Source organism: Bombina bombina, chromosome 4 (genome assembly GCF_027579735.1).
Source record: "Bombina bombina isolate aBomBom1 chromosome 4, aBomBom1.pri, whole genome shotgun sequence".
Taxonomy (NCBI): Eukaryota; Metazoa; Chordata; class Amphibia; order Anura; family Bombinatoridae; genus Bombina; species Bombina bombina.
This window is the reverse complement of record NC_069502.1, coordinates 339177433-339249521: the sequence shown is the minus strand read 5'-3', so window position 1 is coordinate 339249521 and position 72089 is coordinate 339177433.

Below are 72089 nucleotides of genomic sequence, written 5' to 3'. Positions count from 1 at the left end.
AGTTTGGCACTAGCTGGGGACATCTTTGTAAGCGGGGCCGTAGTTAGAAAAACATAACGCGGTAGAAAAACATAACGCGGTAGAAAAACATAACACGGTAGAAAAACATAACAGCACACCAGGCTTCTAAGCTTACATCCCTGCTTTTTAACAAAAGATACTAAAAAAAATGATAATAGAACTAAATTAGAAAGTTGTTTAAAATTGTATGCTTTATCTGAATTATGAAAGAAACAATTTGGGTTTTATATCCCTTTAAGTTTTTTTGGTCATAGCTTCAAATACAATATCATAAGCATTGCAATTCTGACTTAGACCTATGAGAGCTGTAATGAAAAGGGGAATTCTAGTGTTAAACTATTTTTTTTCATAAATGCCCATCAAGGTGTTGGCTATAACTGACAATGAGCATTATCTGTATATATATATATACACACACCTATAAACACATATATACACACACATATTTATACTTGTAATCTAGCCCTTAATGTGTTCCCAGCGATCCATTTTACATGCTGGATTGTAATATTATTATTATTTTTTAATACAAATAGCTCCTTTACCTTTATTTTGTTATTTGAAAAGCTATATTGCCTATTGAAACAACCACCTATCCTGTTGTGTTTTTCTGATAGTGGACACATGAACAAAGACTTTTCACAAGTTGTAGAGTTTTCTGGAGGTCTGTTGCTGTTACACTTGGTTTCTTTCTCACCTTTTTCAGGATTGCCCATTGCGCTTCTGGCCTGATCTTTACAGGATACCAACTCTTAGGGATAGTAGTAAAATTCCTGAATTTTCTTCCTTTATAGACAATTTATCTTACAATGGATTTATAAACACCCATGTGTTAAGCAATGCTTTTGTGACCTTTCCAGCATTGTGCATCTTTATAATGCATCTTCTAGGATCCTGTGAAAGTTTGAATTGAGGCCTAGTTCACACTAAGCAATCTTTCTTGAGAAGTACAGATTTGTTAGTAATGATGCTTTAGGAGCTTGTATTTAAAGGCCAGGGCACCTGGGCAACTCACACTTCCAATCTCATCTCTTTAAAGGGATAGTAAACCCCAAAATTTCCTTCTATGATTCAGAGCATACAATTTTAAACAACTTTCTAATTTAATTCTATTATAAAATTTTCTTCATTCTCTTGTTATCCATTGCTAAAGGGATAACATTGTACTACTGACAGGGAGCTGAAAATATCTATTTAGCCAATCACAAGAGACAAATGTGTGCAGGCACCAATTAGCAGCAGCTCCCACTAGTGTATGATATGTGCATATTCATTTTTTAACAATAGAGAACGAAGCACATTTGAAAATACAAGTAAATTTAAAAGTGTATTAAAATGACATGCTCTATCTAAATCATGCAAGTTTAATTTTGAATTTTCTATCCCTTTACCTGAAACACCTAACTCCAAATAGATTTTTTTTTTTTTTTTTACACATCGGTTGACTTACTTTTTTCAGCCTGCACGGTGAATGATTACTTAACATCTTCAATAAAACAAGTTTTTGTGTGTTATTAGTTTAGCCAAGTTGTGTTTGTCTATAATTGATACTTAGATGAAGAAAAGACCACATTTATATAAACAAGTGGAGTTTATATAAAGTCTTTCAATTTTTAAGCTACATTAAAAACTTCCATTTCTTTTTAAGGCTTGAAATAAATTTGGAATTATTACATAGATGGTATCTCACTCCCCGAAGACTTCTCTGTTTGTTTCATACTAAGTCAAATAGATGTTGGTGTTGAGGTAATTTGTGCAGTTGAATGGTCCATATGTGGTGGTGGCGGTGCTCTGCGATTCAAACTTTCTGGAGGACGATTATCAAAGAAATTAAGGAGATCATAGAAATACAGTGTGCACTGAATCCATTAATGTGGCTCTTAAACAAACCCCACAAGATAAAATCTAAGCCATGGGCTCCATGTACTAAGAGGCAGACGGACAGCTTCTCAACTCGCAAAGCTGTCCGCTGGCCTTCGCTACACATGGGCAGCGGATCTGTTGATCCACTGGTCTGTAATGTATCATTACACACACATCGGAGTGTGTAATACCCACCCTTTCATTCGCGCGACTGAAGGGGCTGTCAATCACCTGTGATTTTCCCTTGCCACCTCAGAGGTGGCGTAGGGTGTAAGAAGTAGTGGTCTAATGACTGCTGCTTCTTACATTGCGAGAAGCAGGCTCACATATGTGAACCTGCCCTGCAAGGGCTCCGGAGCAGCTTTCACTGCTTCATACATGGAGCCCTAGGTCTGAAACTATTTATATTATTACTAATAGTGTCAAATTCCTGATTGTTAATAACAGGAGGAGTAGAGAGATCCCTAATAAATTATTATGGGTTAAACAATATTTTTGGAATTACAAGAGTATTATTATTTGAAAAATGGTAACATGATGATTTATTTGGAATTTTCATGTATTTGGGAAACTTATTTAAAAACCATAAAATACCACTTGAGGTACTGAGGGATAATGAAGATGTTTTCTTTAATTTTATGAGTTAGGCTATAGTAAATCCAGAACATATAATTATAAGAGTCTCCTATAGGATATGTGTAATGTTTGATATTACCCAATAACTTTTTCATTTATTTATTTTCATTCTCCCTCTTTTATTATTCTTTTTCATTTTTTTTTATTTTGTTGCTGGAAACTGATCTAGATGGTACAATTGCTTAATGAAGCTGTGTCTCCTCATTTTGTAACTTTAATTATATTTAAGAAGTAAAGCTAGATTAAAAAACAAAACTATACATATGAAGAAGCAAGAAATAGTGGACCAAAAGTTCTTAGACAAATCAGGAGGATGCTGGGAGCTAAAACCAGGGTCGTTACCTTTGCAACCAGCAGCTAGCAATAGAGACCAATCGTAACCAACTCCAAATTCAAATACATAAAGCGCTGTAGACAGACATCAAGCGGTATTATAATTAAAGTAAACTATCAAGCTTTATGCAGTTCAACGATAGCTGGCAGTGTGTAGTAAGAGCTTAAGTGTGCTTAAACTTAGTTCACCTCATTGAAACAATAGCAGTACTTGCGAAAAGCCGTGTCAAACTTGAGCATTGCACACACAAATAAGCACATCATAAACTGCCTTCAGCTATCAATATAGAGCCACAATTAAAGAAAGATGTTGTCATATACCGTACTTGGTTTCACCGCCACTGCTCCGGATCCTAGGCGTCCCTCTGATGGGTAGCGCTGTTCGCGGTTCCTCCTTCCTGTTGAAAAAACAAGGATCGTCTTGCAATACTTGCGTTCCGATGTTAGTGCCGTTGATCACGGCTCCTCTCCTTGGATCTCTCACGATAACTACAGTGCTTACTCTAGGAGATTGGGGCCGTCTCAGCCGGTCTTTCGGTAGTTTGTATAGAGGTCTCGTAGCTAGCTGCACAAACCCTGTTGTTCCTCCCTCCAAGCTGGGGGTAAGGTATAAGCCAGCAGTCCAATGTAAACCAGGGAATAAAAGGCAGAATGGAGTCCCAGTACTCCACGATGAGAAATCAAAAAAAGATAAAGTATATTCCTTGGTGTTTAGCTTAAGAATGACACCAGAGCTGAGTAAAAAATGAAAAACTTTATTGTGATTCCATAAGATAGACGAGTGCTCCTTATAAAAGTTAAAAAATAGGAATAAAAGTTTGACCGGTTTCGGTCTCTGGGACCGTAGTCATAAACTTAAAAACTACCTGCTGTGCAGGACATTTAAATGGAATGGTATCCTCCTATTGGAGGATCCAAACCTCCCATTTTCTTTAACTATTTGTTACCATGAGCAAACAAAAAGACACATTTATGTGAATATTAGAAGTTTAAAGCAGAACATTACATATTTCTTGTGCAAACCTGATACAAAACATGGTCTACTCTTTTGTAGAATTCATCTTACATATGTATTATTATTACCATGTAAACAAAAAATACACATATATAAAAAATATACCTAAATGGTAAACCCAGCACTAGATTACAACATGGCTATTTATATCTATATGGTACACATGAAACTGTTAGTTAATAGACTATGCCAATTAGCATGTTTATCTATTTGTTTCCCAATATTGATTTAATATTCACCTAAAATCTAGGACCAGACATAGATCAAGAGTATAATAAACTTCTTAATCTTGATCTATTTTAGGGACGCAACCAAGAGGTAAATAATTCTATTGTACAAGTCTAGTACTACTTACAAAGATTATAGTGCTATATCAGGGTATATAATGCTTTAGACACTAGGACCAGTAATTTCACCTATTCCAATAGTTTATAATGTCGAACTCAGAGTTGAATCCAACAGGCAGCAGGCTACCCAATTTGTGTATCCAGTAAATTTCCTGTCGTGCCAAAATCTGGAACCTATATCCCCCCCTAGGGGGTTTTTGGATCAATTCAATAGCCTGCCACCTGAAGGAGCCAACTTCGCCATTATGTTCCTCCAAAAAATGTCTTGATAGGGCAGAAACTGCTCTTTCCTTACTGATGTGAGCCAGATGTTCTTTTACCCTTGTGCCCACCTCTCTCGTGGTTCTGCCAACATACTGTCTATTACAAGAGACACATTCAACCAGATAGACCACGTATTTGCTCTTACTCTTAATGCAGCCTCTTGTTTCAAATGTTTCTCCAGTAGTTGCAGAAACAAAATTTCTAGAGACATGGATATACTCACAGGACCTACAGGAACGTTTACCGCACCTGTAGGTACCTTTAAAGTGTAACCATGAGCTCTCTCTCTGTTTGGTCCTTAGAAGGCTTGGAGAAAGAATATTGCCCAATGTCATATTGCGTTTATAGACAAATTGGCAACCTTCACTTATGGTACTTCTCAATTGTCTATCCCCTCTAAGGATTGACAAGTTCTTCCGTATAACATTGCAGACTTGGTAGTACTGGTTAGAGTACGCCGTCACGAACAGAGGCTTCTGATGGGCACCCTGTTTATCAGTGAGACTTTCTCTTTTTCTTGGTACCAGTAGATTACTCCTATCAACTGTTTGTACTTCTCTAAAAGCTCTATTAACAACCTTCTTAGGGTAGTGTCTAGCTCTTAGTCTCTTATTTAGTTTCTCACTCTCTCTCCTGAAATTCTCATCAAGGGTACAATTACGTTTCACACGCAAAAATTGTCTCTTTGCTATTCCTTTAAAAACATGCCTAGGATGATTACTTTGGGCATGTAAAATGGAATTACCAGATATTGGTTTACGGAAGAGAGAGGAGACAACCCTTCTGTTCAAACAATCTGAGGTCATTGTGACATCCAAGTAATTAATACTAGTTCTGTGCCATTCGTAGGTGAACCTCAGCTCGACAGAATTGAGGTTCAGATACTCCACAAAATCTTTTGCTAGTATTGGACCTCCAGACCAAATTATAAGGATGTCATCAATGAATCTCATGTACCTAATGACATTTTTGGAATAAACGTTTCCATCTCCAAAGACGTGGAACCGCTCCCACCAACCCATAAAAATATTGGCGTAGGATGGAACAAATTTTGCCCCCATCGCGGTTCCACGCCTTTGGAGATAGAAATTATTAGCAAACTTAAAAAAGTTATGCTTTAAGAGAAATTCAATGACCCTTATTATATACTCTTGATGTTCATCAGTAAGACCTGTATATCTCTTAAGGTAGAATCTGACAGCATATAGCCCATACTCATGAGGTATGAAGGTATATAGGGAGACCACATCTATGGTCAACCAACTATATCCCTCCTCCCACACCACTTCCTCCATTATGGATAGAGTGTGTGTGGTATCTCTCAAATAGCTGGGTAGTTTTTTTACCAGAGGCTGTAAGAATTGGTCAACCCACCTCGATAGTGGTTCTGTCAAGGAGCCGATACCGGCCACTATAGGTGGAAAATCCAGTAATGCCCATCTTCCACCATCTCCCGAAGGTCCACAAGAGTCTCGAGGATGTTAGGGGTCGCCCTATAGTGGCAGGTATCGGCTCCTTGACAGAACCACTATCGAGGTGGGTTGACCAATTCTTACAGCCTCTGGTAAAAAAACTACCCAGCTATTTGAGAGATACCACACACACTCTATCCATAATGGAGGAAGTGGTGTGGGAGGAGGGATATAGTTGGTTGACCATAGATGTGGTCTCCCTATATTCCTCCATACCTCATGAGTATGGGCTGGAGGCTGTCAGATTCTACCTTATGAGATATACAGGTCTTACTGATGAACATCAAGAGTATATAATAAGGGTCATTGAATTTCTCTTAAAGCATAACTTTTTTAAGTTTGCTAATGATTTCTATCTCCAAAGGCGTGGAACCACGATGGGGGCAAAATTTGTTCCATCCTACGCCAATATTTTTATGGGGTGGTGGGAGCGGTTCCACGTCTTTGGAGATGGAAACGTTTATTCCCAAAATGTCATTAGGTACATGAGATTCATTGATGACATCCTTATAATTTGGTCTGGAGGTCCAATACTAGCAAAAGATTTTGTGGAGTATCTGAACCTCAATTCTGTCGAGCTGAGGTTCACCTACGAATGGCACAGAACTAGTATTAATTACTTGGATGTCACATTGACCTCAGATTGTTTGAACAGAAGGGTTGTCTCCTCTCTCTTCCGTAAACCAATATCTGGTAATTCCATTTTACATGCCCAAAGTAATCATCCTGGGCATGTTTTTAAAGGAATAGCAAAGGGACAATTTTTGCGTGTGAAACGTAATTGTACCCTTGATGAGGATTTCAGGAGAGAGAGTGAGAAACTAAACAAGAGACTAAGAGCTAGACACTACCCTAAGAAGGTTGTTAATAGAGCTTTCAGAGAAGTACAAACAGTTGATAGGAGTAATCTACTGGTACCAAGAAAAAGAGAAAGTCTCACTGATAAACAGGGTGCCCATCAGAAGCCTCTGTTCGTGACGGCATACTCTAACCAGTACTACCAAGTCTGCAATGTTATACGGAAGAACTTGTCAATCCTTAGAGGGGATAGACAATTGAGAAGTACCATAAGTGAAGGTTGCCAATTTGTCTATAAACGCAATATGACATTGGGCAATATTCTTTCTCCAAGCCTTCTAAGGACCAAACAGAGAGAGAGCTCATGGTTACACTTTAAAGGTACCTACAGGTGTGGTAAACATTCCTGTAGGTCCTGTGAGTATATCAATGTCTCTAGAAATTTTGTTTCTGCAACTACTGGAGTAACATTTGAAACAAGAGGCTGGATTAGGTGTAAGAGCAAATACGTGGTCTATCTGGTTGAATGTGTCTCTTGTAATAGACAGTATGTTGGCAGAACCATGAGAGAGGTGGGCACAAGGGTAAAAGAACATCTGGCTCACATCAGTAAGGAAAGAGCAGTTTCTGCCCTATCAAGACATTTTTTGGAGGAACATAATGGCGAAGTTGGCTCCTTCAGGTGGCAGGCTATTGAATTGATCCAAAAAACCCCTAGGGGGGGAGATAAGTTCCAGATTTTTGGCACAACAGGAAATTTACTGGATACACAAATTGGGTAGCCTGCTGCCTGTTGGATTCAACTCTGAGTTCGACATTATAAACTATTGGAATAGTTGAAATTACTGGTCCTAGTGTCTAAAGCATTATATGGTCTGATATAGCACTATAATCTTTGTAAGTAGTACTAGACTTGTACAATAGAATTATTTACCTATTGGTTGCGTCCCTAAAATAGATCAAGATTAAGAAGTTTATTATACTCTTGATCTATGTCTGGTCCTAGATTTTAGGTGAATATTAAATCAATATTGGGAAACAAATAGATAAACATGCTAATTGGCATAGTCTATTAACTAACAGTTTCATGTGTACCATATAGATATAAATAGCCATGTTGTAATCTAGTGCTGGGTTTACCATTTAGGTATATTTCTTATATATGTGTATTTTTTGTATACATGGTAATAATAATACATATGTAAGATGAATTCTACAAAAGAGTAGACCATGTTTTGTATCAGGTTTGCACAAGAAATATGTAATGTTCTGCTTTAAACTTCTAATATTCACATAAATGTGTCTTTTTGTTTGCACATGGTAACAAATAGTTAAAGAAAATGGGAGGTTTGAATCCTCCAATAGGAGGATACCATTCCATTTAAATGTCCTGCACAGCAGGTAGTTTTTAAAGGGACACTGTACCCTAAAAATTTCTTTTGTGATTCAGATAGAGCATGCAATTTTAAGCAACTTTCTAATTTACTCCTATTATCAATTTTTCTTCATTTTCTTGCTATCTTTATATGAAAAAGAAGGCATCTAAGCTTTTTTTCTTGGTTCAGTACTCTGGACAGCAGTTTTTGATTGGTGGATTAATTTATCCACCAATCAGCAAGGACAACCTAGGTTGTTCACCAAAAATGGGCCGGCATCTAAACTTACATTCTTGCATTTCAAATAAAGATACCAAGAGAATAAAGAACATTTGATAATAGGACTAAATTAGAAAGTTACTTAAAATTGCATGCTCTATCTGAATCACGAAAGAAATTTTTTGGGTACAGTGTCCCTTTAAGTTTATGACTACGGTCCCAGAGACCGAAACCGGTCAAACTTTTATTCCTATTTTTTAACTTTTATAAGGAGCACTCGTCTATCTTATGGAATCACTATAAAGTTTTTCATTTTTTACTCAGCTCTGGTGTCATTCTTAAGCTAAACACCAAGGAATATACTTTTTCTTTTTTTGATTATACATATGAAGAAATGCTTTAAAATAATTGACAAAATAATTTGCAGGACTTTGCTATTTTAGAGCAATCCAGGAATATAGCATTTAAAAAAATCTGGTGGAATTAATGTTCCTGGTCAGGGCTTTCCTATTCAAACAAATCCCCAAGACCCCCTATTAGGTCATATTTTCTGTTTGTCTGAAGTATTGTACAGGTGTTATAATTAGCTGCTCAGCTAAATGATTCTATGATTCTAGAGATTTGTCTTTTTAGTACATTTTTTTAGTACACTAGATTTTTGTTTGCACAAATCTTTTGTAGATGATCCATTTATATAACCCATCTGGGGATGTTTTTGTAACAATATTTAGTTATTTTTTGATAACATTGTGCTGATTTTCAGATTCCTAACCAAGCCCCAAAGTATCAGATGTAGACCCAAGTCTACAGATTTCTGCTGCTATTGTTTGTGTAATCTATCTGTTCATATGCAGGGAAGGGGGTAGGTTGAGAGTGTCTGCTTCTCTGCTTTCTGAGACCCTTTCACTGCGTGTCCCAGCCTAACCTTATCAACAGTGCTAAAATGGGAGTTTCTAAGCAAGTTTTTTAAAGGTTTTGTACTGGATTTCTAGATCAGTATCTGTGCATACTCTTCTTATATTATATTATTATATTAGTGTCTGTTACATGCAGTTGTATGAAAATTGACACTATCCCTTTAAGGTCTGGAAAGGTGGAACTGGGCTTGGGCTGAGAAATGGGAATATTATTAAATAGCAGGCAAAATAACAAATGTTTATTGCATTCATTTTTTATATTTTTATTTTATTTGTTACTGTGCTTAATTAAAATGGAAATAATTAATGTTGTATTTAATCACCATTTAAGTTAAAGGGACAGTCTACACCAGAATTTCTATTGTTTAAAAAGATAGACAATCCCTTTATTACTCAATCCCCTAGTTTTGCACAACCAACACTTTTATATTATTATACTTTTTACCACTGTGATTACCTTGTAGCTAAGCCTCTGCAGAATGCCCCTTATCTCAGTGCTTTTGACAGGCATGCAGTTAACTGATCAATGCAATCCAATCAATGCAGACTCCTAAATAACTCCACGAGAGTGAGCACAATGTTATCTATATGACACACATGAACTAGTACTGTCTAACTGTAAAAAAACTTTCAAAATGCTCTGAGCTAAGAGGCGGTTTTCAACGATTTAGAAATCAGTTTGAGCCTACTTAGGTTTAGCTTTTCAAAAAATACCACAAAGGGAACAAAGCAAATTTGATGATAAAAGTAAATTGGAAACTTGTTTAAAATAGCATGCCCTATCTGAATCATGAACTTTTAATTTTGACTAGACTGTCCCTTTAAAACTGCATGTTTCTTTAGGGCCCTTCTTCAATACTGAAATGAAAGCAGCACATGCTGGATGAAATATAGCCAATACCATACTCCAATCCTGGAAATCACTATATATTAGTTATAAAGGAGTTTTTATGGCCTCTGATATTGTTAGTCTAGCAGGAAATGGTTAGTAAAGAGCTTATAGACATGTCCGGATATGAGATTTTTTTTAATCAGCAAAAAAGTCTCTACTCAATTTGTAAACTTCAAAAATAAAAAACAAATTTATAGCATATAATAATTTAGTTTTAAAGTTTCAGCTTTATTTAAGCTTAAGAAATACCAATTGTACATGGAATGTTTAGAATCCCCTATATTAATTACTACATGCTATCACTATCCTATCCACAGTTATATTTCCCATATCACCATATTATAGATGTTTCTATCTTTTACATAGAGCATTGTTTTTATTTTAACAGTGGCAAGTAAAAGTTACTGTTCAAAGTTTGGTGGTGTCTTGTAAGTAGCAAAGTTGGCACATTGTAGTTGCATAATGTACACTCCTATTGCAGCACTGACAAACACACATTCTAGGCTATTTGCTAAAAATGTTATCTAATGGGATATTATCTATCCATCAAAGGGCAAGGATATGTTATTCCTCTAGGGCTGTAAGGACCTCCTTAGTGCTTAGACTGTTACTTCTGAGAAGGGTAAACAGGGGAGAGTGTTAGATTGAAAAGAAAAAGGGAAAGGGGAGAACGAGGTAGAGTTAAGATAGAGTGGAGAAACAAAAAGAGAGTGAAGAGATAGGAGAGAAAGGGAAAGAAAAGGGTAAAGCGAAGATATGTGCTGAGAGAGAAGGGAGAGTTTTAAAAAAGAGAGACTGAATAGAGAAGGGAGTGGAGAAAGAAAGTTAATAGAGAAGGGATAGATGACAATTATTAAAAAAAAAAAAAAATCTCTGGTCTGCTATGACCTTCCATGACTCTCAGCCTTCTATCAGTTCAACAACTTCCTTTTTCTATCCAACTGTTGTCTTCCACAGAACCTAGTTGATGTTGCTAACTGCTATACTTATTTTTGTTAATGTATTACTGTATGTAGCATTATTTAATCTGTTATGGTATAAAATAATATGAACAATTACTGCACAATAAAGTGTTTCACAATGGCTAAACATATGCAAAGAGGGGTGGAGTAATGGATGTGGTGTGGATGGGATGAGAACTAACAATGTGGTCTGACTAGTAGTTTAGGACTTTTCAACTCATGAGTGAGGGGATAATCCCCCCCCCTTTTTTTTCTCCCACACTCCGGAGCTAAAGGTATTTTTGATTTGTGTTAATGTGTTAACTTTTTGAAGTAAAGGGATATTCAGATGTGGTTTAGTGCTGTCTCCTCTGTAACCCTTTTGAGATGACCAAACTGACATATCAGAGCTTCTGTTTATTTACAAATGTTGAAGTTTCACTCTGTTTAGTTGCTGTACTTCAGCTATTGAATGTTTTTATAGCTTTGATTCTGGTAATTATGTTTATTGTTTTTCATTGTTTAAAAATCAATAAAACTCCAACATAAAATCCAAGAAATTCTGAACTTTAACTCACAGAATTATTTTGTAGCTACTAATAAAATCACATGTGATATCATCTGCATTATCAATGACGTATTTGCTTAAATAACAGATCATTCATATAAAAAAGACAATATTAAAATGAAGAGTGCCATTGCATTTACACATTCAATGTGAAAAAAAATAAAGAATCAGCAATAAATGACATCCAGGAAAACTTGTTAAAAATTATCTTATTTTAATAGATGATACAAAATAAATGAAAGTTTAAAAGACTAAGCAACATAATTATAGGGACAGTGCACATTAAAATTGATTTCCTCATAATGTGTTTCCAATGACTTGTTATACTAGCTGCAGAGTTTAAAATGCATTTGAAATCACTCTGGTTTACCTTTGTATATGAAATAGCTGTTTTAGTTCATTAATGCCACAGCCCATTCAAATGGGCTGAGCTTGCAGAGAGTGTAGACCTTCTTAACTTATCTCTATGGTTAAATACAAAGAAATCCTGCAAAATCTTAGATAAAGAGCTCCCAATGTGAAATGAACCTTTATAAACCTGTTTGAGGATCCTCATAGTACTGACAAGACTTCATAGGCAATCCTGCAAGACCAGAAAGATTTAGATCATTGGGTCCTTAGAGAAAACAAAGGAGAATGAACATTTTAGTGACTCTCTATCCACTCACAATTGAGAGTGATTTCTTCTAAACCTTCTTGTTTACATAGCTTTTCTATAATCAGTACTTATGTAGTGAAATTGTCAGTATAGGTGGGGATACAACAATCAAAAGCAGCAATTTGTAAAAAAAAATAATACACTCCAGCAATAAAATGGATCATTGGGAACATGTTAAAGGGGAGAAAAAAATCATATAACACTGTCCCTTTAACTAAACAATCAGCATCAATTATATCTGTATTATTTATGATATCTGTAGTGCAGATTATATTTCATCATAATAGTAGAATAATAGTAGAATAATTTTTTATTGAAATATTTTGATGCAAATACAATAAATAATTAAATAAATATAGAAGCAACAACAAATCATTCATAACATATCTTTAAAGGGACAGTCTAGTCAAAATTAAACTTTCATGATTCAGATAGGGCATACATTTTTAAACAACTTTCTAATTTACTGTTATTATGAGATTTGGTTTGTTCTGTTGGTACTCTTTGATAAAAGCTACATCTAGGTAGGCTCATAAACTGTTATCTAAGCTGTTGAATCGCCTCTTATCTCAGTGCATTTAATTTTTTTTCACAATTAGACACTGCTAGTTCATGTGTGTCATACAGATAACATTGTGCTCACTCCTGTGGAGTTATTTATGAGTCAGCTCTAATTTGTCTAAACTGCAAGTCTGTCAAAAGAACTAAGATAAGGGGACAGTCTGCAGAGGCTTAGATACAAGTAATCACAGAGGCACAAAGTGTATTAATATAACCGTGTTAGTTATGCAAAGCTGGGGAATGGGTAATAAAGGGATTATCTATCTTTTTAAATAATGAAAATTCTGGAATAGACTGTCCCTTTAAATACATAAAATCGTAATCATTATGGCCAGTGAGTTTATTCATATATAACACAGGAAAAGCTATATTTCTTCTGCTAACATCTTTTCATATAACATCTTTCTATAGATCTCTCTGATATTAAAGATGATTCTCGTGCAAGTTATTTTCTGTTGGGGGCTGGGATAGGGGCACACAATAACCGTTAACAATAACTAATGAGGGTTGGAGGCAAATGAAGGAGAGTGACGCACAAGAGGGATAGAGATAAACATGTTACAACTATTTTATGCCAAATATTGAGACAAAATTGTGCTGATATAATAATGTGAAAATACATTATTTTCTCTTATAACTGTCACATTTAGTTTTGTGAAAAAACAACATAAATATAATAGTGAAAAATATATATCTCTTTATATTCCCCTGCTGTCTGTTTCTTTTTCATATCTTCTTCCTCTGTTTCCTATACATATTAAACATTTCCATTTTTCTAAATCCCTTATCTAAGATAAAATAATAATAGTAATAATAATAATTATTATTATCATTATTTTTAATAGTTATAATAATAATAATAATCTACTTTATTGCCTTTGAAAAACGTTAAAGAATTGACCACAAAACATCCTTTATAGACATCTGACATCATGTTCCTTATACGTACTGTATAATGCAATATATTTCAATATATTATCTTATTCCACATGTACAATTTTTTTGTAATATTCATCTATATTTTATCTTTTGTTGTAAATCAGTTCCTCAATTTTTAAATCATTATTTACTTTTTTCCTATCCGTTTAGTTTAGTGTCAGTTTTTTTCTTCAGATTGTACTATTAGAAGTTTTGTGGTTTAAACCATTACGTTTAAAATATTCCTCTACTTTTATTGTCTAATTTGATAGGTTTGTTCAGTAAAATCCCATATGGATCTAATCAGATTAGTTCATTCAAAACTATATTCATTTTTTCCCTTAGTTTTTCTAGTATTTCTTTACGTTAATACAATATCCACCAAATGTAACCCAGTGTACCCTATTTGTCCACAACCTGTCCAACAAGTATTGCTTGTAATTACATATATCCTTTGTATACGTATCAACGTCATGTACCATCTGACCAAAATATGTAACTGTTTACTTTAATAAAAAATAAAAAAATATCAGTAAACTATATACCCATTTAGTATTTAATCACGGCATTAGGTTTTTCTTACACTTGTATTGAGTAACCATGCAAACTACTATTAAAAACAGGCTTGCAAATAATAACTTTATTGTTTTAACAAGTAGAATGAATAATTCTCTATGTTTATCACATATTTAAACTTGTATTGGAATGGTAAAGTTTTAATCTTGTTTTTCCCTTTGTAATACAGTGTATACATTTATCCTTTTCATTTACTTTTTTAAAAAGTAACTATTGGTAAAGAGACATGAAATTGATAGGTTAACTTTAATGCATCTTTTCAATTGTACAATTTATCTATTTATTTTGTTTAGGAAAAAGTAAAAGTGTCTTCAATTTTTTTTTCTTTTCTTTCAACATTACTATTAACATTAAACTGCATTTTGTAGAAAGTCTAAACAAAAAGCATCCATTTAACTTGCTATTTTTTTCACATCGGATTTTGCATAGTTAAAAAAAAAGTATAGATGATGACAGGGTCCATTAAAAAGGAATAATATAGACAAATAGCTGCTGTATTTTGTGTAATATAATAAGAATTCATATGACTTAGTCAATAATTCCATTCACAGACATTTGTTAAGCTTTGACACAGAACATTAATTTAACATATGTTCCCCAGAAAAAAAATCAATAGCTACATATTGTATTCAGTTGTTCATTTGTGTTATTATATTCTGATCAATAAATTCATATTTTGATGCATATGAAACTATACAATTTTTATGAAAAAAATAAAGGAATAAGTTGTATAACTGGCAAATGTCATTGGTCGCTGTTTATGATGATGTCATTCAAACCTGTAATAGAAATGAACATAACATATTTGCTGTAATTTATGAAAGAGAAATACGGTGAAAGAGCTGGAGTGGTTAGATGGAATACCTCACTCTTGTGCTGGAAACACATTAAAAGCTTCCTTAAAATTAGATGAAACCCACTATCAATTAAACAGCATTTTGTAGAATCAATGACTAGTCAGTAGCCAGTGATATCAAGTTACTTTTTGTCTAACGCAACTCTGAAACAAGAAACCTATTGATCATTTAATTGCAGAATGAGCCACATGGCAACTGACTCTTTTGCCACACACACAGACATTATATAAAACTCAGGCAACATATTCCACCCAACACAAACTATAGCTTGCAGCCAAACTTCAGCAGGAAGCCTGTGTATAAGTGTTGTGCAAACCAGAAAAAAAAGTCATTTCAGTTTTAGTACAACTATGAATACAATAGGACGGTGCTAAAAATATTGTATGATCCAAACCATATAAAGTAAAAAATGCACCATATAAATAGTGCACCATACATGTTTCAGGATTATTCCCCGTCCTGATGTATCAATAGTGAGTGTCCAATAAATGGCCAAAACCAATCTCCTCTTATCCAATACAAACTATCTAACAGTAAACCAATCATTTTTATGCAGTTTCTAATTGGCAGATTTGTCATCAAATCACTGTCAAATATTTTCTAATTGACTGTTTGTTATTTCGATCAAGTGTTGTGTGTATACATAACAATTATTTTAGCCTAATACTATAAATAGACATATTTTTAATCTTACCTTTAAAGGAACAGTCTACTCCAAAATTGTTATTGTTTAAAAAGACAGATAATGCCTTTACTATCCATTTCCCAGCTTTGCACAACCAACATTATTTTATTAATATACTTTATAAACTTAAAACCTCTAAATGTCTGCCTGTTTCTAAGCCTATGCAGGCAACCTTTATCTCAGTTCATTTTTATAGCTTTTCATAGCAAGATACTGCTAGTTCATGTGTGCCATATAGATAACATTGTGCTCACACCGCACGAGATTACATATGCGGCGACTCTCGCAAAAGTCGGCAACGCAGTTTTACGCGGTTTTGGTATCACATACTGCGTAACATACAAGTTACATGCCTATATTTTACCCGTCGCCCGCATTTTTTACTCCTATAAACTAACATAGAACTGGCGTGCAATTCGGTATCTAATATACAGCGCAAGGACTTACGCACGCAGAATTGAGAATATCTTCCCCATTTTCATCTCGCCACACATGTCAGGTGCAGCAACCCTTGCACTGACTAAAAAAGCAACGTAACTCCATGAAAGCCTTAACAAACACATACATTGAGGCAGCATTTTAAATAGTTAAAGGGACAGTCTACACCAGAATTTTTTGTTTAATCTTTTTATTTATGTCAAATTTTACAATGCAATAAAAATTGCAATACAACAATACAACAATAACGGGACTTCAGCAGAGCACAAAACTACAACAGACATAGCCTAATATACGGTGACTTCCGTGACACTTTTATAAAACTTACAAGTAAAAGGAAGCACATGACATCTTCCCCATTCCAAAAGTGATGATCCCACATGTGTGCAGACTTCAGTATGGTGAAACATTTCCCACCCACCCGGCCTGTGAAGACCTATAAAACAAGCTATGGACTCCATGCTAAAAGCCAAAAGGTCTACTTCCTTAATACTCTGTATAGGTGACTATCCCAGCAATATCATCCTCTATTCATATTGTCGTTCTCGTCATCCCAGGTCAAGGTGAGTTTCACTAGGGGTGCGTATGTGCCCTCAATTGTCAAGGAGTGTCATCTCTCACCATTGTACTAGCGGTAAGCCCTAAGTCCCTCTCTAACTGGTTCCATGCTAAACTCCCCAATTATATAAGCCTCGGGTGCCCGTCTAAGGGGGCTCACCTCTGTCTGGGGCAGTGATAGGATTCCCAAAAGAACATCATTTCAGCATAGAAATCCAGTTTGCCTGTAGTATAATAAAAGTGCCTCTCCAGTGACAGGTTTATTTCCATTTGTGATCTCCACATCTGTAAAGTGGGTGTGGTTTCAGATTTCCATAGTCTAGGGAGTATTTGTTTGGCACTACAGATAGCTAACTGAAGGAGGGATGAGTAGTGTTTAAATGGGAGTTTAGGCAAGACATGAAATAGGTATATTAAAGGGTCTAGAGGAAGATCGTGGTTCAATAACCTGCTCAGCTCCTGATTTACCTCTATCCAAAACTTCTGAACCTTAGGGCATTCCCACCAGATATGGTAAGGCATGCCCTCTCCTGAGCACTTCCTCCAGCATCTGTCCGATGCTTCCGGGAAAATATGTTTTAACCTATGGGGGGTGAGGTACCAACGAAGTAGAAATTTATAGTTAGTTTCTAATAATGTGGCCGAGTGTGCGGATTTGCTGGTATGCAGAAATATAGCGTACCATTCGTCTTCCGAGAGTGTATAAGGGATTTCTTTATGCCAGGATAGTATAGTCGAGGTTTGTTTGAATTCAGAGGGTGTGATTAGTAATTGGTATAAGGTGGAGATAGTATGCGGTGGGGGCGAGTCATGGGTACATAATCTTTCTAATGGAGAACGTTCCCTAGTGGTTAGGTGTCTTAGTTTATGGGTATGTACAAAGTGCTTAAGTTGCAAATATCCAAACCAGTTAGTGAATTGTGTGATTCCCAAATCTGATAGCTGCTGTCTAGGCATCAGTTTGCCTGAATCAAGTATTGTATATAGTGGGAGAAATCTATCCAAACAGCACTGTACTTTAGGTGTAACCAACATCCCACTTATGAAGTCAGGATTGGCGAGGGCTGTTGTCAAAGGGGTGGGGACTGTTGAAAGATGTAGATACGTAGTTAGAACCTTGGACCACACATCAAACGTCTCCTTAATTATAGGATAAATTTTTATTATGGCCGGCTGATTTCCTTTAGGTTGCAAGCAATATACACCAAGTTGGGCCTGGTTAGTCAAATCGTGTTCTAACATCATCCATGTTTTGTCGTGTTCCAAGGGGAGTGTGCACCAGTCCACTATTCTACGTAGAAAGACTGCTGTACGATATCTACTCAGATCTGGGACTCCCAAACCTCCATACTTTTTGGATAGAAAAAGAGTGGACCTGGCTATTCTGGGAGGTCTTTTCCTCCAGATGTACGAATTCATCACTGATTGCAATTTTCTAAGGTAAGTGTCAGATAATGGTATGGGGAGTGCTTGAAATACATATAAGATCTTAGGGAGGATGGTCATTTTATCTACCCCTATCCTTCCCAGCCAGAAAATATTTTTATTTAGTCTTTGGTGATAGTTGTCAAGAGTGGCTCATAATTCAATTCATGTAACTGTTGTATGCTGTTTGCTAGGTTAATGCCCAAATATTTTAGTGAGGACTTCTGTATCGAGTATGGAACCTGTGTGCTAAGTGTGTGAATCTCAGCTTCGTTTAGATTGATGGGAAGTAATTCGGATTTAGTTTTGTTAACTAAGTAATTAGAATGCAAGCCAAATTCTTCCAGGTTGCTCTGCGCCGCAGAGAGAGATGAAGTCGGGTGAGTCAGAGTCAATAGTAAATCGTCAGCATAAAGTGCTAATTTATGGTGCGTGTTGTTTACAGGAAGTCCAGTTATGGCAGGGTTATCGCGTAGTTTAGCGGCTTCCATTGAGAGTACGAATAACAGGGGTGATAGAGGGCATCCTTGTCTGGTGCCATTTAATATGCAAAAGGGGCTGGATAATGCACTATTAACCTTAATTTTAGCAGTGGGTCTTGTGTAAAGAGTTAGTTTTTTCTGTATAAAACCATCGGGGAAGCCAAATTTCTGTAGGGTAAGTTTAAAAAAGGTCCAGTCAAGTCTGTCGAAAGCTTTTTCAGCATCAGTCGATAGTAAAACTAGGGGTATGTCATGTGTGGTCGCGTACTGTAGTAGGTGAAGAACTTTTACTGTGTTGTCTTTGGCTTCTCTCTGCGGCACAAAGCCCACCTGGTCCGGATGGATCAATCCGGGTAAAATTTTGTTAATTCTCGTGGCCAAGATTTTTGCATAGATTTTTATATCTACGTTCAATAGAGAAATTGGGCGATAATTTGATGGGACCGTTGGATCTTTGCCCGGTTTCGGTATGACTGTAATGATGGCTTCAAGCATAGATGGGGGCAGACTATGGGACTCATCAATACAGTTAAAAACTGAGAGCAAATGGGGTAAGAGGAGGTGTTTAAATTTTTTATAATAACCGCTAGTAAGGCCATCCGGACCAGGGCTTTTCCCTTGCTTAAGTGAGTGTATGGCATTTCCTATCTCTTCAGCCGTTATCGCAGAGTTAAAGGAGTCTAACTCCTCTCTGGGTATCTTAGGTAATTTTATAGTGTCTAGATATCATTGACAATGCAATTGATGTGTTGTCTTGTTTCTATGTGGCGCCAAACTATATAGAGCAGCATAGTACCTTCTAAATATCTCTGCCATTTTCTGAGTTTCCACCGTGGGTTTATTAGGGGGGCCTTGTAGCATGGCGTGTAGCATGTGGACTGCCTTGTTTTGAGTGCTCTAGCCAAGAGTCTGCCAGGCTTATTACTCTCTATGAAAAATACGCAATTTCAGCGCCTGTTTCTACACCAGAATTTTTATTGTTTTAAAATATATATAATCCCTTTATTACCCATTTCCTAGTTTTTGCATAACCAACACAGTTATAATAATATACTTTTAACCTCTGTAATTATCTTGTATCTAAGCTTCTGCAAACTGCACCTTTTTTCAGTTCTTTTGACAGACTTCCAGTCTAGCCAATCAGTGCCTGCTCCCAGATAACTTCTTGTGCACGAGCACAGTGTTATCTATATGAAATACGTGAACTAACACCCTCTAGTGGTGAAAAACTGTTAAAATGCAATCTGAAAGAGGTGGGCTTCAAGGTCTAAGAAATTAGCATATGAACATCCTAGGTTAAGCTTTCAACTAAGAATACCAAGAGAACAAAGCAAAATTGGTGATAAAAGTAAATTGGAAAATTGTTTAAAATTACATGCTCTATCTGAATCATGAAAGTTTATTTTGGCCTAGACTGTCCCTTTAAAGGGACAGTATACTATAAAATTGTTTTTCTCTTTCCAATTACTTCTTTTACTAGCTGCAGAGTACAAAATGTATGAGATTTGCTTTTTTTAATTTTTTTTTTGTGTATTTGAAATAGCTGATTTTGGGTTTTGAAGTCACAACATGGGTTGAGCTTGTATGTATAACAGATCTCATTACTTTATCACATTGTGTACATATACATGCTTCTTTATTTTATATCTGTGCATAAACCAATCACTAATACTTGAAGAGAACAATGGACAATTATCATTTTATTACCTTATCTCTTCTAGAACTTACTGGGAGTGTAATTTATTCTACTGGCTGTGCTAACACAGCTTGGCCTTGAGGCCAAAATATTTAAAGGGACAGTCAAGTCCAAAAAAAACTTTCATGTTTCAAATAGTGCATGTAATTTTAAACAACTTTCCAATTTACTTTTAACACCAATTTTGCTTTGTTCTCTTGGTATTCTAGCTGAAAGCTAAACCTAGAAAGGCTCAAATGATAATTTCTAAGCCCTTCAAGGCTGCCTCTTATCACATGCTTTTTTATTTGCTTTTCACAACAGAGGAGAACTAGTTCATGTAAACCATATAGATAACATTGTGTTCACGCCCATGGATTGTGGCAGACACTGCACTAATTGGCTAAAATTAAAGTCAATAGATAATTAATAAAATGTCATGTGATCAGGGGGCTGTCAAAAGATGCTTAAATACAAGTTACTCACAGAGGTAAAAAGCATATTAATATAACAGTCGGCTAGATTACGAGTTTTGTGTTATGACTCATAACGCTGCTGTTTCACTACCGCTGCTATTACGAGTCCTGTAGGTATAGGTGTACCGCTCACTTTTTTGGCCAACGTAACTACCGCACCTTTCAAAAAGTCTTTTTTCAATGGGACTTTCATAGCGCCGGTATTACAAGTTTTGCCAGGGAGGCCAAAAAGTGAGCGGTACAGCCCATACCAACAAGATTCGTACCGCCATCTAAAATTAGTAGTTATGGGTTTTGCGCTAGAAAGTTGTAGCATAAAACTCATAACTAATGTGTTAAAAAGTACACTAACACCCATAAACTACCTAACAAACACTATAATAAAAATATTAACCCCTAATCTGCCACTCTGGACATCGCCGCCACTATAATTAACACATTAACCCCTAAACCGCTGCACTCCCGCATCGCAAACACTAGTTAAATATTATTAACCCCTAATCTGCCGCCCCCAACGTCACCGCCACCACTATACTAAAGTTATTGGCTGATTGGAACATTCTATTGGCTGATTGATAATTTCTTTTTTATTTTAGTGTAATGTTAGGTGTTAGTGTAACTCAGGTTAGGTTTTATTTTACATGTAAATTTGTATTTGTTTTAACTAGATAGTTAGTAAATAGTTAATAACTATTTACTAACTAGTCTACCTAGTTAAAATAAATACAAACTTAGCTGTGAAATAAAAATAAAACCACAGATAGCTACAATGTAACTATTAGTTATATTGTAGCTAGATTAGGGTTTATTTTGCAGGTAAGTATTTAGTTTTAAATAGGAATTATTTAGTTAATGATAGTAATTTTTATTTAGATTTATTTTAATTATATTAAAGTTAGGGGTGTTAGGGTTAGGGTTAGGCTTTAATATATTTATTTAGTGTTAGTGATGTGGGAGGCCAGGGGTTTAGGGGTTAATAACTTTAGTATAGTCATGGCGGCGACATTGAGGGCAGCAGATAAGGGGTTAATAACTGTAATGTAGGTGGCGGCGATGTTAGGGGCGGCATATTAGGGGTTAATAAGTGTAGGTAGGTGTCGGCGATGTTGGAGGCAGCAGATTAGGGGTTAATAAGTATAATATAGGTGTCGGCGATGTCGGGGGTGGCAGATTAGGGGGGTTTTATGTTAGGGTGTTAGGTTTAAACATAAATTTTCTTTTCCCATAGAAATTTTCTTTTCCCATAGGAATCAATGGGGCTGCATTACGGAGCTTTACGCTCCTTTATTGCAGGTGTTAGGCTTTTTTTTCAGCCGCCTCTCCCCATTGATTTCTATGGGGAAATCGTGCACGAGCACGTAAAACCAGCTCAAAGCAGCGCTGGTATTTGTGTGTGGTATGGAGCTCAACGCAACCATATTGCCCGCTAACCCAGGTTTTTGAAAAACCTGTAATAGCAGCACTATTAAAGGTGAGCAGTGGAAATAACTTGCAAGTTATTACCGAGCCAGCCATAACGCAAAATTTGTAATCTGGCCGAGTGTTAGTTATGCAAAACTGGGAATTGGGTAATAAAGGGATTATCTATATTTTAAAACAACACAAATTCTGGTGTTGATGACTGTCCCTTTAAGGATGGGTGAGGATACCACAGGCTAAATAAAATATTTCAAATTCAATCATAAGAGTAAATGAAATACTTGTAAACAATTTAATACACTCCAGCTGCCAGCAGGTAAAGTGAATCATTACGAACAAATTAAAGGGAAGAACATTTTTGAGTAAACTGTCCCTTTAAAACCTTGCTGCTCACTTAATTATTAAAATCAATATTCATCCTCTGCAATTGTGTCAAACCAATCACAAACAGCACAACCTCTCACCTGCAGCCTTAAAACACCTGACAATGCACACCCTATCAGTAATATCAGTATTATATATACCCATGTTTTAATTTATATTGGATGTGAGATACATTGATTTACATCTTATGAGTGAATATTACTATATGTACCCTTTATACACAACTATTTGGATGTGAGTTATAGTACAATAATATGTCATAAACATGATATTATTACCTGATTTTTATTGCCATTTCAACACAGGTCATATTATAGGTTTTAACAATATTAGTGTACTAAAACACACCTCACATGGATGTGTATAACAATTACATGTTAATAACAGAGGACAAGGTTTATGGTGAACTATAATAATTTTTTATTTTTTTTGGCTTCTTGGATGAGGGAGCTGAGATGCCTGTAGTGGATTACCTTGTTCTCCTTGTTCTAGCAGATTCTGGTGTTTCTGCTGGTGTGTAAAGTGCTCAACCAACACACCTAAAAGCTGATTTTGTTCTCTCCATCTATTGTCCATCTGCATCTGCATATCAGACAGAATTCCCATCATCTGTGACTGGTTTTGAACACTTGCACTTAACGATGCTGCAATGTCCCTCTGCAGCTCTATGCTACATTTGTGTAACCCCTCTTGGCCCTTGAAGAACCTCGCTTGGCCTCTTTGTATGCTCTCAGTGCTTGTGACAGCCTCCTCTGGAGTCTAATGTATTCCTCACCCAGGGGAGAATACAATGCATCCACAGGTTCTTGAGCAACAGGCTGGCAGTTGCTTGAGGGCCACGATGTTGGAGAAGAGGAGATGCTTGTTGATGTGCTTCTGTTGCTTGAGGGGCAGCTGTAGTTTCTGTTGCTTGAGGGGTAGCTGTAGTTTCTGTTGCTTGAGGGGCAGCTGTAGTTTCTGCTACTTGAGGGGCAGCTGTAGTTTCTGCTGCTTGAGGGGCAGCTGTAGTTTCTGCTGTATTTTCATCTGCAGATGTTGGAGCTCATCCCAGGCAAGAGGATGGTAGAGCTTGTCCCATGGAAGATGACGGTGGATAAGATGGTGTGGCTCGTGCCAGTGAATAAGATGGTGGAGCTCTCATAGATTATTGAGATTCCCACTGATGACCAGTGTGTGACCACTCATCCTCTACAATAAGCACATCCTGTGACATAGTCTGTGGATAATATCCATGACTGACATGAGACTGTGATGGTAGTGGTGGTGGTTGTGGTGGTGGCATGGCTGTTTGTATCCTTGTGACAGGAGGTTCTGTGGAGGAGTTAAAGGATGAGAGGGACTAGTACAGTCAAATATAGGTCCATGTGGGCATACAATGTACATTGATACATACTAGGGCCTATACTAATTCACATGTCAAACTCTATAACATGCAGGTGCACATTGTGAGTTGGTCTATGAGGGATTTGAATATGAGCAGTACCTGCTTTATTTAGCTAAATGTATTGGGATAGTTATATATCTTTTTTTTGGTTTACAAAAAGCTTTATTATATCAAGTTGAAGTATACATTACACAATATCAAAACAATATTATCGGGGGGGCGGAGCTAGCCAACAGCCGGAGCAGACGTGTGGATTAGTAGCTCTCTGCACTAAATGACCAAAAAAGCATATTAAGCTCAAGATTTTACCTAAATTTAAGTTAAAAAAGAAGTCTCATGTCTGTGGACCTGCTGCGATCTGATTTGGAACGAATAGCATGTGAAAAGTACTGAAAATAGTGATAATAGTGAGCAGTGGATGCGACACTCTGACGGGCGCCATTTTGCCGAGCTACAAGATCAATACAGGGAGCTTCAATCTAGAGATTTTAAGACACGCTCCAGAGCTCTATAAACGGACTATTGCTCAATTGACTGCTCTGGTTCCCAGCGGCACTGACTTGGTTATGCTGCCGACAATGGAGAGATGGGAACGCAGTTTACAGGAACGACTCTCTACTTGTTTTAGAGCCTTCAGAAGCGATCTGGAAACAATCTTTGCCTCTCTGAACCAAAACCCCATACTACCGGTTACCTCTGGCTGCGAGCCGATAGAGAAAATGGCTCTCGCTCCGGACACTAAAAATGGCTCATCAGTTGTGCCCTTACCTACAATGGGAGTACCGACTTCCATGACGGCTCTGGAGTGGCGGTGCGTATCCTTCCAGACGGCTTTCCCTCTGCAGCAGCCGGCAGGCCTCGGGGATTGCGAGTGCTGGGTGGTGGCAGACCGGGACTTGTGCTTGGCGAGGACCTCCGGCATAATGAAATGTATGCTCTTAGGGGATAGTGCATGGTCACCGGAGCATGTGGAAGAGGGGCTCCACAGAACTGGATATACTCTATGGCAGCGATATAAAAATATAATGCCCTGCAAACTAAGCTGTGGAGTGGGCTAATAGACTTAAGCTTGGCAAGCACCTACTCAAGTCAGATCAGAGACCTCCGTAAAATGGCCAACACGCTATAACAAGTTAAATATTTATTTGTTTTACCCTCTTGTGTTTCATTACTTGTTTTTCTGCTATGCAGCCAAGTTACAAGCTGCAACCGTTAATTTTAATGATAATGTGTTTGTTCACTTTGCATAAGAACTGGGCTCTGTGTTATTTGAATCTAGGGACCTGCTTTTGCAGTATGTTTCATATGAGAGAGTTCACAGACTCTCCTGTTGCCGTTACTTCTATATGTTTTTTACTGCTGTGAAAGCCTCTGCCCCACATGGAAGTGACTACATCATTTCTGGACTATGGTGACTCACTACATGGTATACTATGCCGGACATATTGGCCTCTTAGTTAATTCACAACTGGGACTTACATAGTATATGTGCCACTATCTGATATGAAACAATGCCCTGACATGCTTTATTTTTTAATATTATTACTTTCCTCTATGGGTATTTAGGGTTTTTGATACTAGCTCTTAAAATTAATGACTATGTGTAGATGTGATATGCTTGATGCTCTATTTAAAGGGATACTACCTGCCCATAGCACTGTTCTGTATATTTGCATGTCCAAAAATATAGCTAGATCTCCAGAAGATAATGACACCACATCTGAGCTTCTCATTATGTGCTATGTAATATGGCCTAAGATGGAAGAAAGGGTTGCCTCTCTAAAATATTTTTCATTTAACTCTTCAACATAAGTCCCTATAGACAAGGTCACATAGTGAGCTAAAGCCACTAAGCTTCACTTACAAAATCTTACAATTTAGATTTCCGCCCAGGTGACTCCATACTTTTCAACTCCATCAATATACAGTCTTCGGGCTACTTACCATTCAGAGGATACATGTAAGGTTTCTCTCTCTATATACTGTAGTTAATTTCCTTGTCTAATGCCTTTGTGGTTGCCGTGTTTGAAATGTGCTATATGTGACGTGGAACAATAGAGACCATTGTGAGTTGTGTATACCATATACGCCTAACATTATATTTGCCTGGCCGTGCGACATAGGGCCCGTGTCCGCACGTCTGGGTTGGCTTGGATAGTGATGCAGCTAGCTTGCATAGCGAAGGTCCCGATGTCTTAAGCTATAGACCTCCCAAAGGTTCTGTGTTATATACAAATTACCATTAACAAAGATATTCCTGTTTGATATTAGATACAGAAGCTAGTCAGTTTTTGTTGTATGTGTTTTCGTCATTTTATTGTTCTCATGTTCATTTTATACTCATCAAGGATAACATTACGTTCTACCCCCACAGTCACATTTACCTAATTGTATATTATAAATCGGTTGGCTCCGTTTCCCCCCCTAGGGCCCCCTCCCTAGTAGTTTACTGAGTAAGCTAAGGAACACAGATTCCATCGCAAATCCCCCTATTGATTATTATATTTAGGATATATGATAGCGGCCTTTAGGGGCTTAGACCCCATATGAAAATCCCTAAACTTTGGTTAAAACTCATTATACATAGCAGTTGTTGAGATAATCCCCCCTACCCTTTATGCGGCATGATTATAAATATTTACATGATCTATCTGGTATAGTCATGTTTTATTAGTTTCAACAGCACCCAAAAGGTCCATAGGGGACCTTATATTCTTGTAAACCTCCTTACATTCGCTATAATAGCTGTGTTAATGGTCCGTAAGAAACCTTATTTTTGGTTAGGAGGCAAAAAACTGAGGATTACCACTAGATAGCATTCCTATATTTCTTTTGGTTGTATCAAGGAGTTGTTGCTTAGATAGTTGGTAACAATGTTGTACTAATCATATTTTCTCTTGTCCACATATTTGTGCCTTCATGCTCTAATGTCTTTTCTATGCTAAGGAATATATTATATGTAAATGTTATACTGTTTGATTTGCTATAGTGGATTGTCTGTATGTATATTATAATCCTCAATAAAAATATTTAAAAAAACAAAACAAAAAAAAAAAACAAAAAAAAAAAACAATATTATCATTTACGGGGAATCATGCAATAACCTGATCACAGAGCAGAGTACCTAAGGAAATGAAATTACTTCTCGTAGTTCAAAGATGATAAAAAACACTCAACATTAAACATTACTTAACGCTTCAGTTTGAAAAAGCACTCTGTAGTATATATACAACTTGACATGTCTTAGTATAACTTACAAACGGTCAAAACAAATAACAAATCTAAAAACATCTATGTAGCTGTGAATGACAAAAAAGTATTTTGTAATAACTAATCTGTAAATCTATGTGCAGATTATGTAAGAAAAGGGTATGAATATTGATAAATGTAAATTCATAAATTCATAAAGAGGTCTGTGATGTTATGTATATCTCCTCGTAGTTATTGTTGTAAGTGGAGGAAAAGGGAAGGGTGGTGGGTCTTAATGATGAATATTTGGAAAAGCAGTGTGTTTTGAGGAGTACAGGTATTCCTCCCAAAGCAGACGGATGGAGAATAAATCCTCTGTTTTATGTAGTTTAGTGTAATGGTATTGCTCTAACTCTATGGCAGTGGACACTCTATCACGCCAAAATTGTAAAGTTGGTAGAGTAGATTGTTTCCAGTAGTATGGGATATATCTTTTGGCCATGTTAATCATTATAGTGAGGAGTTTAAGTCTTAGTGAGCAGGTTATCTGTGGGATAAAGTTAAAAAGAAAGGTCCATGGGGTGTGTGGGAGAGAAGTTCCTATCACCAACTTTATTTCTTCTCTAATATCTGCCCAATATGTTTGTGCGACAGGGCATGACCACCATAAGTGGGTAAAGGTACCTCGTTTTGTGTGCATCCTCTCCAGCAATTGGTGTTAGAGCTTGGGAATAACCTGCCTAGTCTGTCTGGGGTATAATGCCATCTACTAAGGAGTTTCATGTTCATTTCCGCTATGTTCATAGAGGAAGCAGAGGATCCCATTTGTTTATATATTATTTTCCATGTTTTAGGTGGTTGTTGGTCGTTAAGCTCCTTCTCCCAGCTAGTGGTATAGGATTCTAAAAAGGGAAGTTCTGGGTATCCCCGTTCACGTTTTGTTGTAAACCTACATCTACCCCCCAGCTGGCCTCCCGTGTGAGTTCATGTTCTAAACCTATCCTTTCCTTGTGATGAGCATGTCTACACCAGTCTACAATTCTGGTCATAAAGGTAGCATAACGATACAGTAATATGTTCAGGACTCCAAGTCCTCCTTCTAGTTTAGTGTGGTATAAGGTTTGTGTAGTGATCCGATGGCGTTTATGATCCCAGATGTATGAATTAATAAGTTTCTGTAGAGAATAAATGGTGGAATCAGGAATGGAGATGGGTAATGCTTGAAGAACATAAAGGATTTTAGGAAGTATTACCATTTTAATGGCATTCACCCTTCCCAACCAGGAGATTGGTTTATTGGACCATGAGTGTAAGGTAGCAATAATATGGTTTTTCAAAGGGCCAAAATTTAGGGGGGCCAGCTCTTGTAGGCGTGGTGAGATCATAATCCCTAGATATTTGAGTGCTATGGGTTGGTGTTTACGTAAGTCTTTGAGAGGAGTTTCTAAGTTACTCTGATTTTGTGTTATTAATACGAAAGTTAGACAACGTCCCATACCTTTGAAAAAGGAGTAATAGGGAGGGGATAGAGGTAGAGAGATTCGTGAGTGTAAGAATAACATTGTCCGCATATAAGGATATCTTATACTCCTGCTGTCCTATGGTAATACCAGTGATCGAAGGTGTGGTTTTAATGTAAGTTGCCAAGACTTCCATTGTCAAGATAATCAGTGTTGGGCACCCTTGTCTGGTGCCGTTATTTATGTGGAAGGAGGGAGACAAGGAATCATTTAATTTTATTTTAGCCGTGGGAATATTGTACAATGCGAAAATCTTATGGATAAATTGGTCATCAAACCAAAATTTTCTCAAAGTCTGAGTCAGAAAAGACCAACTAAGGCGGTCAAATGCCTTTTCGACATCCAGTGATAGGATTATTGAAGGGATATGGTTAGTTGTAGCATATTCTATAATATTTAGTATTTTGGGGGTATTATCTCGGGCTTCCCTGCGAGGAGTAAAACCTACTTGATTGGTATGTATAATATCTGGGATAATATTGTTCAATCAAATGGCAAGGATTTTAGCATATAGTTTAATGTCTAAATTTAGCAATGAAATTGGACGGAAGTTAGAGGGTGTTGTAGCTGGTTTTCCAGGTTTTGGTGCCTCCAGCATAGAAGAAGGAAATTGTGATCCATCCGCTATGGAATTAAATAATCTCGTTAAATGAGGCACTAGGGTGTCTTTAAACGTCTGATAGTATCTTGCAGAGAATCCATCGGGGCCTGGGCTTTTCCCTGGTTTTAACTCCTGTATTGCAAGTATAACTTCCTGTGGGGTAATGTATGAATTGAGCTCTTTTAATTGCGTGCTAGTGATAGATGGAAGTTGACAATCTTGAAGGAATTGTGAGGCATCTTGCGAAAGTTGAGCTAAGGGGATCTCAGAGTGTATATTGTATAGGTTTGAATAGTAGGTGTGGAATAACTGGAGAATATCTGGGGTGGTTTTCTAAGGGGGTCTACCTGGGGTTTGTATTTCATATATGTGTGATTTAAGTTTTCTTTTCCTAAGGGTCCTGGCCAGATATTTACCTGCTCTGTTTCCTTCATAATGAAACAAGTTGTTTGTTTTCCTTTTTAAAGTTTGGTATTCTATCTGAAGGAAGTCATCTAATGCCTTCCGTATGACTGTTATCTCAGAGAGGATATAAGAGTTTGTTGGAGATAATTTATGTTGGAGGTTTAAGTGTGAGAGTTCAGAGGTGAGGTTGTGATATTTCTGTCGCTATATTTTGTTAACCTGAGATTTCAATTTGATAAATTCACCCCTAAGGAAGCATTTATGTGCTTCCCAAACAGAGAACTGATTGGGTGTTGAGGGATCATTAATAAGAAAGTATTCCTTCAGAGTTTCATTTAACTTTATAACATTGTCAACATTACTCAGAAGAGTGTCATCTAGCATCCAGTGATATTGATTTGTTGTACGTTCCGGCCAATTAATATGTAATTGAACCGCAGAGTGGTCAGACCATGGAGTAGGCGTGATAGCACATTTGGTAATTTGAGATAAGCCCAGTTGGTTAGTAAAAATATAGTCTATACGACTATAAGACTGATTGGGGTAGGTGTAAAACATGTAGTCTCTTGCACCAGGGTGCAGATAACGCCACATATCATATAAATTATGTTTCCAGAAATATGTAAGGAATTTAGTACTAGGTTTTGTGAGGGGATTGGTGCTGTCTATTTGTGGTTGGAGTGGAAAATTAAAATCCCCTCCTAGGTAAACTGGACCTTTGGAGTCTTCTAGCAATCTGTTGAACAGTTTGATAAAAAATGGTTTTGGGGTAGTGTTAGGCTCGTATACAGTAACAAGGGTTATGTGTTTACCATAAAGGAGGCCTATCAATCCTAAAAACCTACCCTCTGCATCAGCTATCTTATTCAAAAGTGTAAACGGTAGTGTCTTCTTCAGTAAAATACTGACACCACATTTTTTGGTAGGACCTGAATTGTGGAAGTGTTGGGTATATGTGAGACCAAAATACTTTGGCCAACAATTTTTTTTAAAATGAGTTTCCTGTAGATAAATAATATCTGCTCCCCTTTTTTCTAGATCTGAGAGCGCCTTAGAGCGCTTGCAGGGGGAATTCAATCCCTTTGCGTTTTGTGATAAGATAATCAGAGGGCGAGGCTCCTTATAATATCGGGAAGCCATAGTTTAAATGTATGCGTGTATAGGTTGAAGTAAGTGGAGTATACATTATGTTAGTAATATAATAGCTATACGAAGAGACCTCTTTTGCACATAAAATAAACAGTTTTTCACAGCATGCATACCTTACAAAAAAACACAGTATAGTAAACATTGTAAACATAGTTTGAAATCAATAATATGAAAAAAAAATAAACACATCTCTAAGTCTAATGATAGACATAAATTAGAGTAAGAGTTCTTAAGGGGGTAAATAAGAAAGAACGGATCTCCTAATGATTTAATGTGGTATCTCCAACCCTCTACCTAATTAGGTTTTTTTTTGTTGGGTGGAGAATCGTCTCTCTTAAATCCTGGGGAAAATGTCAAAATATAGGTAGGTGACCTGGAGTATTGCAGGATTAAGTATGGCTATGGAAGGGGGAAAAAAAGGGAGGGGACTGTTCTGCAACAGTACCATTACTATGGTAGGAAATAAATGTAGTCAGCATTACCTGACCGAATGTCATACCCTCCGGGTTGTATGCACTCAATGGGTAGGTTCACAGTGGCAATTTAAACTGCAGAAGTATCTTGTCAGTCCAAAGAGTATCGGAATCAACCCTCTTCAGGGCTGGGGTGGTGGGGAGACTTCTGTGAAGTTGTGTCTCTATTCTCTCTGGTTTGTCTGTGGTAAGGGGTTTTGCGTGGCATTTTGGTTTGCCACTTCAAGAGATTTGTCTTCATTCTTTTAGGTAATACTTGAGGAGAAGAAGGGACAGGAGGTTCCATCGAAGGTTGGTCTATACCCAAATCCTTGCAAAAGGATGGGATATCTACAGGCTTGTGGCAGGTGTAACGTCTGTCATTCTGTATCACCATTAAATGGACGGGGAAGCCCCACCTATAAGGGATCTTCTTGTTTCGGAGTAAAGATGTGAGTGGGAGGAATTCCTTTCTTATCTGCAGGGTCCTTGTAGAAAGATCCTGGTAAAATTGTACCACTTTGCCTCGAAATTTAATGGGTTGGTATCTTCTTGATTGATTAAGCAACATCTCCTTTTCAAGAAAGTACTTAAATCTAATAATAATATCTCTGGGTGGGGCATTGTCAGGGGGTTTAGGCCTGAGGGCTCGATGGGCTCTTACCCATTGGTTTAACCCAGGTTTAATTGTGAATACACCTATGTAGAATTCTCCTATCTCTCAGCTGGGTTATGCATGAAACAGAGATGATATATGTTGCTCTTAAACTTGAAGTAAAAAAAAAGGGGAACAGTCATCCAAAGATCATTGCATATGCTGGGTTTATTGCTAGTAGAAAAGCTGTTTAATATTAGTTATTTTGTCTCCTATATGTGAAGCCTGATCCGCCTTCCCAAAGTCTTATTTTCAGTGACAGCTCCCTTAGTTACGGTGTCGAGGGTGTGTACAATTTTCTTTATGTGCACTATGTGCAACGAAAGTGTAAAAGAAATGCAGTTATTTCTAGGCCTGAAACCCTCCCTCTCCTGTCTCCCGCACTGAATGATGTATAGCTTCAAAGCAATATCTCAGCGGATAAGAACAGGAGAAGTGGACCGAGCGCTACACCCAGGGCCTTAAGCTTACTAACTATATAGCCTCCTAGTAGGCTAACAATACAAAAGTTAAAATGGGGAGAGAGTAAGCGCTAAAAAGCTTAAAAGGCTAGTAAAAGGTACATTTTAATACATATAAAAATTTACAAATGGCAATCAGACGCATGGATCCATGTCTGACTTAACAAAAAAAAAATATATATATATATAATAAACAAATCTAAAAATATCTAAAAATATCCAATGGAGTATAGCATGTGACGCTGACTTAGTGAGCCAGTGATGAGGAGTTAGGACATGTACATTCAATAATATAAACAACCTAAGTGAGTGATTGAGTGCACACAATAGCTTTCAACAAAGAAAAATAGCATTCACAAAAAATAGTGTTCACAAAAATTGGCGTACAATGTTCAAATGTTCAACCGGTTATATGTAAGTGAATCCAGTAGTGTTTCCTCCAAAGTGACGTGTAGAAATATAACGTGAAGTCAATAATAGTAGAATGTAAACGTTGAGTGGGTCAAATTATTGTGGTTCAGCTGCTAAATTAAAAAATTGTAAATCCGTGAGGTGTATAAAAATAAAAATAAAAATAACTTGTGAAAAAATCCACGTGGAAAACTTGAATTCAAATGATAAACAAAGGTCAAAAATCAAAAGACAAAAATCAAAAGACAAAAATATCAAAAGACAAAAATAGAAAATCAGTGATAATATTAAAAAGCACCAAAGATCTAGTGAAAACAAATCCTTAATTCAGATGTTAAAAATCCTTGGTAAGATCCATAACAAACAAATACATCGATAAAATACCTAAAAGGGAACAAAAGAGAAACAAATAGTGCAACACTGTATATGATATATAATATAGGTAATTAAAACCAAGCTCACCAGTATGCCAACGCGTTTCGGCCTAGACTAGGCCTTTCTCATATCTCAGCGGATATGAGAAGCCCCAGTCAGTAGGCAGTCAGCCGGACAGTATCTCCTATTACCTTTATGTGATGTCCTGGGAAAGTCCCAGTGAGTTCCACCTAGGATGTCTGTGAGCGGCTCACATATCTCGTCAGCTCTGCAGTAGGCCGTAAATATGGCGTCTGATTTGGCGCCGTTTCAAGATGCGTGTAGCGGTCATTCCCCCAATTCTGTCCGTATCACAGAGGCAAGGTAAGAGGTGTGATATGTGTTGCGGAGGTGGATATGGGGTTAATACATTGGCAGCAAGATATGGGATTATCAGTAGCGCAACCAAAGCTTCCAGTGGCTCGAGGTGCGGCCTGTCCTCAGATTGATGTTAGCTCAGTGCTCTGATCATAAGAGGACTGGAAGGATGATACAAATGCTCCGTATTAGGTATCTGTAGGCCAGCTGCGCTGTGTGTAGCGAAGATATCTGTGAGCAAGCAAATGCCGCCCTGTGTTCCCTCTCGTTACTCTGGAGGCTGTATGTCAGTGTAGGTGGACGAGAGAAGGTCGATATTTACACTGCAGGGTCTTCACTCATTAGAGCTGCTCCAGGTCACTTATGATTTATATTTGGCTCAGTGCAATAGCCCAAGATTAGTGATCACAGAGATCCATTTTACAGAGCACCGGAGTTATACAGCCATCTTAGCTGCAGCCAGGCTCTGCCCCCCTGGGTAGCTATATTTAATTAAAACTCTACATGTGGCTTGGGGCCTGTGTTACTCTGAGACATGTTAGTATTGCACTATTCCACCTCACATCATGAATTGCACTGAGTTATGTAGCAGTAATGTCAAGTATAATTGTAGATGTTTTTGTTAGTACTCCAAATACCATGCTCCTCATCATGCCCATGAATGTATGATATTAAAGGATGTTGTATTGCAATTACATATAATACAGGTGTGTGGGATGTTACTCACCAGCATGATGTACTGTGGTTGCAACCCCTGAGTCACTAGCCCCTGGAAGTCCACAGACTGCTGTGACATTCAGGGACCTGCATAACATCTCCTGCCAGGTGTTGTACTCCATTTCCAGGGCTGCCCCACCACCTGTTCCCTTCTGGTGGATAGCTGCCCCATCTTCTCTTTGACCCGCCTCTTACAGTCATTTCCCCTGTTTTTCAGGCCCTCTACAGTGCTGGGTCACGCTGTTGACGGCATCCTCTACCGCCATCCATGCAGTCTTTCTATTTTTGGCACTGCCTTTGCCCTTCTCCTGCCCAAAGAGGTCACTGTAGTTGTCCATGATGACCTGGACTAGAACAACATTTTCATCAAATGAGAAGTTGGGACATCTCAGCCTCTCATCCTCCATGGCAACTTGGCTTCCTCCCTGTGATGTCCCTGGCAGTGTGGGTTCCTCCCTATCCTCTCCCTCCTCCCCCCTTCTGTCCCCATGTGCACCTTCTGTCCCTCTCCTGGATGTGCCTGGTATCTGGGGCTCTCTGGCATCTCTCCTCCCATCATCCCTTCTGGCTCACTCTCTCCCCACTCCACTTACTCCCTGTTGGGGGGCCCACTGCTCCTCATGTCCTCTCCTATCCTCCTCTCCCTGCCACTCCTCTCCCCTCCTCCCCTCCTCAATACCTCTCCCTGCCATTCTCACACTAATCACACTACACACACTCCCACTCACTTCCAGTTCAGTCACACACAATCACAACAAAACACTCAGCCTATCACACTGTAAAAATAAAATAAAATATGTGAGGTGTTAGAAAAAAAAGTGTGGTGTATTTGTGTATGTATGTATGCAATGTGTGCAACATGTCAGAATATGTGTAAGTGTACAAGTTTACTCAATCCACAAATGCGACCTAACTATTTATTCTGTTTGTGCCTCTCTCTCTACTCTCACTAATCCTCCACTCCTGGGCCGTGTGTTGTAGCTCAACAAACAATCCAAACACACGCAAGAAAATGGTGACTGTGCATGGGTTTATGTATGGAATTTGAATAGTGTAATTATGTGTCGCATTTTTATTTTAATTCCGGTTTTGTTTTTACACGTGCTATCCTCATTTGCATAAAACTACTCTTTATTGACACTTTGCACGGACATAATACTGGCGTAAGTTACTTACGACAACAGAAATGTGTATTGTGCACATTTCTGAAGATCGCCAGTTTGTCCTACTTACGCCAGTCTAGCATCTGACGGCGCCGTATATATAATACCCCGATGTGGGAGGTGAAATTACAGACGGCGCGTGTTTCAGTGCTTGCGATGAAGCCTGCATCGTATATGTAATCTCCCCCTCCCATGGAGTTATTCATGAGTCAGCTCTAATTGGCTAAAATGCAAGTCTGTAAATAGAACTGAAATAAGGGGACAGCCTGAAGAGGCTTAGATATAAGGTAATCACAGAGATAAAAGTCGTTATGCAAAACTGGGGAATAGGTAATAAAGGTATTATCTATATTTTTAAACAGTAACATTTTTGGAGTAGACTGTCTCTTTAATACAAATATTTGATGACTGTATAATTATATAGAACTGCTTATGACCCATATCACCAATATCATCAAATGCAATACCCATGATATTTTCCTACAAAATAGTGTTGTAACATTGTATGTTCCCTGCAATCTGCACAAATCAGGAGCTACATATCATGGCCAATCCAAAGCCATCATTTGTGATTGGCACTAATATGAAAAGCATAAGTGCCAAGGAAAAGCATTGAATAAAAAATCTTATACATAAGGAAAACTAATCAATTGAAAACAACTGCAATACATTTTAAAGTAGATTACAAGTGAATGGTCAAAAATGTTAAACAAAGCATCTTAGTGCAGCCAAAACTTTTTAGCGCTTAGACTACTTCTAAAGAATAGAGCAGAGCGCTATTAGCAGTGCACTCATCTTTCAAGCTGTGAATTTAGTGTTGTGAAAACTCAAAATACTACTTTAAAATGTAGTGCTTTTTAAAACCTGAATGATTATCTCTTGTTAGTTTGCATTGCAAAACACACAAACTATGCTATGGAAATAAAGGATTTAAGTTATATTTAGACTTAATACTTAGGAAACAAAGGCTTATTCATAAGAATAAGGTTTTGTGCCAGAATTAAAGGGATATGAGGCTGGACTGAGAAGGAGGTCAAAGGTGTATGTGTTTGTATATATTTATGTGTGTACACAAAAGTAATCCAAGTGGATTATTTATACTACATCTGCTTAGCGTTCGGTAGCTATACAAGATGGATTTAAGTGAGTGCCCTCATAAAAGTCTATTACATGAGGAAATGAATGCATCACTCAGACACACAGCTGTTAGCTTGCACTTGGCTTTTGCTTGAGCACAAAATGGAAGCAGTATGGATAGTGCTTGAGCATTGTTAATGCACCATTAACGCACCATTGAGATAACATTTTTGTGTTCAACTTGTTATCTAAATTGAATATGATTTTCCTTGCAATGATGACATTACATTTTTTTTTCTTAAAAATTACAGTGGTGTCCTAGTTTTTTAAATGTTACAATGCTTTACATTTGTAAACTTATTCAAAAAGCATTTACACTGTACACGTTTGATTACCTGAAGATCCTATAATTCTTAAAAAATAAGTAGCTTTTAGCTTTGTTTACAACAGTCAAATGCCATATAAACCCCAACTTTTTCTTTTTTTTACAGGACACGTTATCTTCTCCAAATTGTCCTTTGGTGACAATGAAGAAAATGTTCCTACATATATCTTTAAAAAGTAAGTAACTCTTTTTATAATACATTCTAGCTTCATTTTATTGTAACATAAACGGATATCACAAATATATATAATTGTATACAAGGTCTCTCTTTGATGGATCGTCATGTTTACAATGAAGAGACCAATGGTATTGCTTGTAGAAAAACATATCTTTTGCAACCTTTTATCAGCACTAATCCTATCTTATATTATGAAGCACAACATCACTGTTCAATTACATTACTTCATTTGTAGTAAGTGTTTATTCTGTAAGGAACAACTTTAACAAACAAAAGTGACCTTAGGCAAATAGAAAATAATGTATGGAAGGTATGAAAATAGTGCTAATGTAACCCATTAACCTATGCCTGAGCACATTAACTGCTACTGACTTTATTCTAGAGGAATCATTTTATTATATTACACCACCTCTAAAAAAGTGTCAATCTTAACCCACTTGCAGGAATAATTAATGTTCACACTTTCACAAGTAAGTTAAAATCTTAAATTTTTTAAAATGTACAGTAAATATTTAGCAAAATATTAATAGTCCATTGTCCACAGTTCATACCGATCACATGATTAATATGTATTGAATATATACGAAATATATATTATATAGGAACGCAACAAAAATCTAACTTAAAAGGGACAGTGTAAAAACAGCAATTGGAAATATATCAATTGTAGGAATTTTGTTTACAAATAAAATAATCTAATAAAAAATAACTTTTCCTTAGATCTAGAATTTATATGTTAACATTTAAAGGAACATGTTACCCAAGTACTTTAAAGTGATGTAGCACATCAGTAAAAGCATACACAAAAAGATAGAAGAGCTCAACCAGGTAATGAACAATAGCTTAATAGCTTGTTCTATGGCTAGTTACCACCCCAAAGGAAGCCTCTTGTGCCATACACAAAGAAGAACTTTTCTGTAGTATGTCTTCCTGCTCTTGCCTCCCTGACTGCTTTTAAATGCCCCTTTAATGTCTGCTAGATTCCTTTGGTAATCATTTCCTCTGTCCCCATTTGTCTACCTGTAATTATTTTATCAGATACTGTCTAACTTTCATCCATCCTGCCCCCCTCTAATTTGCAAGTGTGTAACTCCTGGCTAGCTAGACTGCTTGTAACAGTTGCCTAGAATCAGTTCTTTACTCTCACTGCTACATACAGCAGGCCTAAGGCTCATTTGAGCCATGACTCTCTGATTCTAAGTGGCTCTGTTAAAAGTGGCAGAGTTACTCACTGGAGGTGGAAACTGCAGTCCCACTAACAGGTAATCTTAATAACTATACATCTACACAATGCTCTCTATGTCTTTTCTGCTCACTCTGCCTGCCCTTCTCCTAAAACTCACTTCATGTCCCTATAACAACAATCCCCACACTATCCATATCTCACCCTCCCTTCTCTCATCCCCTATGCTGTCCTCTCATGAACTACTGCAAGCTACTACTGCATGCTGCTGGTGATGTCTCTCCTAACCCTGGTCCTGCAGCAATCACCACACTTTTACACTCTCGCTCTGACTCCCACTGCAAAAACTCTATGTAACGCAATACCAACAATCTCATCTCCTTTAACCCACAGCACCTATTCTCTCCCTTCTCTTGTGCCCTCTGGAATGCTCGCTCAGTCGGTAACAAACTTACAACTGTTTACGACCTGTTTGTTTCCAATGCTTTCAACCTTTTAGCAATTACTGAAACCTGGCTATCTTCCTCTGACACTGCTTCCATTGCTGCTCTCACACACGGGGGTTTCCACTTTAGCCTCACTCCTAGGCCAGATGAGAGACATGGTGGTGGTGCTGGCATCTTACTCTCCCCCTCCTGCTCCTATCAGTACCTGTCTCCATTTCTATCTCTCTCCGTTTCTTTCTTTGAAGTCCACTGCATTTGCCTGTTCTCCCCCCTCTCTCTCAGAGTGGCAGTTATCTATCGCCCCCCCTGGACCAACCTCCCAATTTCTTGATAACTTTGCTGCCTGGCTTCCTTACTTTCTCTCTACAAATACACCTACTCTAATTCTCGGAGAACTCAACATCCCTATTGACAACCCATCTGCCCCTGCTGCCTCCAAACTTCTCTCCCTCACTAACTCCTTCGGCCTTTCACAATCCACCCTATTCCCTACACACCGTGATGGACACTCTATTGATCTGGTATTCTCCTCTCTCTGCTCTCTCTCTGATGTTGCATGTCATCCATTTCCCATCTCAGACCACCTTCTGCTCACCTTTAATCTTAATATACAGACTACACCTACTTCTCCCCCTTGCCCTCACACCTGTAGAAATCTGCACACTGTAGACCCTCCTCCACTCTCCAACCCTATTCAAATACGCCTCCCCCACACTTCCACAATATCTTGCCCTGACCTTGCTATAACCCACTATAACAATACCCTCTCCTCTGAACTTGACACTCTTGCTCCGCTTCAACTTCGCAAAGCCCCACGTTGTCAGCTCCAGCCCTGAACGTGTCTGGAGGAAATCCCGCTCTGAACCTGATTTCATGCACTTTAAGTTCATTCTTCACTCTTATACCTCTGCCCTTCACCTAGCTAAGCAAATCTACTTCTCTTCTCTTATATCCACTCAATCCTCAAACCCTAAAAGACTCTTCTCCATTTTCAAATCTCTCCTCTACCCACCTGCACTACCCCCCTCATCGGCATTCAGTGCTCAAGACCTGGCTGACTACTTTTTCAATAAAACACTTACCATCCGAAGAAACATCCCAACACAAGCCTGCAATCTCCCAACTTCGCTCCCAGTCACCCCCTCTGCCACTCTCTGCACCCTCCTCCAAACCACTAAGAGTGAGGTGGCTTCCCTATTGTCTTCATCACACCTCACTACCTGCCCACTTGGCCCTTTTCCTTCACATCTAATACCTTCTCTGTCTCCCACCCTCACTCCGGCTCTTACTCATATATTCGACCTATCCCTTTCTACTGGGTCATTCCCTGCCTCCTTCAAACATGCAAAGGTCACCCCCATTCTCAAAAAACCCTCCCTTGACCCTAACTCCCCTGCAAACTACCGCCCCATACCATTGCTCCTGCTAGCTTTTGATCGCCTAACCCACTTCTTGTCCTCCAACTCATTGCTCGACTCCCTGCAATTTGGCTTCCTTCCCCAACACTCAGATGAGACTGCCCTCACCATGGTTACTAACAATCTCCTTTCTGCTAAAAACAAAGGCTACTACTCTATACTCATCTTACTTGACCTCTCTGCTGCCTTTGACACTGTTGACCATTCCCTTCGCCTACAGTCTCTCAGCTCTCTTGGACTCTGTGACACTGCCCTCTCCTGTATTCACTCTTATCTCTCTAACAGATCCTTCTCCGTATCTTTTGCTGGTGACTTCTCCTCTCCATTGCCTCTGTCTGTTGAAGTACCTCAAGGCTCTGTCCTGGGTCCTCTACTCTTCTCTATTTACACTTCTTCACTGGGTAAACTCATCAACAGCTATGGCTTCAACTATCACCTCTATGCTAATGATACCCAGATCTACATTTCCCCCCTGCACTCTCTCCTTCTGTCAATTCTCACATCAGCGACTGCTTATCTGGCATTTCCTCTTGGATGGCCTCTCACCACCTAAAAATAAACATGTCCAAGACCGAACTACTTCTAATCCCCCCTCTATTCCAGTTTCTAATTTTTCTATCACTGTTGGTGGCACCACTATCTCCCCATCACCCCAAGTCTGCTGCCTCAGAGTCACACTTGATTAAAATCTGTCCTTCATTCCCCACATCCAATTGCTCTTTTCATCCTGCCGCAACCACCATCGCAATATCCTATTGTATTGTTTCTCCGTTGTACTTTTAATTCTTGTACCCATGGGTAGCACTTCGGAATCTGTTGGCGCTTTATAAATAAAGAATAATAATAATATTATATCAGTTTGATCCTGTCAGGGTTTTTTACCTGTTGTGTTTGCCATGTGCCGCTGGCAGCCATTTTACTCACCTCTCTTCCTGACTATGGTGCATTGTGGGGGATGCTGCTCAATTTCTGCACTTCCTTTTATGGCCAGACTGCTGTGCATCATCCATGTGAGACAGGATGCAGTCTCAGAATTGTGATGTCATCACTTATTATTTAAAGGGCCTCTGTTCAGTATGCTTTGCCTTTGCGTTATCTAAGACCTGTTTGTGAGAGTTCCTGTGTATTACCTGGCTGCCTGACGTCCTTCCTGGTTCCTGATCCCTGGCTTGTTCCTGACTCTGCTGTTTTCCTTGTTCCTGATTCCGGCTCGTCTGACTATTCGCTTTGGCTCCTGACTCGGCCAGTCTGACTACCAGCTCTGGTTTTGATTCCTGGCTTGTTATTTGACTTGTGGACTTTTTATTATTTTTTGCTATTAATAAAGGTGTAATTATTTTTGCACTTCTCGTCTCAGTCTGATTCCTGGCACCCTGACATTATGCAAAGGCCATGAATCCTGATGGTGCTAATAATCCAACTTTACCTGCCATAATTTCCAGGATGGATGTACAGGATCACCGCTTGGATCAATTTGCACTATCCCTGCAAACCCTGCTGACTCGCACTGCACATTTGGACCAAAGTGTCCCGCAAGTTATGGCTGCTCCTGTTTCCGCTGCTACACCTATGCCTACCAGGAGCATGTACGGTTCTGCACCTCTACCTCAGCGATATGGAGGCGATCCTATTCAGTGCAGAGGGTTTTTGAACCAAGTGGGCATTTACTTTGAGATGTTAGTTACCTCAGGCATTTCCCTCTGACAGAGCTAAGGTGGGATTTCTCATCTCGTTACTCTCTGACACAGCTCTTCAGGAACGTTTTTATCTGTGAAAAGCACAATTGGGCTAAAAGAAGCTACTCCTAGGTGGAAACCAGGCCGCGGAACAAGCCAGAAAGCTGTTGTTTATTCCTGGAAGATTGCTTCTCTTTCTGTTTATAATTTTATTATGACCCTGGGAAAAGTCTACCTAAGGGTGATGGGGAAACCAGATGTGGACTCCTTGCCCTATGTGCTTAGAGCGATAGGGCTAAACCTCACTGATGAGGCCCAAAGTAGGCTGAAATGATCATCTGCGGTTGCCTTTTATTGTTCAGAGGAGAATGGCCTGGTATTTCAGGGATGGACTGACCTTGTTAGGCGGGATCAGACTGATATACTTCAGGAAACTTTTCCTCTGTAAAAAGCACAATAGGGCTACTCCCAGGTGGTAACCGGGCCACAGAACAAGTCACTAAGCTGTTGTTCATTCCTGGCAGATTGCTTCTATTTCTGTCTATATTTGTATTATGACATCTGTAAAAAGCTGACTAGAAAAAAATTATAGGAACATTCTGTAATTTCCTCAATGCACCATAAATGCTTATTTCAGATACTCTTTTTTTAATGTCATCTGCATGGTAATAAAACAAAAACAAACAGCCAATCAACATCATCAGTGCTAAGTAAACTTCCTTAAACTGAAAGGGTAAATAAAGTGACAGTGCCTACACATGCCAGATGCACTCTTCCTTGCAAGTCCCAGGAAACATCAATTTTAGGAATTTTGTTTAAAAATAAAATAATCTAATAAAAAAAGAACTTTTCTGTAAATCTAGAATTTATGTTAACATTTAAAGGAACATGTTACCCAAGTACTTTAAAGTGATGTAGCACATCTGTAAAAAGCAATTCCAGCCTTGCTGTAGCACCCTCATATCATCACCAATCCCCTACCAAATTTCACAATGGGTGCAAGAAACTGTGGCTTGTAGGCCTCTCCATGTCTCCGTCTAGCCATTAGATGACCAGGTGTTGGGCAAAACTGAAAATTGGACTCATCAGAGAAGGTGACCTTGAATCCGGAAGATTTATATTTATGAAGGACTCATGAATCAAGCCATGTACATGCTCCTGGAACCAGACCTACTACATCACTACTAGCACCAGTGCCAGACTGGGAAATCAGACCGGCCCTGGAAATTTGTATAGACCAGACCAGCCCCGCCCCCTCCAGCCCAGCCACACCCCCTCCAGCCCAGCCAACTATGCTCTCTGGTGATGATGCATTATCACAACTAAGTGCTGATAAAGCTTTCACATATATTATCCATTGTATAGATATATGTTATTATCATAAACACACTTTATCGTTTAGCAATCTATCCCCATCATTTAAATTTGGCAATATTGAATGTAATAAATGCCCAGGTGAGGTATGGACTGGATTTGGTTATTTACTACTTTTGTCTATGTTGAAACAGCTTAGGTGCACATAATAGCTAGAGACTATAGATCAATATGTATATTAGCAACACAATAGTAATACACACAACAGGAATCCATTTCTGCAACACAATATTTTCCAGGATTAAACGACTATTAATATAAAAATATTCTTTGCAATTGATCATGTGACTGCAGGACTCACCTTCTATACTCCAAATACTCATCTATCGCCCCTGCAGCCCCCTGACTCTCCATAACTCTTTGCCAAATCTCAGCAGTAGTTGAATGAGTAAGAAGGGAAGCAGCACACACGGAAGGGAAGATGGGCTGTAACATGTGGGCGGCTACCTGCAGGGACAGAGGGAGCTAAGTGTTACATACCGAACTTCCGAAGTCGAGCAGTGTGGGAAGGGATAGATGCTGACAGTCAATGCTGCATTAATAGCAAGTCAGCAGCAGAAGGGACAACTCACAATGCCTAAGTCCTGACTGTGAGGCCGCGTGCTGTGTGTACTCAGAGTAAGTCTGACGTCACCATTCACTAGTGTCCGGCCCAGTATTATATGGCAAGGGGAAGGGGCAGGCACACGGAAGGGAAGCTGGGCTGTAACATGTGGGCGGCTACCTGCAGGGACAGAGCTAAGTGTTGACGAAACTTCTGAAGTTGAGCAGTGGGAAGGGATAGATGCTGACAGTAAATGCTGCATTAATAGCAAGTCAGCAGCAGAAGTCCTGACTGTGCGGCTGAGTGCTATGTGTACAGTGTACTCAGAATCAGTCTGAGCAGCGCCAGACTGTCCATGTCATTCTGTGCAGCAGCCAGTCCGGCCCATCGTGATTTTTGCCGGTATCCCGACGGCCCAATCCGGCCCTTACTTTCACTTTCCCTGACCTGAGGAGTCTGAAATACAGATGGAGGTTTGAGGAGCTGAGTATATTGAACGGCCGTTCTTTTTGCTGCAGTGCTTAGCTCACGCTGTTTGCATGCAATTAAATCACTGACCCTAGCTGTCCAGTATGTATGTATATATTGGGTACTTGTAAAGCGCAGCTAATCACCCGTAAGGGTCTCAAGGCGCTGCTCATTTTATCAACCTTGGAAGGATGAAAGGCTTAGTGGACCTCGCGGGGGATCGAACCTGCAACCACTTGGGTTGCTACAGAGCTCAGCCACAGTGCCTTAGCATGCTGAGCTATCTGTCCTCCTCCTGAACAGCAGTGACATCACTCGTCACATGACCGCTTGATCGAGTAAGAGAAAAGAGGAAACCACCAGAGCAGGATGCCAAGGTGAGCCGCGAGTGTGGCTAAGCACCCTAAATTACAGAAAAGCTCACCGACAGGTAAAATCCTCAGACTCTGGAGCGGGACTTTTGTCTGCTATATCCCACAATAACACGCCATCCGCTGCACTGACATTTGTTTGCTATTTACCCAAGAGCTGTGACTGCATTTACCCATACGGGGATCTTTTGCAGTAATAGGTACTATCTTTGGTGGCTTGATACTGCAATCAGAACTACTAGACATCCATCGGGCTGTTTGCTTAAACCGGAATATTGTTGTTTTAACTGTTTCAAGCATTCTATATATATGTTTGACTGTGCTTTATGTTTTTTATAGCGATATCGCAATTATGCTTCCCATAGTCTCTGCACTATCTGTTTGACTCTGTAAACAATTGTTTTAATCTTTGCCATTGTTGAGATTGTAAGGGAGACGTGCCTCTAATATTTTGAGTACTGTACTTATGCTTAGTTGATAAGATATTTCTGGGTATTTTAAAGGTATTATTTTAAGTTATTTTATGGGTATTAATATATTAATTTAGACCAGACCGTACTCCAGTACTCTATTGCTTACTTTTAGCGCTCCTTATTCTTAATTGTTTCAGGTATATAAGTATCTATGTGTGCACATACATATTCAAACATATAAAAACATAAATACACATGTACACACATATAAATATATATATACTGTATATATATATATATATATATATATATATATATATATATATATATATATATATATATATTGGAACCCTTCCAGTTCAAACATACAATACCATATCCATTTTTAACCCTTTTAAAGCATTTTTATCAATATAAATGTTATTTTTTTTTATGGAAAATGTGTACATTTGAGTGTAACACTATATTTTAATATGTTTTGTAAATCCTTTTTTTTATTATTATTTTTTTACTTTTACACTTTACTTCAGGTCTCATGTTGCTTGAATTGTTCTACCTCTATATAAACTTTTGCTTGAGCACAACCCATAACTTTTAACTTGTAATATCAGCGCTATCGAGCTCTGGTAAATCTGATTTACCATAAACGTGTAATACCAAGTTGTGTGCTAATTTTAGCACTGTCTAGCAATACTGCTCATCGCATCCTGCACTAGCATTAGTGCGCCACATGTAATCTGAGCCTTAAGCGGTGAACATTACTATTTACCTTTCATGGTTTTGAATGCAAAGTGGCAAGTTATAACAGTTAATGCCCAGTTTTCAAAAGTGGTCTGATTGCTCATGAGTGTAACACTTAACTGTTGACTTGTAATACAAGTGCAATGAGCTCACCACTACCTCTTTCAATTGAGAATATTGTGCTGCCTACATATTTATGTGTGAGGTGTCAACAATGCTTTGGTTAACATTTCACTTTGCTTAAAATTAATTTTAACCAATAACATCTAATACCAGATAACACGTTATTGTTTGCGAAAGGCAGACAGCAAAATAATGTGATGCCTATTATCAGGTAAACTATACTTCTAATTTAGGCAATTTACATTGTATTTCAAGCATGTTTCCAAATAATTACGCAATACAATAAAAGTGCCTTTTATTTTAATTTCTAGGCCAGAAGCTAATGAAGACTTGGCAGACTGGATTATTGAGAGAAGCAATGTCAGAAATCACAGTGGAGAATTAGCCTTGTTTAGGGATGGAATGCTCTCAGCCAGAAAGGTACCGAACTTACTCCTAGAGTTATTTTGCTCATTCACAATAAAAGAAAAGACAATGGGCTAGATTACAAGTGCAGTGCAAATGGTTTTGCACTAGCGCAATCATGCTATTCCTTCTGCTGATATTATAAGTTCAGCAAAATTACGGTTGCACAAGCGCAATCTCCCTTTCTGCTTAAATCCTTACCGCCATCTAAGAGCTGTGTTAAACTGGGTTCCGAAAATTAAAAGTTGCACAAAACTCAACAAAAATACATAACAAAATACACTTACACTAATTAACTATACTACTAACCCCTATACCGCCATGCCCCATACCACAAAGTATCTAAATAAACTATTAAACCCTAAACCACCATCCCCCCACATCGCAAACACTAAATAATACTATTAACCTATAAACCACCATCCCCACCGCAAACACTCCCCCCATATCACAAAGTATCTAATTTAACTATTAACCCCTAAACCACCATCCCCCCACATCGCAAAGTATCTACATAAACTATTAATCCCTAAATCGCCATCACCCCTCAACGCAAAGTTATAAACTAACATCTAAACCCCCTAACCTAACACCCCTAACTTAACCCAAATTAACATACCCCTAAATTAACTAAAAAAAAAATCCTAACTACCTTAAAATAAAATAAAAAACTTACCTGTAAAATTAGATAAAAACCTAATCTTACCTTTAAAAAAACCCTACCATAACTGGAAAAAAACTACCATTACTGAAAAAAAATGTACCAGTTTTTTTTTTTTTTTTAAAAACTACCATTACAAAAAAATTAAATAAAAAACCCTACCATTACAAAAATAAAAAAAAACGACCATTTCAAAAAAGAAAAAGCTACCATTTCAAAAAATATAAAACTAAATTCCAAAGATAAATAAATAATCCTATTCTAATACACCTTAAAAAAACACCCCAAAATAAAAAATACTTTTCTAAAAATAAAGTACCAACAGCCCTTGTCCAAAAGCAGTCAGTCCTAAACCTAACCCTAACACCCCCTTACCTTAACGTAATTAAAATAGAGCTAAATTAAAGTTAAAATTATTAACTAAATAATACCTATTTAAAACTAAATACATACCTGTGAAATAAAACCTAAGATAGCTACAATATAACTAATAGTTATATTGTAGCTAGCTTAGGTTTTATTTTTATTTCACAGGTAAGTTTGTATTTATTTTAATTAGGTAGACTAGTTAGTAAATAGTAAATAGGTAATAACTAACTACCTAGTTAAAATAAATACAAACTTACCTGTGAAATAAAACCTAAGCTGCCTTACACTAAAACCAAACATTACAAAAAATAAAAAAAATAAAATTACAAAAAAACCCACTAAAATTACAAAAAATAAAAAAAACTACCATTACAAAAGATAACAAATGAAATTATCCCAAATAATAAAAAATATTCATATTCTAATACCCTTTTAAAAAAATAAAAAACCCACCCCAAAATAAAAAAACCCTAATCTATAATAAACTACCAAGGGCCCTTTAAAGGGCCTTTTTTGTGTGCCTTTAAAATGGCCTTTTGTAGTATACAAAACCCCACCCCCCAAACACACAAAATAAAGTAAGTTATAAGTAAAACCTAATCCACCCATTGCCCTGAAAAGAGCATTTGTATGGGCATTGCCCTTAAAAGGGCATTCAGCTCTTTTTCCTGCGCTTAAAAGGGCATTCAGCTCTTTTATGAAATGCCCAACCCCTAATCTAAAAATAAAAACCCACCCCAAAATGAAAAAAAAAAACATTACACAAAATAATAAATTAATTATCCAAAATAATAAAAATAATTTGAATCAGCCAATAGAATGAGAGCTGCTTAAATCCTATTGGCTGATTTGAACAGCCAATAGGATCTTAGCAGCCCTAATTCTTATTGGCTGATTCAAATTTTTCAGCCAATAGGAATGCAATAGTACCCCCAGTATAAAAGGGTACCTTGCATTTCAATCCTCAGTGTGCGGCGGACGATCGCATAAAGAGGACCTCCATGTCGGATCGATGGACCTTTTATTTTAAAAATAAACCCATCCAATACACCCTTAAAAAAGCCTAACACTTACCCCCTGAAGATCGACTTACCGGGAGAAGTCTTCATCCAAGCCGGGCCAAAGTCCTCAACGAAGCCGGGAGAAGTCTTCATCCAAGCCAGGTGAAGTGGTCCTCCAGACGGGCAGAAGTCTTCATCCAGACGGCATGTTCTATCTTCATCCATCCGGCGTGGAGCGGGTCCATCTTAAAGACATCCTGCGCGGAGCATCCTCTTCCAACGAAGTCTTCTTACTAAATGACGGTTCCTTTAAGTGATGTCATCCAAGTGATTCTATCAGCCAATCGGAATTAAGGTTGAAAAAATCCTATTGGCTGATGCAATCAGCCAATAGAATTGAAGTTCAATCCTATTGGCTGATCCAATCAGCCAATAGGATTGAGCTCACATTCTATTGGCTGCTTGGATTTTATTATAGTGTTTGCGATGCGGGAGGGCCTTGGTTTAGGGGTTAATAGGTAGTTTATGGGTGTTAGTGTACTTTTTAGCACTTTAGTTATGATTTTTATGTTACGGCGTTGTACCATAAAACTCTTTACTACTGACATTTAAATGCGTTAGGACTCTTGACAGGGTAGGGTGTACCGCTCACTTTTTGGCCTCCCAGGACAGACTCGTAATACCAGCGCTATGGAAGTCCCATAGAATTTTTGTTTACGAAGTTTACGTGTCGTTTTGCGGTAAGGCCAAAAAGGTGTGCGGTGACCCTAAACCTGCAAGACTCGTAATACCAGCGGGTGTAAAAAAGCAGCGTTAGGACCTCTTAACGCTGCTTTTTCAGCCTAACGCACAACTCGTAATCTAGCCGTTAGTTTTTTAAATTTGACAGGTAAGTTTTAATTTAATTTAAGATAGGGAAATTGTAATTTTAATATAAAGTTAGGGGGCATTAGGTTTAAGGGTTACTAGTTTCAATTAGTTTATTGCGATGTGGGGAGCTTTCGGTTTAGGGGTTAATAGGATTTTTATAGTGGCTGCGATGTTGGGTAGTGGCGGAATAGGGGTTAATAGATTTGTTATAGTGTGGGCGATGTTGGGGTGCGGGGGAATAGGCGTTAATAACTTTAGTATAGTGGCGGCGATGTCGGGGAGTGGTGGAATAGGGGTTAATAAGTTTAATATAGTGTTTGCGATGCGGGAGGGCCTCGGTTTAGGGGTAAATAGGTAGTTTATGGGTGTTAGTGTACTTTGTAACACTTTAGTTATGATTTTTATATAACAGTTTTGTTGCGTAAAACTCATAACTACTGCTCTCAGATTGCGAAAACAGATGTTGTCGGTATAGACTGCAACACAAGCTTTTTAGTCTCACCGCAAAACTTGTAATGGCTGCGCTATGGAAGTCCCATGAAAAAACATAATTTTTACATGTGCAGGACTGACGTTGCGTTACAGGCTAAAAGGCATGCGGTACAGCTATACTAACAAGACTTGTAATGGCTGCGGTGCTGTTTTAACGCTGAAATTACAATTGTTTCAGTGTAAAAACACAAACACAAAACTTGTAATCTAGGTGACTGTGATTAGTGTAAACAATGGCAAACATTAACTGTGAGGAAATAGAAATGTGAAAATGTACTAGTCACCTCCCACCATTAGGTGATATATTATGAGACTCTACAGTGCTTAAAGTGAGGGAAAAAATAAATTATAAAGGGTGATGTTTATGATCAACTCCTATCATCAGATGATTATTATGAGACTCTAAGGTCTATAAAGTGAAGAAGAAAGAAAAAAAGTAAAGTGTTTATGATCATCTTCCATCATTCAGTGATTACCATGGGACTATAAGATCCAAAAAGTGATAATATATAAATATTCAGTGAGAAGTCTGCTAATTAACAATATTGTCTTCTTGTCTTTGTTCCATCGCCTAAAAAATATAAATAGACTAGATTTCATTAATGTTTAGGTATTTGTTTTTTACTTTGTTTCTTTAAAGATCTTCCCCATTTTCTTATATATTTCCTAATTTTTTCTTCCAAATTTCCCATTACATGAAATTGCTATATTGCTATTTGTTGTTTCAGCATATTTCAGACTTGCTTAAAAGACATCACTGCCAAATTACTTTCCTACCGAAAATCAGAGCATTGTTTATTACCTCTCTTACCTCAATTTCTACTTTTGGTACCTCAAGGAACAAGACCAGGGACGTTCATGAAAGCCGTATTCCTAAATTTCTGCCACTCCAATACTATACTCTATTTCAGAATTGTTTAACCTTTGGACAATTCCAATAATAATGTTACATACTTTTCTTAAATTTCTTACATTTATTCTTAATAAATTTAGACAATTTTGCTGTTAATTTACGAGTAAGGAATGCCTTGTGTACAATTTTAAGTGGTTCTTGTCTATATTCACTTGCTTTAGCCATATTAAAAACTCTCCTTATATTCCCAAATACAAAATTCATACTTCTAAATTGTGGTTTCCACTTATCCAAAAACTTACCAAAGCACAACTCTTCACTTCTAATCATTAATATTCTTTATGTTCTTGTTATTTTAAATTTTATCCGCTACACTTTTTGGGATATTCTTAGGTGGAGCATGCAGGATAAAAGCAACATTTAATGTGGATACCATGGGGTAGATTTATTATGTTGTGGATGCAGCTGTTTCCGTGCAAACCTTGCTAGCCCTGCTAGCTGCCGATTGGCGAAGAATGTGCAAGGGGCTGCATTGCACAAGCATTTCACCAGAAATGCTTGTGCAATGTTAAATGCCGACAGTGTATGCTGTCGGCATTTAGCAATGTCGGGCGGACACAGGGGCGAAACTACAGGGGGTGCAGAGGTCAGTGCGACTGGTCCCCTGAGGGTGGGGGTCCAGCTTTAAAAAAAAAAAAAAAAAATTATATATTTTTTTTTATAAAAAACGTTAACCTACCACTGCCTGCACTGATATCTTGTGAGTGTGACATGACTACAGGGGTTAGTGTTTCTGTTTTACCCATTGGTGTTTATGTGTGTGTATGGTGTGTGTATGTATGTGACTGTGTGTGTATTTATGCATTTATGTGTGTTTGTGTATGTTTGTGGAACCAGCAAATTACAGACCTTGTTACTACAGCATGGGGGGAAGGGGGTAAACAGTGTCACTATACAGTACCACTATATACAGTATGGGGGGGTGGACCATGTCACTGACTACTGTGGTCACTTTATAAAGTACTGGGCGGGTAGGGTCAGGCCAGCCATCTCACTGGCAGATTACAGACTGTGTCACTAACTTACTATATACAGTACTGGGGGGTTAAATAGTGTCACTATATATATATACAGTAATAGGGGGTCAGACCATCTCACAGACTGTGGGCACAGGGTACCTCCTTTTGCAGAAATGTAATCTGATTCACATTTTTTTTCTGTGTTAAATGTAAAAAAAATTATATGTATTAAGTTCACCTTTTTTGGAGGGGAGAGGGGCGATGGGGGGGCCCCTTCTTAGATTCTTGCACCTGGGCCCTGTGGTTTCTAGTTACGCCTCTGGGCGGACATGATCAGTCACAGCTGATCATGTCCACCCGACATTTGATAAATCTACCCCCATAACATTATAATTCTAATAGTGTATAGTGATTAGTTCCTGATAGCCAATCCAATATGTATTTACTAAAAGTTACCCAGTTATATTTTTCTAATTAGGGAGTTGGAAACCTCCTTGATTATTAAATAAAGTAAAAATTTTAAATTGCATTCTAGCCTTTTTCTTTCTCTATATAAAATCTCTTCAGGACTTACATATCTCTTTCAAGTCTTGCCTTTTAATCAAGAAAGGTAACATTTGTAAGGCATACAAAATCTTTGGAAATATTACTATCTTAATGACATTTATTCTATCTAAAACTGATGATGGGAGATTTTTCCAAAAATCCAAATTTGTTTTCATATCCTTAATAGGTATAATATTTCATTTAAACCTGGTTTTCTAGACAATTTGATCCCCAAATATTCAATACATTTCTCAGAAACCTTAAATAGAAAGTTCAAGTCCAATAAGTATTTTTTTTTTTGTAACCATAACATTTTGGGTTTATCCATATTTATTTTGTAATCTTAAGTAACTACTTAAGTAAGTTGCAATACATGGGGAATATTATTTCTAGAATCAGACATAAATAATAGTAAATCATCTGCATATGCTGCAATTTTTAGATTCTCAGTACCAATTTTTAATCCTTTATATTCATCTATAATATAATTCAGTAAAGCCTCAAGTGCCAAATTAATTAATTAATAGAGATGATAGTGGACAATCATGTTTATTTCCTCTGCTTAATCTGAAACTTTCTGATAAACCTGAAAAAGTATTACTGTGCTTAGTATCCCCAATAAAAAATCATTATGTAGATTAATTAAATGAGGTTATATTTCCTTTAACAGTATTTTAGAATCTTCTATTGGTAATTTATCAGGTCCTGCTGCATTACCGGAGCTCATTGATTTAATAATATTTTCCACTTCTGAATAATCAATTTTACTAATCAAATAGCTCAGAAATTCCTCAAAAATATGAGGGAGCCAAATATGTGTATCTATATACGAGTTTTTCCAGGTTGTATCCTGCGCCTCCTGCGCAGACTGGTGCTTTTACTCTCATCCCTCCTTTTCTTTTTTTTCGTGTCCCACTCCCTGGGACGAATCGATTATGTTAAGATATAGTTGAAAGTTTTAATGACCACTGATATCTATCAAAATTTCAAGGTTCTTTCCTGGAACATAGGAGGCATAACCTAGCCAGTGAAACACAAACTTATCATAAAATCTCTTGCCAAACATCACCCAGATGTGGTGTTTTTGCAGGAGACCCACTTAAAGGAAACCGAAATGATGAAGCTGAAAATAAAATGGGTAGGAGAAGTGATAGCTACTCCTGTAAACAATAGAAAAGCAGGAGTCGCCATATTACTACATAAAAATCTAGAGTACAAGATTAAAAAGGTTGAGCTTGATCCCGAGGCTAGATTTATCATATTGCAAATAGTGATTAATAACATTAACTTTGTTTTATGTAATATTCATACGCCCATGTTCTGGGAGAAAACTAAAGTTAAATTATTCCCATTTGTTAGCCAGAATCTTATTTTAGGGGGGGATTTTAATATTTTAATATACCCTGAACTAGATAGACTTTAAAAAAAAAAACATCTGGAGAATATAATAAACAAGCAAAGTATCTGAAACAATTCTGCCATAAACTTAAGCTCCTCGATATATGGCGCATGGAAAATCCGGATGCTAGTGTTCTCCTGTGAGTCGAAAACACATGGAACGTTTTCAAGAATTGACTTGATTTTAATTTCAGAATCACTTTCTATCCTAAAGATTAATCTGGAGATCGCTGATATAGTAATCTTAGATCATGCCATTATATCGTTGGCCTTTCCCTCCTTATCCAAACCCAGAGATAAAAATTACATTTTCGTATTTCCACGTTTCTGGCTTAACAACCCCAGATTTAATATTTGGTTAAAACAAAAATGGAAAGATTTTGTCACTTTTAATATCTCTCAAATTAATAAAATAGAAATATTTTGGGAATCCTCAAAAGCTGTATTAAGAGGGGAAATTAAGTCATATTTAAACGCCTGGAATAAGAAAAATAGGGCAGTTGAAATACAGCTTTCAAATAATGTTAAAAATGCTCTTAGAAAATATTATAATTAAATGACTCCATTTAACAGGAATAAATATTGTGAAGCTAGAAATAATCGTGATGTGTTTCTTAAAAAAAAGTCACATAGAGAGGAACTTAAACTTAATTTACAGTTCAAAGGATATTATTGCACGTCAGCAAAATATTTCGCTAACTTAACCAGAAAGAAAGAGTAAAAATTATATTATGGCAATTAAGTCGGGTAAGGATAGATACACAGATACTGAAAATATCATGAAGGTATTCCATAGATTCTATCAAAAGCTGTATAATCAAACGGATATTAATATGTCAAATCTAGATAGTTTTTGGTCAAAGATTTCACTCCTGCAGTTATCTAAGGAACACTTAATTGTATTAAACGCTCCTATTACAGGAGAAGAAATTATTAAACCTATAGAAAAAACAAAATTAAATAAGGCAGTAGGTCCTGACTTCTTACCAGCGGAGTTTTATAAAATTATATCTCAGGAAATTAATTATACGTTGGAAAGGCTTTATGAGTATTACTCCCAAAATAATAAAATGTCTAATTTTTTCACAGCAGCTAATATAACCCTAATTCCAAAGAAAGATAAGGAAGTGGAGGACCCAGCTTCCTATAGACCAATCTCTGTTCTTAATGTAGACTATAAAGTCATGACATTGATTATTGCAGCTAGATTGGCAAAAGGGTTAGATAAGATCATACACCCTGATCAGACTGGGTTTATTCATGGAAGGAATTCCTCTAAAAATATTCTCAAAGTGGTCATGCTTTTGGATTATATGTAGAATCGGGATAAAATCAAGAATAAGGGAACATACTCAGATTTAGCACTCCTCACTGTAGACGCGGAAAAAGCTTTTGATTCTATTATATGGCCGTATTTATTTAGGGCCCTAGAAAAATTTGGGATCCAGGAGCAATTTGTACATTTTATTCACAAAATATACAAGAAACTGATATCATATTTATTGATTAAGGGTATGCTCTCTCCTAAAATAATACTCGGTAGGGGAACAAGGCAAGGATGTCCCTTGTCAACATTGCTTTTTAATATCGCTCTAGAACCTCTGGCCATTTGGCTAAGGGAAACTTGAATGGTATTCCGTTGGGGCTACAAAAACTGAAAATTCTTCTCTACGCAGATGATCTCCTATTGTTTTTAGATAAAAGTGCGTATTCTATCCCGTTAATCCAGCAGATGTTTTCCAATTTCAGTTCTTTTTCTGGATATAAAATCAACTATGCGAAAAGTGATCTGATGTGGATTTTTAAGTCTAGGGCTGGTTGCCAAAATTATCCTTTCAAAGCTGTAGATCTCCTTAAGTACCTTGGTATAGTATTACATAGGAATCCACAAAAATGGTATAATCTAAATTTTTCACTCTTATTACAGAATATTAAGAAAAATCTTGAATTATGGGCCTCCTTTCCTTTATCTATATCTGCATGGGTGAACTTAATTAAAACTATTGTTTTTCCACAGATGTTGTATCCTCTACAAAATTTACCGTTGTTTTTTTACTAACATTGATCTGAGGAAATTTGATTCTTATCAAACTAAATTTATATGGAGTAATAGGAAACCCAGTATCTCCCTTGCCAGACTGACACAAAAAAAGTGGCTAGCAGGATTAGCCCTTCCCAATATGAGATTGTATAATGTTGCCTCACTAGTTAAATTTACGCTTGATTGGATAACCAACGCTAATAATTTTGCCACTGTTCAATTAGAAAGTTAATGTATTGCTCCCTTTTCATTAAAAGCTATCCTATATTGTTCAATTAAACATCTTCCACGCAAAATTTCATTGTTAATTTCTATTAAAAATATAATAATAGCCTGGCAAAAATATTGTAGGATTCTGGAAGTCGACCCTCACAAAATTTTTACCTATAAGAGATAACCCAGAGTTTATGCCAGGAATGCAGAATGGGAAGAGAATGGGTTGGAATTTGTATTTCAAGCAACTTTGGATAGACAGCAATTATGTTCGCCTGATACTCTCTTTCCATAATTTAATTTACCTAGGAACAACATGTTCGCTTATTTCCAGCTTCGTCATTTTTATTGGAGTTGCTCTCCTGTAGTGGATTGGGCTATTAAGTGGGATGAGATCAATATATGCATCAATAAATTTAGAACTGGTAATACCTCAATATCACTCATATACAACTTAATGCTAGCCAAACAAGGTATATTATTTATAGAGAAAATATGTAAGAGTTGGGTGGGCTCTTTCCCTGCTATAAATCTAGATCTGATCAGTCAGCATTTTCTTACAGTAAATAAATGTGTAATAGCTACAAATTGGAAAGAGTCCCACTTTAAACTTATCAATAATTATTATATAGCTCCATCTAAGATGGCACAGTTTTACCCTACACAAGTTTTTGTTTGTCCTCGGTGCTCTTATCCTAACGCTAACTTAATGCACATGTTTTGGTTCTGTCCCAAAATAATTCAATTCTGGTTGAGAATTCAGTACTGGGTTAACCAGCTATTCAACTCATCTATTCAATTCTCTCCAGAGGTTGTCATTTTTCTTAAAATTCATAACCATATAAACTCGGTTCTTTTATACCCGTTGATAATTATTGTACTCTTAGTTAGATTTCTTATAATTAAAAATTGGCAGATGCCCAAAGCTCCCTCTTTTTGTCTCTTCCTTAAGGAAATTCAGGCCCAAATTATATTTGAAGCATTTCATACTCAATTCACCTCAGAAAAATCAGTAAATTCCTTTGTAGCTGGCTCCCAATCATTAGGTCCTACCCTCTGGTAGTTCAGAAAAATATTTTTTAACTCCATTCCTAAATTCTAAGAGTTTTGCAGATTTAGTTTTGCATGCATGAGTTATTTCCTCCGCTCTGGGTATCCAATTCCAGGGAAGTAGGCTGAGAGAAGAGTCACGGTTTTATCTTTTCTACTTTTTTTTTTTTTTTTCTTTCCCTCCTCTAAAATTTTTGAAGATGAAAGTATCTTGTCATGACAAAATGTCTCTTTTGTTTTAGTCTTTAGGTTATCTATATTTTGGAATAATTAGTTATTGCTAAACAGATGAGTGTAAATCTGTTCAATCCCCACAAGTGGGAGGAAACTAATGCTGACATTATATGCTATTTATTCCATGGAGATTGAGATTTTTACCTCCTGGTTTTGTGTTTGTTTTGGTGTTTTTTTCCTTTTTCCAATTTGTTTCCAAAAAAATTCAACATGGTGTCCACATTGTATTGCTTGAAATCGAAAGCAGAAGTTATTTAAAAATATAATAGGGGCGGTACAGATATAACAATATATTCTTGTTACTTATATGATTTAGTACTTTAAAAATTTAGTATTTTTTTACTGTATAATTATTCTGTATAATTATTCTGCTATCCGATATTACGACATTGTCCACTGCATGGAGCAATTTTCTGTGATGTATATAATTGTACCCATGGTTAACTAATAAAAAAAGATTTAAAAAACAAAACCAAAAAACCCCCCAGTATTTATAATCTTCTATTGGTAATTTATCAGGTCCTGCTGCATTACCGGAGCTCATTGATTTAATAATATTTTCCACTTCTGAATAATCAATTTTACTATTCAAATAGCTCAGAAATTCCTCAAAAATATGACTATCCTTAGGGGCCTATTAATTAAGGTGCGAGCCGACTGTCCGCTACACAACGATAAATGCCAACAGCATACGCTGTCGGCATTTATCATTGCATAAGCAGTTCTTGTGAAATGCTTGTGCAATGCCGCCCCCAGCAGATTTGCGGCCAATTGGACGCTAGCAGGGGGTTTCAATCAGCCCGATCGTATAGGATGGGGCAGATTGATGTCCGCGGCCTCAGACCAGGCTGACAAGTTATGGAGCAGCGGTCTTGAGACCGCTGCTTCATAACTGCTGTTTCCGGCGAGCCTGAAGGCTCACGCAGAAACAGGGCCATCAAACTCTATTCAGAGCTTGATAATTCGGCCCCATTGCCTTTTAATTCTCTGGTTCTGAGGTGTATAGTTTAATAAAATATCTATAGAAAACTGCTGCAATTTCATTTGTATTTTTCAAAATGTTGTCTCCTTCCATTAATACTTGAATATAATTTGTATTTCCTTTGAGATTTTACTATATTAGCTTGCATTTTCCTGTAAATATCTCATATTTTTGTGGCTCAAATATTCTTCTAATTTATTTCTTCTCATTCTCTTCAAAATATTTATCTCTTAATCCTTAATAGATCTGCTACGTATTCAGCATATGTATGTGCCAAATTTTGAAGGGTTTGGATATTCTCAGCTTGGATATTTTTAGATTTTTTAATCAAATAAGCTACTATTTTTCCTCTTAGAACTGCTAAAAGCTAATTTTACAGTATTGTTCTTAATGGCACCATTAAAAAGGTAGAGACTTGATTTCAGTGTTTTAAAAGTTTTTTGTGTGGGTTGCACACAGAATTATTATTTACAATTTAGTAAAAAAAGAGAGAAATTTAGTGAATTTCATAAATTATTAATTATTTACCAAAATTCACAGATATAATATAAAAAATGACACAGAAAAACCATTGTTAAAATGAAAAGTTTGTAAGTAGATAGTATATAAAAGAACCAATCAGATATGCTGAAAACATTTAAACATTTAAATTATATATAAGTGCATTGGAGACAGTGCTTCATAGAAGAAAACATAAAAAAAACATATTAATGCAATATTAATATTTAACAAAGGTTTTGACTATGTATTTACTGTAAATATTTCACAGTCAATGTTCTGCACATGGCAGAATATGATCTAAGTATTTATAAATAGATATTCCTATATATTTATCTGTATATATCTATACCTATATATAATCATGTATATTTATATGTATAGATATATATTGTACCAAAATACTATCAGAAATATGTAGAAATATTTATTTATGAATAAATAGAACAATGGAATATGAAATATTCATATTTTCATGTCGGGTTAGTGCACATGATAATATGCAAGTGGGATCATGCACAAGCAGGGTGTTTTTTTTTATTTTCTTTTTCATTGACTTCTATGGGGGAATATGTGAATGCACACGCAATATTCTAAGTTCTGCTTTTCGCACTTGTTGGGTTAGTGCACAACCAAAAACAGTTTACTTTCAACTCATAATACGAGCACAACCCGATGCATGCAAAAAGCTTACTTCAAGCGCAGTTAACGCTTGAGTGGGAGCATTAAATAGCGCTCCACTCGTAATCTGGCCCAATATGTGATTCCCTTAAATGACTATCCTGTTTCATTTAGTCTTATTAATATATAGGCCTAGATTACAAGTGGAGCACACTGGACCATGCTAAGATTAGCACACAATCTGGTATTACAAGTAAATGATAAAGTAGAATTACCAGAAAATGCTTAGAATGGTCGACATTCCTTTAGCATGCCCTATACTTTCAATGGATATTGCGGCCACGCTAATATTACATATTACAAGTAAATACTGATTTTAAATTGCTCTCCCTAATAGGGCCAATGATATAAAGCTCTCTGCTCTGTTGAGATTATCTAAGAAGTCTTGTCAGTACTGTGAGTTCCCTTAAAGAATTTTAGAAAAGCAAATTTTAGTTTGAGAGCCGTTTCTCTCCTTATGTAGGGTTCTGAAGTGAAGGAGAGACAAATACATTAAAATACTCAAAAAAAGTCCCCAAAAGGTTGTGTGATTTCTCTACAGCCCACTGAGTTTTTGATAATCAGGCTCTAAGTATCAGCATTTAAGTATTGACAAAGAGATAAGAAAAAGGCTTATGTGTATTGAGAAATAGAAACGAAAAGGATGTTTGCCCTTTCTGCAAGCTCAGTACACTTAAATGTGCTGTGTTTTCAATGATAAAAAGAAGCTATTTCTGATAAAAAATACATCCTAAGGAGCAATTTCCAATATATTTTATACTCTTCAGCAGGAATAGCAAATCTTTGGAAACAATTTTACAGAAAAATGGCCCTTAATTAGTTAGTAATACACTGGCCTGCAGCCATGGGTGTCTTGGGGGGGGGGATGCAGCAATTTTGTGTCCGGGTAAAAAGTCAGGCACACTTTTGCAAGTAAACAACTAGATTAAAACTAACTCTTCCATTTTGCTTTTAATGTAGCCATGTGCTTGAAAGAGACTGCCAGATTTGCTATGTGTTTTGTTAATATTTTTGTTTTGTAGTTTTTTCCATGGGCTTTGCTTCCAGGATGACCAGGAGTTAACTGCCTGAGTCACTAATAGCAGTGCAGTATGTGTGTGTGTATGTAAATAAAATATTTTCTCCTCATATCGCAGCTTCAAAAAATTTGTTTTGGGCTGGCTCCAATATTTCCTAATCACATTTGTGAAGCCCTGCCTTATATCTAAGTATAACATAAACAATAGGTAAGTACATAGGCTCTAGAATTAATAACTTCTATGCCTCTTCTTCAGACTATCTCCTTCCTAGATAGTATAGAATAACTTTACAAAAATTGGGGCGAAGAGGAGGCGCTAGAAAAAGCACTAGTGGTAAACAAGGTGTACTTCCCCTTTAAATTTTAAAGGTGTATATTTTCTGATTGTGGCCAAACCAATATCAGTGCTATACAATCCTCTATTTACTACGAAAACAGGAATCAGAGTTCTACTGTGTACAGAAAATACTTCAAATGGATTTCCAAAATTTATAATAATTTTATTTTGTCACATACGAATTCAAACAGTTAAAAAGCTAAAATTGTATAAAATAAAAATAGTGTTGCAACACTAAAAAAAGAACTCCATAAAAAAATGTTTTTAAAAACAAATTAGCACATGAGACAATATGGAATTGTAAAAAACCTCATATAGAAAATCTCACACTAAAAGGAATTCTTTTATAATATGCGTTATAGACTTGTTCAAATGTAGCAGTATTTCTTTAATTAAAACAGTGTCTCTCTTTAGTGTATGCCAGTTTGTATCCAAAAAGGGGTGTGGAACACGTATTTTAATTCATAGAGATTAATCTCTGAGCCTTGATTGTATAATATGGTATATTTACATGCAGCTATGGATGATATAACTTTTTCTAAGGGATTTACTTCAAACCCAAGTCCATTCAAAAATACTTTGATATATCAAGGATCAGAGATTAGGAGCACTTTCCAGTTAACCCCTACTATGTCACAGGGTACTTTGATAAGCGTACCCTGTTGGTGTAGTAGCTGCGTGCAACCTTCTGCCTCATGCTGCGATCCCGAATGTGGCCCCATCGCTAGCTAACCTATACATGGCAGAACATGAAAATATACAGATGCAGGTATACAACAACCAGAATATTACATTTTTCTGTCGCTACATCGATGATCTGTTCCTGATATGGGGGGATGACGAATCAAACCTGAACATGTGGATAGATGGGTTTAATAAATTGGAGAGCACCATTCGATTTACCTATACCACTGACATCAATACAGTAGACTACCTAGATATCAGGGTCTTTAAAACCAATGAAGGTTTAGGGACAACCTTTTTCCGAAAAAAGACGGATCGGAATTCACTTCTACATGCCCGAAGTTGTCATCAACCTTCTTTGATTAACAACATCCCGAAAGCACAATCTCAAAGAGTTATACGAAACAATATGAACGATGAGTTGTGTTCAAAACAATTAGATGAAATGACAAGACGCTTTCTTGACAGAGGATACAAAAAGAAACTCTTAAGGGATATGAGGAATCAAGCCACTACACCCTTAACTACTGAGAAACCAATTGTGCCAATGATAGATAGACAACTGACTTTTGTCACCACCTTCTCCCTCGAGAGCTATTATATATCTCAGGCAGTGAAGAATGAATGGAAACTGTTAGAGATGGATGCTGCTCTTTCATTTAAGGGATGGCAAACTCAGAGAATTGGATACAAACGGGGTCGTATATGTTTGTTGCAATGGGGGGGCATCCCCCTATAGTACATCTACTGCTAAAGTAGATTATCCATAATACTGATGATCTGCTCAGGTAGATCTGAGCAGTTTTCTTGGAGAGTTAACGATCTATTGAGTAAGGTTTGATTAGCCTAATGGCCTGTGAGATGAAATCTGGCATATATGATGGAATATGATAGAATAGAGATTGTACTTCTTCCCTACATGACTCTGTTTACTATATTGTGTTGTGTTTTGTTTTTATTTCTGGTTTTATGTTTTTACTGCACTATGTTCTTGTCCCTGGTTCAGGGTCCGGGGTCCTGAGTTGCATCCAATGATGGTTCTAATAGAATGTATATAACCCATGGTGACTGGCTATAGATAAGGTATTTGATCTCTAAATCCTATAGTGTTGTGGTTTTGTAAAGTGATCGCTATACCCCAGTAGGTGGGGGATGCCATGCATATGACTAGGCAAGTCCTATATGGATTTGGTCTGGTTGGATTGGGGAGTGGTGTGTGGTGTATGGGGGATGCAGATAGGGGCCTGGTGGGCTCTACCCGGCATTTTCCATGATCATATTACTTATGTAACTGGATGGGTTTCAGTTATGCCCGCAGATATTTAATCGGTTCTTTTTTTTTGGAATTTGTCTATAATTTTTTGGGATTTTTTTTTATTTAACTATGTTCCCAGGTCAGTTAGTTCATTTCAAAGCATATTATTAGGTTATACCTTTTGGGTACTGGTATTTGTTACTTTAGCTTTGATGGCTAATTTTGGAAGAGGGACAGCGCTGGTGTTTTACATGAAGGTACATATGCTCTGATATGAAGTGTGCTGTATAAAGAATTGCGTAAAAATATTATGAGAGATAGTTACTAACCTACAGTAAGGGAGAATGATCTCTATCTAATCTTAGAGCATTGTGATGACTATTCAACATAAATGTGCCTGTGAGTATAGCACCTTGATGCAGTGCAGGTTATTGCGATAAAGGTTTATGCATTGAACAGAGTTTGTTTGGCTATTAAACTGAGCGTTTGTCACTCCCTGGTTCAATTTGAGTAGTGTGCCCATTGTTTATCATTGTTTATTATGACTTGACATGTGCGAGTGGTTCGATACACGGATTGGACAAGATATATCAGGTGATCTCGGACACCGCTCTGGAGTGGGCGTGACCACACATAGTAAATAGACACGATTAAGAGTAGTAGCATACAAATTATTCGGGTTGCGACAGGCTTAGATCTCAACGCTGTGGTTTGACATTGAATTGGATGTACAATTGGGTAGGTGAGAGCCTGAGAGAAAGAAATAAAAGCTTTGTTTTATTTGAGGTCGTGGGTTAGCAATTTGAGATTTATTTATTTTTGCCGGTTGGTGGTATTTGTTTACATCATACCTTGGAGTGATTGCCATTGGTTAATCATGTAACTATGGTGATTGGACCATGAATTTTGTGAGCAGTGTGCAAGTTTTCTTTGTGGTTTTAGCTCCTTCTTTGGGATTTCTTGAACATTGTTTGGTTTTGCAACTGGGACCGTGGACCCTGATAATATGGAGAATATACTCTGTATTTTATAAAGAAGTTTTTATGTATCAGGTTGTTTTTCACTTAATCAGATTATCAACCTATCACATTTATGTATGTGGGGGTGTGTAAGCAACAGGAACTCTAATTGGGTCCTGTGGTTTTTGGGAGTGTGTTTGGGGCCTATTTAAGGCTGCTTTTTTCACTGTTACACTATCAGAGGAAGGGACTGTGTTTGGTCCCGAAACGTCACCGCACGCAATAAAGTAAATATTTTTTTTGACCTTGTTGTCTGAAGACCAGTGAGTGCTTATTTTCAATTTTTGTATATATATATATATATATATATATATATATATATATATATATATATATATATATATATATATATATATATATTTATATATAAAAGTCCACAGTATACCAAACCTGGCCAGTGATGGATGGATATACTGAAATAAATTAATCATAACGGCGCCGTCAGTCTTTGCAGCGTGTCCAGGTAGATGGCGTTTAGCAGTTGGGTGATGTTTGTTATGATTCACTTTAGACAGATGCTTCACATTACGTAATTATGTGGGGTATATAAGGGTTGGTCTATGTGGGTATTCGTTATGTCTATTATGGCCTCCATTTGAGAAAGGTTCTAATTTTGAACCAAAACGTTATCGGTTAAGGCCCTTTGTTGTTTATGCACCTTGTGGATTAAAAGGCTTTTTGTATTTGCATTGCATCCTGTGTTGCCTGCTTTATTTCAGTATATCCATCCATCCCTGGCCAGGTTTGGTATATTGTGGACTTTTGTATTTACTTTTTCTAGCAGTGCATCAGGCAGTTGTTCTGGATGGTGAGTACTCCTACACACTATATATATATATATATATATATATATATATATATATATATATACAGGGGCGTATTTAGGTTTTGTGCTGCCCTAGGCACTCAGAATCCTGTTGCCTCCCCCCTCCCCCCACCCCTCTGGATTTAGGTCATTTTTGGACATATTATTTTTTTGGTTAGGGAGTTGTGATTTCTTTTTTCTTTTTTTTTGCTGCTGCATTTTAAAATTACATTTTCCCCAGCCAGGGCTTGTAAAAAGCTTGCATACAGTCTCAGGTAGGTTGAATTAGCACAAATTCCATAAAAAAGTAAGTGGAAGTAAAAATTGCTGTATATCAGTGTCATCATAGTATAGTTATCAAACAAAATCATCCGATTCCAAGCATTTTTTTAACAGAGTTACAGAGCTAACCAATTAGCATTTAAAGCAGGCACATAAAGAATACTCACTGCTCAGCTCAATCACTCATATACGGTACATCTGTTTTTAGTAAATAAAAAACTAATCACCTAGTAATGCCAACATTTTTAGCTAATAAACTTGTAAAGTCCCTTTCTCCACAACCCAGTAACAGTGGGCTTTATGAACAACTGTGTATGCATCACATCACTAGTGACTTGCAATATTAAAGTCATTATTACTCCATCCATATGAATGGTCACCAGGAGCCAATGACTTTAGAAAATCCCATAAAAAAGTAAGTTGGGTTGGAAGCTGCTTACAGCAAAATTTCCCTTAAATCAGAAGCTCCTCCCTATTCTGTAAATCCCAGATAAATGTGTAACAAGAATCCATGCAGTGTCCCATAGAAACAGATAAATCAAAAAGTGGAGGCATGGAAGTTGGAAGTAAAAGTTGCTGTATCGTGTCATAGTATAGTTAATATAAAACAAAATCATCCGATACCATCATTCCAAGGCAGCACTTTTTAACAAAGTTACAGAGCCAAGCCAACCAATTAGCATTTAAAGCAGCCAGGGCCCAGGCACATAAAGAATAATAGTAAGTACTCACTGCTCAGCTCAATCACTCATATACCTGTTTGTCAGGGTTTTTTCCCCTGCTTTTTTACTCACCTCTCTTGCTAACTCTGGTGCATACTGTGTGATGCTGCTCATTTCCTGCACTTCCTTTTATGGCCAGACTGGTGTACATCATCCGTGTGAGACAGGATGCAGTCTCAGAATTGTGATGTCATCACTTATTATTTAAAGGGCCTCTGTTCAGTATGCTTTGCCCTTGCGTTGTCTCAGACCTGTTTTTGAGAGGTCCTGTGTATTACCTGGCTGTCTGATGTCCCTCCTGGTTCCTGATCCCTGGCTTGTTCCTGACTCTGCTGTTCTCCTTGTTCCTGATTCTGGCTCGTCTGACTACTCGCTTTGGCTCCTGACTCCGCTCATCTGACTATTTACTTTGGCTCCTGACTCGGCTCGTCTGACTACCAGCTCTGGTTTTGATTCCTGGCCTGTTATTTGACTTGTGGACCTTTTATTATTTTTTGCTATTAATAAAGGTGTGATTATTTTTGCACTTCTCGGCTCAGTCTGATTCCTGGGACCCTGACATTATGCAAGGGCCATGAATCCTGATGGTGCTCATAATCCACCTTTACATGCCATAATTTCCAGGATGGATGAACAGGATCACAGCTTGGATCAATTTGCACTAGCCCTGCAAGCCCTGCTGACTCGCACTGCACATTTGGACCAAAGTGTCCCGCAAGTTATGGCTGCTCCTTTTTCTGCTGCTGCACCTAGTCCTACCAGGAGCATGTCCGGTTCTGAACCTCTACCTCAGCGATATGGAGGCAATCCTAATCAGTGCAGAGGGTTTTTGAACCAGGTGGGCATTTACTTTGAGATGTTACCTCAGGCATTTCCCTCTGACAGAGCTAAGGTGGTATTTCTCATCTTGTTACTCTCTGACACAGCTCTTGCATGGGCCAATCCCTTGTGGGAGACTAATAAACCCGTGATTTCAAATTACCCTGAATTTTTTGCCTCCTTTTAAAGGGTATTTGATGTTCTGGCTCGCTCCTCCTCTGCTGCTAAATGACTCATGTCCATTCAGCAAGGTATAAGATCTGTTGCTCAGTATGTCATTGAGTTCCGTATGCTTGCCACAGAGGTAGGTTAGAACAATGAAGCCCTTGTTGCTGCCTTCTTTCATGGGCTCTGATGCGATTAAAGACGAAGTTGCTGCCAGAGATTTACCAGAAGATCTTGAGGCATTGGTGTCTTTTGTGATCCTAATTGACATCAGACTAAGTGAGAGGCCCTCTTTCAAGGAGCGCTTGCGGAAGCCTCCTGTTCCGTTGTCTCCTACGTGTTCGTTCCCACTCATGCCTCCCTCTCCTCCCATGCCTCCTGGTCCTGAGTCACCAGGTACTGCTGAGCTGATGCAGTTGGGTTTCACGTGTCTCTCCATGGTGGAGAGGGCCTTTAGGAGGAGAGAGGGGTTCTGCCTCTATTGTGGGTTACAGGGCCACCTTTTGAAGTCTTGTCCTAAATGGCTGGGAAATGCTCACACCTAAGGTCCTGTCGGGGGCAGACCTTGGGTGGTTTATCCTCGTCCCCGGAACCGCTAAAGGAGAAACCTTTGGTCAAGGTTGTCCTTTCCTGGGTGGACTCCTCCATAGTCACCCAGGCTCTTGTTGACTCCGGTGCTGCGGGCTATTTCATTGACAGTGCTTTTGTATCAAAGCACTCCATTCCTGTTTTGCCTCGGTCTGTTCCGCTTGCTATTGAGGCCATTGATGGCAGGCCCCTTCAGCTCGCACTCATTACTCACGAAACTGCTCCGTTATCCATGGCTGTCGGGGCTCTCTATTTTAAAACCCTCCAGTTCCAGGTGATAAACTCTCTGCATTTTCCGGTTGTTCTGGGTTATCCCTGGCTCCAAAAGCACAATCCCAGTCTCGACTGGCGCAGGTCCGAAATTTTGTTGTGGTCTCCGCAATGTATTTCCACTTGTCTTCAGAAACCAGTTAAAGTCTTGTGCACTTCTTCAGTATCTCAATTGCCATAGGAGTACTGAGAAATCCTAGACGTTTTTGACAAGGTGCGTGCCGGTACGTTGCCTCCTCACCGGTCTTACGATTGTGCCATAGACCAGCAACCCGGAGCCATTCCTCCTCTGGGCCGGGTTTACCCTCTGTCTGTTGCGGAGAATTGTGCTATGGAGGAGTATGTTGCCAATGCTCTGTCGCAGTGGATCATCCACAAATCCTGCTCTCCTGAGGGGCTGGCTTCTTCTTTGTGAAGAAAAAGGGTGGTGAGTTAAGACCATGCATCGATTATAGGGGTCTTAATTGTCTTACCATTAAGAATGCTTACCCTATTCCGCTCATTACATAACTCTTTGACGGCCTCAAGGGATCTACGGTCTTTACTAAACTTGATTTGAGAGGAGCATACAATCTCGTTAGGATCAAGGAGGGCCACAAATGGAAAACAGCATTTAACACCAGGAGCAGGCATTATGAGTATCTTGTAATGCCCTTTGGCCTATGTAATGTTCCTGCTGTTTTCCAGGAATTTATTAATGATATGTTGCAACAGTTTGTTGTGGTGTAATTAGACGACATCCTCATACACTCACCCACACTTGAGGCTCATCGTTCTGATGTTACACTGGTTCTTCAGAGACTACGTGAGAACGGCCTGTTTTGTAAACTTGAGAAATGTGAGTTCCATCAGACTCAAGTAACCTTTCTAGGTTATGTTATCTCTGTTGCAGGGTTCTCCATGGATTCTGACAAGTTATCTGCAGTTCTGCAGTGGCCTCGCCCAGTTGGTCTTTGGTATATTCAACGTTTTTTGGGGTTTGCCAATTACTATAGAAAGTTTATTAAAAACTTTTCTTCCTTGGTCAAACCTATAACAGACATGTCCCGTAAAGAGAATGATCCACTCCATTGGTCACCTACTGCCATTAAGGCCTTTGATAGTCTTAAGACTGCCTTTGCTGCCTCTCCAGTTCTGGCTCATCCAAACCTTGTCCTGCCTTTTATTCTTGAGGTCGATGCGTCTGCGACTGGAGTAGGTGCCCTCTTGTCTCAACGTCCTATGCCTGACGGTTTCTTGCATCCGTGTGGTTTCTTCTCTAAGAAATTGTCTCCAGCGGAGTGCAATTATGAAATTGGTGACAGGGAAATACTGGCCATAATTTTGGCACTCAAGGAATGGAGGCATCTTCTTGAGGGTACTAGCGTGCCAGTGCTCATTCTTACTGACCACAAGAATTTAACTTATCTAACTGAAGCAAAACGTTTGTCGCCCCGACAGGCCAGATGGGCGCTATTTTTGTCTCGGTTTAATTATGTGGTCTCCTACCTGCCTGGTAGTAAGAATGTTAGGGCTGATGCCCTCTCTCGACAATTTTCGCCTCTGTCCAAGGAGGAGTCTGTACCTACTCCAGTTATACCTCCTGTCCATTTTTCCCTCTAAGGACAGTTTTGTGAGCGGCCCAGCAGTGAAACAGTTAATAAGGCAAACTCAGCTTGCAGTCTGCATTGTGTAGTGTTTTCTAATTGCTCTAATTAACTGTTCCACTACTGGGCCGCTCACAAAACTGACCTTAGAGGGAACACTGCTCCTGACCATATTTTGGCTACCATACATACTAATTTGACTTCTCCCTTGGGGGAGGAGATCCTGGCTGCACAAACCAATGCACCTCCTGAGAAACCTAGTGGTAAGTGTTTTGTTCCTGAAAATCTTCGAACTAAACTTTTGCACACTTACCACTATCCTAAAGCCACAGGTCACCCAGGCAAGAACCAAATGATTTGGTCTGTCACTCGACAATTCTGGTGGCCAGGTCTTCATTCTGATGTTGCTGCGTATGTCGCCTCCTGCTCAGTTTGTGCACAGAATAAAACTCCTCGACGTCTTCCTGTGGGTCTTCTTCAACCTATTGCTAATGGTGAGCGTCCTTGGACACATCTTTCCATGGACTTCATTGTTGAGCTCCCTGTTTTCAATAGCAATACTGTTATCCTTATGGTGGTTGACCGTTTTTCTAAAATGTCACATTGCATTCCCTTGAAGAAGTTGCCTACCACTCAGGAGCTTGCTTCAAGTTTTGCCCGGGAGGTCTTCCGTTTACATAGTGTCGGACCGGGGTAACCAGTTTGTCTCCAGATTTTGGTGTTCCTTTTGTGCTCAAATGGGGATCCAGCTTTCCTTCTCCTCAGCATATCACCCTCAATCCAATGGGGCTGCTGTCTAATCAAGCTCTGGAACAGTTCCTCCGTTGCTATGTCTCACATCACCACAATAATTGGTCTGAACTGTTACCTTGGGCAGAGTTTGCTCGTAATAGTGCTATTAATGCTTCCTCCCAGTTATCCCCGTTCATGGCGAATTATGGGTTTCAACCATCCTTGTTGCCCGATTCATTCATGTCTCAGGGTATTCTGGCTTTGGAGGAGAATCTCCGGCAACTCCGTTCCACGTGGGTGCAGATTCAGGATTGCCTTCATCGTTCTATGCAGCACCAAAAGTTCCAGGCTGATTGTAGGCGTCTGCCCGCACCTTCCTACCAGGTTGGTGAGAGAGTTTGGCTGTCCTCCCGCAACTTGAACCTTCATGTGCCTTCCAATAAACTGGATCCTCATTTTGTTGGTCCTTTTCAAATAATCTGTCGGGTCAATCCTGTGGCCTACGCTCTTGACCTTCCTCCTGCAATGCGCATCTCCAATGTTTTTCATGTCTTCCTCTTGAAACCATTTGTTTGTAATCAGTTTACCACTGTGTTGCCTTGTCCCCCTCCTATCTTTGTTGGCAACCATGAGGAGTATGAGGTCAGCAGCATTATTGACTCTCGTATGTCCAGGGGCCGCGTACAGTATTTGGTTCACTGGAGGGGCTATGGTCTGGAGAAGCGTTCATGGGTTCCCTCCTCTGATGTTCATGCTCCCGCTCTCCTCCATGCCTTCCATGCCCGTTTCCCCAATAAGCCTTTTGTCCTCCCGCAGGGAGGGGTCGTTGAGGGGAGGGTACTGTCAGGGTTTTTTCCCTGCTTTGTTTGCCATGTGCTGCTGGCAGCCATTTTACTCACATCTCTTGCTGACACTCGTGCATACTGTGTGATGCTGCTCATTTCCTGCACTTCCTTTTATGGCCAAACTGGTGTACATCATCCGTGTGAGACAGGATGCAGTCTCAGAATTGTGATGTCATCACTTATTATTTAAAGGGCCTCTGTTCAGTATGCTTTGCCCTTGCATTGTCTCAGACCTGTTTGTGAGAGCTTCTGTGTATTACCTGGCTGTCTGATGTCTTTCCTGGTTCCTGATCCCTGGCTTGTTCCTGACTCTGCTGTTCTCCTTGCTCCTGATTCCGGTTCGTCTGACTACCAGCTCCGGTTTTGATTCCTGGCTTGTTATTTGACTTGTGGACTTTTTATTATTTTTTGCTATTAATAAAGGTGTGATTATTTTTGCACTTCTCATCTCAGTCTGATTCCTGGCACCCTGACACTGTTGTATTGTGCAGCGTATTGTGCAGCTTTATTGACAGAAAGTCAGTTTATAGAAATAGATGTGGACATTAAAAGTCGACTCCACATGTATTTCTACAACTGACTTAACTGTCAATAAAGCTGCACAATACTAACAGGTGTGATGAGTGAGCTGAGCAGTGAGTACTTACTATTATTATTTATGTGCCTGCCCGCTAGGTCACCCCCCTCCTCACCGGTCCTCCCGCAGGGTCACCCCCTTCCTCACCAGTCCTCTCCGGTCCGATGCAATCCCACTCACAGCCGCTCCTCACTGCCCTGGGAGGGAGATCACGTGCGCACATGCGCACGTGCGTGTCTCCATCCATCCATGTGCGGCAACTGTAACTGAGTGAGCAGACAGGAAGGCGGGCAGACAGGAAGTTAGAAAACGTCATGTAACCTTGGCAAAAGCCGGGTCACGTGACCGCCGAACTCAAAAAATTTAAATTTTAGCGAAAAAATAAAAAAAAATATATGCAGTTGCCAACTTGCCAACATATAAGTGACTGCCAGAGTTCCACCCCCCCAAATCTGCTGTCCAAGGCACCGGCCTTGTTGGCCTAGGCATAAATACGCCCCTGTATATGAATATATATATATATATATATATATATATATATATATATATATATATATTGTGTGTTTTGCTATGTTGGAATCTCATTTATATCTGCTCCTAATTGCCCCAGCAGAGGAGATAAGATCAAAAACACAGTGTTCTCAAAAGAACATTTTGCCAGCCAGGTGCCATTATAGCAGCTAACCGGGAGCAGTGTAAAACTTTCTAACATTCTAACATTTTCTGCTAATTAATTGCATAAATAAACCTACTTTTATTTAATAATAATTTGAGCAATAGATATTGAAACATCTTAAAATAAGCTAATTTTGGCTTATATTTGGCTAAACGTTTAGCTGGGTGGTCGGTAAAGTCAGCCAGGTGGTGCACCGATTAAAAAGGTCTTTGGGAGAACACTGCATCACTTTGGGAGGCTTTTCAATTTAATTTTTTTTACATGCAAATATTTTGCAATGCAGTAATTAAATTCTGAAGCATAAAAACGACTTTAATGTTAATCTAGGTCAAAAATGTCTTTTTAGTAAACCGGAGTTACGTTAAACTTAATAAATGTATTTCTAC